At 33.3% G+C, this 72,089-nt stretch overlaps 1 protein-coding gene across 3 annotated transcripts; it reads right to left on the bottom strand.

The window, feature by feature from the left end:
• Window positions 1–26,465: 26,465 nt before the first annotated feature.
• LOC108470487 (protein ENHANCED DOWNY MILDEW 2-like) lies at window positions 26,466–47,652 on the bottom strand. 3 transcript variants are annotated; one of them, XM_017771812.2, is made up of 19 exons: window positions 47,379–47,652; window positions 46,397–46,841; window positions 46,164–46,260; window positions 45,105–45,155; window positions 44,834–44,985; window positions 43,444–43,543; window positions 43,249–43,347; window positions 42,763–43,010; window positions 42,022–42,114; window positions 41,411–41,917; window positions 41,163–41,313; window positions 40,970–41,071; window positions 40,183–40,275; window positions 39,569–39,610; window positions 38,708–38,818; window positions 27,895–27,966; window positions 27,679–27,797; window positions 27,521–27,581; window positions 26,466–27,422 (listed from the first exon to the last, which is right to left on the bottom strand). In XM_017771812.2, the coding sequence occupies exons 2-19, from the start codon at window positions 46,807–46,809 to the stop codon at window positions 26,685–26,687; spliced, it is 3,249 nt and encodes a 1,082-aa protein (XP_017627301.1). In that variant the 5' UTR covers window positions 46,810–46,841; window positions 47,379–47,652; the 3' UTR covers window positions 26,466–26,684. The 3 variants fall into 3 exon arrangements, with proteins under 3 accessions (XP_017627301.1, XP_017627302.1, XP_017627304.1); XM_017771813.2 differs by having other exon boundaries at window positions 46,397–46,817; XM_017771815.2 differs by lacking the exon at window positions 43,249–43,347.
• Window positions 47,653–72,089: the final 24,437 nt, after the last annotated feature.

The raw sequence follows: 72,089 nt of genomic DNA, 5'->3' as shown, positions 1-72,089 counted from the left end.
ATGATGGTATATAGAAACACCATTTATCAATATTAACTTTGTCTAAGCCATTAAAATTTCCCCTCTGTACTCCATTGTAAAAAACAAGCAATACATATATGCCTAACATATTTTCATGGGATATGCTAATTTTCAGGCATAAAATCATAACCATTTTATTCATGCCGACACACTGATGGATACTCATAAATCTACTCAACCTTATGCATGCTTAGCATTCACAATCAATAGAGTTCCTATATCCTTACAAAACATGACAGTCACACAACATTTTAGGGATGGAGTACAAAAACTCACTTGATACTTTTTTGCCTCACTAGCAGTTAAGCAATATAACCAAACTCATGAGTTAAAGTTTTTAGCTAAAAACTCAATTTTCCAGAAAAATGCAGAACCCTTAAAAATGTTTTGAAAATTCTTAACTTCATTTTCTTAACTCTATATATACCAAAGGGCTAAGAACCTTACCAGCTTACTGGATTATCTACTTTCTCGACTCAAACCACAGGATCACTGCTCCATACAAAGTTTCCATAACTATATCTTCTTTGGAACAATCAAGGAAGAAGATGTAAAAGAGAAAAAAATGAAATAGGATTGAGAAGAAATCTTTCTTAGAAGTCACTTCTCAACTATTTATACTTCTTTACGCATAGTCTTCAATTGCATAGAAACCATCCATTGACAATCAATTTTTCTCCCACTAAAAAACCTGTTAGTTCCAACCCAACCGAACCAGAATTGGATCTCAACTATATCTGATTCAGTCTCTAAATTTTCCTATTTTTTAGTAGTGGCCTCTAACTTACAATTTTTTTTTCAATTAACCCTAATTGTTCTTAATTTTTGGATTTAAAGGAAATCAGGTATGACAAGGGCATCATTGGTTATAAAATATGTCTTTTCTTGATCTTGTTTGACAATCATAATCTAGTTGTAATTCAAAAAAGAATTCATAAAGCTGATATACTTGTGCCCAACTGACGAATTAACTATATTTAAAACATGTCTTGTTGTGGTGTGTGAAACCCAAAATCATTCTCCATTTTCCATTAGGTTTCCTAACTATGACCACATTAGATACCCACTTCGAATATGACGCTTCATTGATGAAGTCCACTACTAATGATTTTTCTGTCTCTTGTCTCATTGCTTCAAATGTAACCTAAGTGAACCTCATTTTCTTTTGCTTAAATGGCTTGGCCACTAGATTTATGTTCAAGGAATGTTGAATGATTGAATGATGGATGCCTAAAATGTCATCCGCTGTATAGGAAAACACGTCTACATTATCTCTCAACAAATTAATCTACATTTGCTTTTAAGATTTCAACAATATAGAAGCCACCTTAGAAGCCCTCTCCGAGTCATTGTGAAAAAGCTTAATAAACTCAATTTATTCCGTAGGTTCAACTTTATTGAGTCTATCTTTGGACCTTACATTCAAATTCTATAAATTCATCATTGACTTCTTGATGAGGTTCACCTCAAGTTCCTCACTAGAAGAACCTAATCTCGCGAATGTGTGAGAGTGTTAAAAGGTCGCAACAAACAGCAGTATGTATGTTACCCGAATAAAATACAGTAGCAGAAAAATGTACCGTAGGTTATCCGGATGAAGTACGTTTTTGTAACAACCGACTTGTATTTGATTTAACAGCTACCTTTTGAAAGATAAAGTTAATCTACACTTAGCAGATTTAGACAAGTCCTAGGTTATCTTTCAACTGTTTTTAGCATATTCTTTTTTAATCAAATTTAATGCTCTTTCAATGTAATAGTCTAATATATGTACATTTTTTTAGCTAAAAAATGAATGAGAGAAGTCATCTTTGTTTTTCTCCTTCAACATCCTTTTTGCTTCTGTTTTCATCTTTCAAGCACAAACTTTATTTCTTTTATTCTTGTTTTGTGATTTATAAACTCAACAAATGGTATCAAGAGCTTGTTGTCTTTGAGGGCCTTATTTGTATTGTTTGTGAGTGAATCGTACCTTGAAAGAAAAGAAGCAGAAGCTATTTTTTGTTGGCTTATTTTGTTACTGCAAGATGAGTTTTACACCACCACCACCACCACCATTTGTGTTTGCTGGAGAGAACTACCACATTTGGGTAGTGAAGATGAAACTTATCTCCAAGCACATGATTTGTGGAATGTGGTGAAGAATAATGCTGAACCACCTCTATTGAAGGCCAATCCAACCATTTCACGGATGAGGCAACACAGTGAAGAGTGTGCCAAGAAGCATAAAGCAATGGCTTGCTTGCAGAATGGGGTATTTGATGTGGTTTTCACTAGGATAATGGCTTGTAACTCAATAAAGAAAGCATGGGAGAAGTTAAAGGAGAAGTTTATGGGGTCAGACAAGACGAGGCAGCAACAACTGATCAACCTTAGGAGAGATTTTGAGAACCTAAAGATGAAAGAGTCAGAGACCATCAAGTAGTACTTTGATAGGATAATGACCATAGTCAACAACATTAGGCTCCTTGGTGATTATTTCAGTGAGAGCAGGGTTGTTGAAAAGGTCATTACAACTCTCCTTAAAAAATTTGAGTAAAAGATCTCTTCATTGGAAGACTCGAGGGACTTATCAGCCATCTCATTATCTGAGTTGGAAAACTCCTTGTATGCACTTGAGTAAAGGAGGGCCAACAGGTAGGAAGAGCACCCTGGAGGAGCTTTTCAAGCAAAGGCCAAAGAAGGCTCAAGTTTTAGCCAGAAAGGGAAGAAGCCTTAGCTCAATAGAAGGGAGAAACCAATGAGAGATGCAGGGAAAAAGAGCTTTCCACCATGCATTCACTGCAAGAAGACCACACATTTGGAGAAGTACTGTTGGTACAGACTAGATGTTCAGTGCAGGAGCTGTAAACAGTTTGGACATGTTGAGAAGGTTTGAAAAAACAAAAGGAAGGCACAAACTCAATAGCAAATGCAAGCTCAAGTTGCTGAGGACCTTCAAGCTCAGGAGGAGCATGTTTTTACAGCCTCCTGTTTTGCAACCTCAAGCAAGGTCAGATATGACTGGCTAGTGGATAGTGGCTGCACACATCATATGACAGCCGATAAAAGACTGTTCAAGGAGCTCGATAGAAGCTTTGTCTCAAGGATCAGGATTGGTAATGGAAACCTGATTGAAGCCAAAGGAAGGGGCAATATGGTGATCAACACACAGTCAGGTAACAAAGTGATTTCTGATGTGCTTTTTGTACCTGACATAGACCAAAACCTGCTAGTGTTGCTCAGCTTGTAGAAAAAGGTTACTCCCTTACTTTTAAAAATGACTCATGTATTGTTGAAGGCTCACATGGTCAGGACCTAATCACAGTAGCAATGACTGAAAGGTATTTTATGCTTGATATGAATCAACTTGAGAAGAAGGCTTACACCAATCTTGCTGATAATGCTGGTCTATGGCACAGGAGATTAGGCCATGTTAATTACAAGTCACTTGATCAGTTGCACAAGTCGAACTTGGTTAAAGACATGTTGAAAATTGAATCCAAAGACACTGTCTGTGAAGTCTTCCAGCTTGGTAAGCAGGCTAGATTGCCTTTTTCAGTTAACAAAGTATGGAGGGCTCGAGACAGGTTTGAGTTGGTTCATTCTGATGTTTGTAGACCAATGAAGACTTCTTCATTGAATGAAAGCAAATATTTTGTGCTGTTTATTGATGATCTGACTAGGTTTTGTTGGGTTTATTTCTTGAAGTAGAAGTCTGAAGTGTTTGAAGCCTTTAGCAAATTCAAGGCATTGGCTGAGAATCAGTCTGGTTGCAAGATCAATGCTTTGAGAACTGATAATGGCACTGAGTACCTATCTGAAAAGTTTTAGAAACTGTGTGAGCAAGTTGGGATTTATCATTAGCTAACAACAATCTATACTCTTCAGCAAAATAGAGTATCTGAAAGAAAGAACAGAACAGTGCTGGATATGGCCAGATGTTTGCTATTTGAAAGCAAGTTGCCAAACAAATTTTAGGCTGAGACTATCAATACTTCAGTGTACCTGCTCAACAAGCTGCCTACTACTGCTGTTAAGGACAAAACTTCTTTTGAAGCCTGGCATGGACTCAAGCCTACTATTTCACACCTGAAAGTGTTTGGTTGTGTCTGCTATGCCCTCATTCCAGCTGAAAAGAGAACTAAGCTTGAAAGAAGGGTTGTTCCAAGAATATTTGTTAGCTACAACAGCACCAAGAAGGGCTACAGGGTGTATGATCCCTCAACAAAGAAGATTTTGGTAAGTAGGGATATCAAATTTGATGAAGAGAAGATTTGAAGCTGGAATGATACTGATGCAAGGTTGATTGAAGAAGATCAGCTTGACAACAGCTTGAAACCAGTTGAAAATGAGCCTAGCAATGAAGATTTTGATAATGCTCCTGTGAGAGGCACCAGAACCATTGCAGACATCTACCAAAAATGTGATGTTACAATAGTTGAACCTTCAGATTTTGAAGAGACTGCCAGGAACAAATACTGGAAAAAGGCCATGGAAACTGAATTGGAAATGATCCATAAAAATGACACTTGGGAATTGGTTAACAGATCAGACCAGAAGAAAGTCATTTGTGTCAAGTGGGTGTTTAGAGCCAAATACAATGCTGATGGCTCATTGAACAAGTACAAGGCAAAACTTTTTGTGAAAGGCTACAGTCAGCAATATGGCATTGATTTCATGGATACATTTGCTCCAGTAGCAGTAGTAAGGCTAGGCACAATTAAGCTTCTATTTGCCTTAGCTGTACAGAAGGAATGGAGAATTCATCAACTTGATGTCAAGTCAGCATTCTTAAATGGCTTCATCAAGGAGAAGATTTATATTGAGCAACTAGATAGATTTAAGGTCCTAGGTGAAGAGGACAAAGTCTATAGGTTGAAAAAGGCCTTGTATGGCCCTAAGCAGGCACCAAGGGCATAATATGACAAGGTTGATACACACCTATCTAAGCTCGGGTTCGAGAAAAGTGTTAGTCAACCTACACTTTATGTAAAGAAGTCAGAACATAAAACTCTTCTGATTGTCTCACTTTATGTAGATGACTTACTTGTGACTGGAAGTAAAGATGAGTTGATTAGTGAGTTCAAGGTGCAAATGCAAGAAGTTTTTGAGATGATAGATTTGGGAGTCATGACATACTTCCTTGGTATGGAAGTAAACCAATCTGATCAAGGCATTTTCATTAGCCAACATGCCTTTGCCTCGAAGATTTTCAACAGATTCTGCATAGAAAATTGCAAAACTGTCAGTACACTTGTGGCTCAAGATAAGAAATTAACAAGCAATAGTAGTTGTGACAAGGTTGATTAGAAGGAATACAGGAGCCTAGTAGGTTGTTTGCTTTATTTAATAGCTACCAGACTTGATATCATGTATGTAGTTAGCTTACTGTCCAGATTTATGCATTGCTGCGATATTGTTCATTTTAAGGTTGCTAAAAGAGTCTTAACGTATGTTAAAGGAACCTTAGGCTATGGTGTGAAGTTTGAGAGAGTTGAAGAACTGAAGTTGGTTGGCTATTCTGATAGTGATTAGGCAAGGTCCATTGATGACATAAAGAGCATTACTGGCTACTTTTTTTACTCTTGGATCAAGAGTTTTCTGTTGGAGCTCAAAGAAGTAACAAACTGTTGCTCAATAAATAGCTGAAGCAGAGTACATTGCAGTTGTTGCAGCTGTTAATCGAACAATTTGGCTTAGACAGCTGCTAAGTGACTTGAATGAAGAACAAGTTGAAGCCACTGAAATCAGGGTCGATAACCAATTAGTAGTTGCCATAGCTAAAAATCTAGTTTTTCATGGCAAAAAAAAAAACATTTCAAGATTAAATTTCACTTTGTTCGAGAGGCTGAGCAATTAAAAGAATTCAGTCTTGTTCATTGTTGTTCAAGGGATCAGCTTACTAATATTTTGACCAAACCATTGGCTGCTACAAGGTTTGAGTGTTTAAGGAAAGAAATTGGAGTTTGCTGTTTTGTAGCCAATGAGGAGTGTTAAAAGGTGGCAACAAATAGCAATATGTATGTTACGCGGATGAAATATAGCAGCAGACAAATGTACCGTAGGTTATCCAGATGAAGTACGTTTTTGTAACAACCGACCTGTATTTGATTTGATAGCTACTTTTTGAAGGATAAAGTTAATCTGTACTTAACAGATTTAGACAGGTCCTAGGTTATCATTCAGCCGTTTTTTAGCATGTTCTTTTTAATCAAATTTAATGCTCTTTCAATGTAATAGTTTAATATATGTACATTTTTTTAGCTGAAAAAATGAATGAAAGAAGTCATCTTTGTTTTCTCCTTAAACATCCTTTTTGCTTCTATTTTAATCTTTCAAGCACAAACTTTATTTCTTTTGTTCTTGTTTTGTGATTTATAAACTCAACAGAGAGTGACCCTTTTCCTTCGATGTTAACTTCAGGTAAAGTACATGACATTATCATGCCAACTGTTGGTCAGGTTTCATAAATCCTTCTCTTGTTGAAGTTGGGAATTTAACCTTCAAACAGAATGTTGCCACAACCATCTTTACCATTTTCATCAATGGCCAACCAAAGATGATGTTAGATGGAGTTGTATTATTTACCACTGAAAATTCCACCATCTTCATCATTGTATGTTCATCATCCCCTAACACTAAGGGCAATACCATAAATCCCCTGACTTATATTGGCTGATTGCTAAATCCATAGATAGAACTAGCTTGTCTCAGTATTGAATCTTTCAAACCAAACTGTTTGAAATCCTGCTAACTCAATACCTCAACTTCACTACATGTGTCGATCAAAATCCTTTTAACTTGAAAACTTAAGATCATGGATGAAACAACCAAGGGATCGTTTCCCTCAAAATCAAGCAACTATGCCTCATCAAGCTAAAAAAAACCCAATCTCCACACTGTTGAGGAGTGAGGTTTCTTTGATAGAGTAGACACCGCAAAGATATGCCTTTCTCTTAGTATTGGGCTTGGTCCATTCCTCAGTAGATCATATAATAACATTAATAACTCCCTTAACTACTTGTTCACCCTTTCCTCTGTTATCCCTACAAGTTCTTAAGGAACATGCATTCCCATCAAAACCTCTATATCTTGCGAACTGCTTGGGACGAGCTACAAATTGCTTCAGCTAGCCCTTGCATACTACAGACTCAATCGCATCCTTTAAATTAATGCAATCTTCAGTTCTATGATCAGGTGCATGGTGAAATTGACACTTTTCACTTGAGTCTTCTCTATAAACACAGAGTTTTAGAGGGAGCGGAGGTTCAAGTATCCCTTAATTTTCAATCTGACTAGAATATGGGTTGCAGAAGTTGTCAAATCATGATAAGAGTGAAACTTATTAAATGGAGCTCTGTGTTGTTGCTTCTATTGGTGTTGGCAGGGCTTATCATCCCTAACAATTCTCTGATATCTAGGTGAGTTATTAGGGCTATAAGTTTGTTACCCCCTAAGTATGGCTAGTTTAAGAGGTTTCTTTTGGGCCTAACTCTCTGCGGTAGCCTGGCTCAAGTGGGATTGCTAAAGTTTCTCGAGGCTTACCGAGGATTTCGTTACACACGAGTGTTTACTCTCTGAATTTTGTTGCTTTTGGCAAACCTATGAGCCATCTCATAAAGGGAAGACAACTTTGCAGGTGGTTTTTTTGACTAAATTATATTTCAATAACTAATGATTAGTACTTGAAATGAAGGCCTAAGTTGCAAAATCTTCCAGCACAATTGTGGTGATCATTGTTACAACATTGAATCTCTTTGCAAAATTTCTCAAGGATTCATCTTCTTGTTGTTTAATTGACATCAAGTATGCTGGTGATTGTAAAACAGTTTTGTTCAAAATTAGAAACATAAGGTTGCGAAAGTGCTAGATACCAAGCTTGTGATGAGTCTTTCAAGGTGATTGAAAATGCCTTGCACTTTACTAAAATATTCATATGATTGGTATAATAGGCTAAATGATCTTGAGGATCTCAACTCACATCATAAAGCATATTGGGGAACTCGAATGTTGGGGGAACATGGTGTCACCTATCAAGCAAACCTTGTTCTGTATGTGTGTTCTTGATAGATGGACGTCTCATCATATCAAGCAATCCTATGTGTTTTCAACAGAGGTGGCATTATCACGGGGTTGCTCGATATCTAAGATCCGCCTAATATGAAATCTACCTATCAAAAACACACATATGAAATGAGGTAGGTGACTTGTGGGGTGATAAACAAAGAGCAATAAACAACTTAAACTTCACTCACTACTATATATTATTAAATAATTATTTTTATACTTTGTTAAGATTTTAAAGTCTTATAAATCTTATCTATGTTTTTTGGAGGTGGGTTAGGGTTATATACACTATGCATGCTTAAATTAGTAGTAATTATGCAAGTAACTTTATTATTAAATGATGTTTTAATTTAGTGCATAAATTATTGTTTAAGAAAAGACAGAAGACGAGTGTCACATTAAAATATTAAATCCAATTAACAATGCATTTAACCTTGAAGCAATTCAATTATAAAATTATTAGATTAGAATTAAATTAGGTAGGGAAAATACTTATTCAATAACAATGATTCTTTACTATGCGTATATTTAGAAAATGCTTTTGTCAAAACCTTGGATGTCTTAACATTGTTCCCCCGAATAAAGGCCAGTATTGAAGTCTGTAGAGGAAAAAAACAAAAATTAAACCTAACCCTCAAAATTATTGACCCCATTTAACTTATATGATAATTTATTCAAAAATAACTTATATTTGTTATGTCTTATGTGGATAATATAAATATTATATATATAAAATAATGCATCTATTTTTTAATCAAGGTAGGGTAATTTAGATTATTTATAAAATATATAAAATAATTTATAGGAGAAAATAATGCATCAAATTTCAGACTTTAAATTTTATGGGTTATTTAACTTTACTTGTGAAATTATTTTTATTAGATTATTTATAGGAGAATATTTGATACCCTACCAGTGCATAGGCCTTATGTATAAGATAACACATCATCATTTGTGTAAGACAAAAGATAATTAAGGGTTTAAAATAAATATAAATAATTTTATTTTAAATTAAACATTAATTATAATTGTTAAACATAAATAAATACATAAACATAACATCTGAAACTCAAAATTCAAAATTCCAAATCCGTAATCCAAAACCCAATAACTAAAACCTGAAACTTGAAACCTAAAACCTAAAACCGAAAAGAAGAAAAATAAAATAATTATAATTAATATTTATTTATATTTAATAAAGTTAATAGTATTTATTTTCATGTCCTTCAATATTTTTTCATTTTATAGCAATAATGTCGTGTCATTTTCTTATTAACGATAGTGCATGAAATTTATACTGCATCAAATATTAATTTTTATTACATTTATTTTATTAATTTTTTAAATAGATAACTCGTTACCTATTTTTATTACAAACATATAAAACTTTGGTGCAAAATAAATTTAATATCCATAATATTATCATTATGTTAAAAAAATTAATCAAATATTATGGTTGTTAAATTGACTTTACACAATGACATTTAGTCATTGTGCAACATAAGACATAATCAAATATTACGCTTTTGTAATTTAATATTTCACATTTATATCAATAATATTATGTTAAAAATTTAACAATAATATTTGATAACCACACTTTATGGTTGTTAAAACAAATTTTTGGTAATGACATATTCAAGGCACATAATACACAATCTGTTGAAATATTGTTGTAAAATAATATTTGGTAACTAATACTATTATTGTTATGTAAACAATTTGACAACCAAATTTTATGGCTGTTAAAATATTTTTTTCAATGACAAATAGTCGTTGCATAATGTAATAACCAATTAAACTGTCACCACAAAATAATATTTGACAACCATTATAATAATGTTCCTAATGATTTAGCATCTAAATTTACATGGCTATAAATTTTATTTTGCAACCAATATATTGTTATTATGTGAAAATTTTGGAATCAAAATATTATGATTGTGTTTAAGATATCGTAACAAATTTTATGGTAACTATTTTGCATATAAATTAAGTCATTGCCAAAAAAAAATCATTACATTAAAAGCGATAAAATTCAATTTTAATTTTCAAAATATTTTGATATAAATAAATTAGATTTTTAATCCCTAATTAAATAAGTGAAAATTAAATTGATAATTTTTAAAATATTTTCATTTACAAAATACCTTGAATTATTATAAGCATATTTAGTAATTCCAAGGCCCTTCAAAATGTTTCTAAAGTATTTTCCAAGCAATTTTAAGGTTTAGTATTGATGCCTATGGCTTGGAAATCGAAACCTCCCTCAAACAAGATTTAAAAACATTTTTTAAATAGTAAAGTATCGATATCCAATTTTGAGGTATCAACACTTAACCCTAAATATCAATACTCGGCCTTAAGGTATCGATACATAAAGAAGTTAGAAGCCACAATATAAACTAGAAATGCAATGTATCGATACCCATACTTAAAGTATCGATACCAATACAAACACTTGAAGTACAATACCTAAACATTTCTAACGGCTATTTTTACTTGAGGTATTGATATCATTACTTACTGTATGTCTTAAATGCTCGAATTTAATGCTTCCAAATTCTAATGGCTAGAAACTCCTTTAGCAACATAAACAACTACAAATGAATGAGTGTATAAATAGGAAAGAAAAGAAACAAGCTCATAAATATCAAAGAGCAAATATTCAAGATTTTATCCTTTTACTCTTCTTATATTCATATTTTATTTATAAACACTTGTTAGGTTGAGTTGTTATTATTTGTTCAAGTGCTCATTTGTAATTAAGAGAAATTTTAAAAGTTATACTTTTGCCCTCAAAAGAAATTAAATTTGTAAAGATTTACATTCTCATTGAAATGTATCAATTAGTGAATTGGGGAAAATTTTTAATCGGGGATACTAAAAGTAATGAAAGTAGACAATTGAAGGCAAACTACTATAAATTGTTGTTTAACGTTTTATAACGACTTTTAACATTAGTAATTTATATTTTTCTTATAGTGACAATGTGACTACACCAATGACTAGTCATGTTTATAATCTATACTTATCATATATAATGTGTTTCATTGAGTTGGTATTGAAAATTGTTTTTAATAAAGTAATGAATTGATAAATCTAAAATGAAAATACATACACATGATAAGAATCATGGGATTTGAACCCAAGACATATTAATCTTTACTATTTCAACCAAAGTCACATTTAATTTTTATACTAAATTTTTTTTATAAATTTGTTACATAATTTTTTTACCAACATCTTCATGTGCCATAATCTAGTATCTATACTATTAATAAAATCTCTAATTGAGTTAATATCACAAGTCAACTGGACAATAACTTGGTTAGAGATCTTACAAAATGTCTTTTCATATTTAAACTAAATTATATTATTCAATGACACTTTAGTCTTTTTAATTAAAAAACAACAAAAATTATGCATATGGTGGGATTTGAATCCATGTTAATTATATTGAGAAAATCTTAATTTACCACTCAACCAAGAATTTATTTTAATTTATTTTAAGTTTTAATTTTATTATGCACACTTTATTACTTCTATCATATGTATATCTATACTATTAATAAAATCCCTAACGAATTGGTGTTATAAGTCAACAGGCACCAACTCGATTAAGAAAATTACAAAATGTTATTCTATATTTAAAATAAGTTATATTATTTGAGGATTTTTAATTTTTAATTTAAACACACATCTACATTCTAAATATGTGGTTTACACACGCATATGCGTATAGCAAAATTTTTAGTATAATAAAAATATGACTGATTTTGATATCCCATATAAAAAACCAATTTCAAATCAAAATTCTTATAATAAAAATTATTAAAGATATTCAAAATTTAAAATGTAATTTTTTAAAAATTATTATAAACGTAAAGCATATACGATTTTTTTTTACACCACATAGTATTATTTAAAGTTATTAAAAATGATGCATATTTGACAAAATGTAACCACCCCAACGTGTGAAACAAAAAGGCCCTCGAACCCCAAAAGACAAATAAAAACAAAAACCCTTCGATTTCACCTTTGAAAACAACATTAAAGGGAATTGCTCGTCATCTTCTTCGGAGCAACCCTCTTCCATGTTCTTAGCAAACTCTCTTTCTTTTTCACCTTTTTTGTTTCTCTCCTTTTGAACATTAATAGGATTTGTGAAGGAATAAAGGATATCAGCTGAAGAAGCCCCAGATAGCAATGAAGAAGAGGAAGAAATTATTGTATGATATTATCGGTTGCTCGCAAGGGATTGAAGTATATATCAAGTATATCCCGGCAGCCTTGAAAGTTCTCCGTCACGGCGTGTGGGGCACTTCCGAAGGCGTCGTCGACATATAAGGTTTGCTTGCTAGAAAAAAAATTTTCAGCGGCGTACATGGGAAAGCCAGGCATTTCTTTTCTATTGTTTTCTTCTCGTTTTCTTGTTCATGCTGTTTTATTTATATATAAAATTTTTACGTGATTATTTTTCTTTTTTTTCCCTTTTAATTGATGGAATGTGATGGTATTGAGAAAGAAGCCGTTTATCTAACTTCGCTCTTAACATTTAGTTGATTTATAGCAATGATGGGTTTCCCATGTCATTACTATTTTAAATATCTTGAAGTTAAAATGTTAAAATTATTTCTATCAATATTTATATATTTTATAATTAAATTTAACTCAAGAAAATTAAGTTATTTTTTTCTAATTATGTATATTTATTTTCATAATATATATTTTATACATTTCATAATATATTCTTAATGTTTGTTTTGTTTCCATTTGGTATATAATCAGTTTTCTTTATAAAATTATTTTTTATTTTTTATTTTATCTTTTATAATAGTTTTCATTATATCTAATTATTTTAAAATTAAAATTAATAGACTTATAAAAAATAATACAGACTAATACGATTAAAATAAATTACAATTTAAAAGGAAAAAATTAATGCCATTTGAACTTCAACAATTCTATGTTATATAATTGGTAGGTTGGTATAGTGTTAAAATCAATACATTATTTTATGTAAGCGGCGTCGCTTTCACAAATAATTTCTTCTTTGAACCTTTACCAACCATTTTTAATTAATTAACAAAACTCTACATAATGAGTAGGTTGGTAACTAGGTTTGGATCGACTTCGTTTAGTACCTAAAACCAATTATTGAAAGATGATTTTTTTAAATGAAGATTTTATTTACCAAAATCTTGAGATACTTGTTAAAATTAATTATATAGTAATTTATTTTTATATAATATATTAAGTTCAACAATTAATAATCATTTATATGGATTTTAATATGTTAAAAATACCCTTAAAACATCGGGATCAAGATTCCAAAGCATCCCAACACCCTTAACATCACTAATTGTATTAAATTATATCAAAAATGGTAAATCTACTTATAGGGGAGAAATATATTTGGTACGTCGGAGTAAGAAAAGTTAAAAAGTAAATAAAAGTTACTAGATATATTTGATACTCTCACATTCCTCGTCTTAATTAGTGCAAAGTCACTCGTCCAAAATATAATGGTGGACTTGATTTGCATCAAACTAAGGCTCTTAATCAAGCTCACCTCCTTAAACTCTGTTGGCGGCTTATTCACCATTCAAGATCAATTTTAACTTCCGTTCTTCATGCTAAATATCTTACTCGTGATACTTCTTCTCGCTCTTCTCCCACTTGGCATGTCTCAATGACATTCAAAGCCTTTTACCGAAATGTTTTCGTTGGTTGATTTCTTCCGGTTTAAATACCATTTGTTGGTCGAACAATTGGACGGGTCTCGGTCATTTAAGGTCACTCATTGAGGGACCTCTTAATTTTAATGAAGAAAAATTAGATGTCTGATCTTTTCTCCTGGACCTGATCGAGCTCCATTTCCTTCAAACTACTTGTTTCGATAGGTTGTATGTTAAAAGCCACCCCACTTTCTTTATTTCCTGACTTACTGGATACTCTTAGCTGGAATGGTACCCCCTCCAGTTCTTTCTCTCTAAGTTATGCTTACAATATAGCCTGTAACATTGTAAATGAGCCTTTACCAATATGTATCTTAAATTGGAACTGGGTTCGCAAATTGCAATTACTGCCCAAGTTGAAGTTCTTCATTTGGGAGCTTTTTCACTGCATTCTTTCGAGTACCACCTTTCTCAACAAAAGAGGGATGGACATTGTCCATACTTGTCATTTTTGTGCAGACTCGACCCTAGGGTTGTTGGACATGCGGCCGCCCAAGGCCCAAAGCTGAAAAAGGTGCTAAATATTGTTTTTCGATTTTTAGTGGTTCAAAATATTTTTTTTAACATTTAAAATTAAAAAAATTACCAACTTTTAAGGGCCCAAATTTTTCTTTTAAGAGACTTAAAAAAAAATTCTCTAATTTTTAAGGAACTTAAAACTCTATTTTATTATTTTACCTAGAGACCAGACTTATTTTTGTGATTCTGGTTCCAATGATCTTACTCACATTCTAAGATCTTGCAGCTCCATTAAACCACTTTGGATAGCCTTGGTTATTCCTCCTCATTTGCTCAAATCATTTTATTGATGGCGACCGGAAGTATATCAATGGCAATCGAAAGATGCACAAAGGAAATTGATATGAAAACAATCAAGAAATGAGAACTGAAATGATTCATTTCTCATGCCATACTGAATAAATTTACAAAGCTGTTTATATACAAAGTTTACTAAACTAAACTAACTTTCTAACCAACTAACCATATTTACAACAACTAAACGAATTCTACACTCCCCTCAAGTTGGTGGATGAAACAAGTCTCTCATCCCCAACTTGTCTACCAAATGCTAATATGTTGTTGAATAGTAAGTCCTTTTGTTAAAACATCTGCAAGTTGCTCTTTTGTTGATGCATACTCAGTTTGAAGCAATTCCTTTTGTATCTTTTCCCTCAAAAATGGCAATCAATATCTATATGCTTTGTTCTCTCATGAAATAAATTATTGTTTGCTATTTGAATTGCTGCCTTGTTATCACAAAACAATATGGCTGATTCCTTGCTTTTAAAACCAATTTCATCCAGTAATCCACTTAACCAAACAATTTCTGAAACCGTCAAGGTCATACTTCTATACTCTTGCCTCAGCTGACGATCTTGATATGGTATTCTGTTTTTTTTCTCATGAGATCAACGAATCTCCCATTTTCACACAAAATCCTGTTACCGATTTTCTTGACATTGGACAGGAGGCCCAATCTGAATCACAATATGCTACTAACCGTAAAGACCCTTTCGTTGGAAAAAACAAAACTCGACCTAGATCCTTCTTTACATGTCGTACAATTCGAAGTGCCGCCTCATAATGCGATCTTTTTGGTCGTTGCATGAACTGACTCAGATGTTGTACTGCAAAAGCTATATCTGGTCTCGTATGAGTCAAATACAATAACCTTTCAATGAGCCGTTGATACAACTATATATCTGTTAAAATTTCATCATCTTGATTGACTTGCATTGCTTGATCATAGTTTACCTATGTCAACTTTAGATTCTGTTCCGAAGGAGTAACAACCACTTTTCCTCCGGTAAGCCCCATATCTTAACTTAATTCAAGAGCATACTTTCGCTGAGTCAAAACAATCCCTGCCTTGGATTTGAAAACCTCAATGCCCAGAAAATATTTAAGATCCCCTAAATCCTTCATTTTGATACTTTGGTGCAACACTTGTTTCAGCTCACGAATAAGATCTTCATCATTCCCAATTATTAATAAATCATCCACATATATAAGCATCGTGACCACCCGATTTTCAACCTTCTTAGTAAACAGAGAATAATCATGTTTACTTTGTGAATAACCATCGAGTAGAAGGGCTTCAGTGAGCTTCATGTTCCATGGATTTTCGCAGTCGACAAACCTAAGTTCCCCCCTGAGTGTGAAAACCAGGAGGAAGCAACATGTAGACTTCTTCATGCAAATCCCTTGCAAAAATGCATTGTAAACGTCCATTTGAAACAATGGCCGGTCATGTTGCGCAACAAGTGCAATAACAGTACGCACCGTAACTTGTTTGGCAACCAGAGAAAAAGTTTCGTGAAAATCAACACCCTCTTGTTAGTAAATCTTTGATCAATAAGACGAGCTTTAAAGCGCTCCACTGTTTCATCAACATTATATTTTACCTTGAAAACACATTTTCAACCAATAGGCGTTTTACCAAAGGGTAAACGAACTACATCCCAAGTGACATTTGATTCCAATGCCTGAATCTCTTGCTTCATAGCCTCAACACATCTCTCATCTCAAAGGGCATCAATATAATTTTTAGGTTCAGTTATATGAGTAATAGAGGTAACAAAAAATTGAGTATGAGAAGGAAAATGATGATAAATAAGAGAAGATGAAAGAGGGTACTGACCGTTCTGACATGAAGACGATTGAGAGCAACAAACATAATCTTACATCCATGTGGGAGGCTTGGAAGGGCGTGTACTACGGCAGACTGGTTCAAAAGTCGTAACAGAAGTTAAAGGTATGGAACTGGTAGAAGATAAATGGGTTTTTTAATAAAATAACCTTAAAAATTTAATTAATTATTCAAATGACTCATTTTTAATTAAATATAAAAATAATTTAAAATTTACAATAAAAGTTTTTGACTCAACCAACATGTCACTCAACAATAAGAAAAAAATAATTTTTGGTATAGTCATATAGAATAGTATCATCTATATAAATATTAAAAAATACTGTAATTTTAAAAATATATAAAAATTTTTTAAAAAATCCATTTTGTATTGAGCTATTTCATTTTGCTCCACTACATTGCCTTACACCCTTTTACTTTTTTTTCTTTTTTAATTTTTGTCCCTTTTTAAATTTTTAACTTTTGACTTTATTCTTATTTATTTTATTTATTTTTCATTATTAATTTTAAAAATTTAAAATATATATTTAAAATATTTTATAATATATATTTTTAAAATTTTAAATATTATTTTTAAATATTAAATATATTTTTAAATAAAATATTATTTTTAACTTTTAAATAGAATTTAAAAAGAGGTTTGAATATCTTTAAAATAATTTAAAATCATAATTTAAAATATTATAAAACAAACTAAAAAATATTTAAAATATTATAAAATTAATAATAAATTTAAAGGTCATATCTTTAAAATATTTAAATATTTTATATTATTAAAAATATATTTAATATTAAAAAATAATTTCAAATATATATTTAAAATTTTAAAATATATATTATAAAATATTTCGAATATATAACTCAAATTTTTAAAATTAATAATAAATAAAATAAATAAGAATAAAGATAAAATTTAAAAAAGTAAAAGAAAAAGGACAAAAGGATAAAAGTTAAAAAAGTAAAAAAAAAAAGTAAAAGGGTGTCGTAATCTGATGGTGTCAAATAAAATGGCTCCACCACAAAATAAAAATATTTTTAAAAGTCTCTCATATTTTTAAAAATTACAGTATTTTCTTGATATTTATATAAATAGTATTATTTTATATGACTCCATTAAAAAATTAATTTTTTTCCCTGATCGCTGACATGGCATGTTGGTGGAGTCAAACTATTAGACTCCACCAACGGTAGACTTTAGTTTATTTTTATATTTAATTAAAAAATTAGATCATTTCAATAATTAATTAAATTTTTTAAATTATTTTTATAAAAAAGCCAGATAAATGTGTAAAATCATGCGGTGATACGGCGGGTCAAAAAGAAGTGTCAGGTAAAGGAGTAGATATAAGGTTGATCAAAAGGTCAAAAGTATATGAACCAGAGGTCGTTGTGGATGAGACAATGGGCTAATTAAAGCTGAAATTAGGCTGACCATTAGGTGATGTAGGTGATGGTGTTTGTGAAAAAAGTTGATTGCCAGGAGATTCCAAAGTAAGAAAACGTGAATAAAAATTGGATGATTTACATAAATATATATTTAATAAATATGTTATATTATCCAAAAATATAATTAATTAATCAGATAAGTACTCTTAAGATCTTTTAAAATGATTAATAAATATTTTAAAAATAGAATTTAGTGGTTATTTTGATAAAAAGATCAAAATAGTATATCTAATTATACTTTGTCAAAAATTAAATTATGTGATATAAGATATCCGAAGAATTTTCAAAAAATTCTTCATAAATATTAAAAGCTAAAAATGAAAATATAAAATTTTAGAAAATTAATATTTTCATAAATTACCCCACTATGGGATGAGATATGTATAAAAAATATGTATCTTATTTAGATAAACATAGTAAAGAAGGAGGAGTAGCAAAAGAAAATATAGATTCTCTAGGAAAAGGAAATAGGATAAATTTTACGAAAGAAAGAATAACTTTACATTGTTTACAAACTAAAGCTTCTAAACAAGTAAAAAAAATTAAGTTATAGTGACTGTACAAAAATTTTAGAAAATGAATGGGAGTTTGGATGTAAAATAACACGTCCTAATACTTATAAAAAATAGAAAATATAAATTAATTAGATGGAAACCAGGAAATAAAAGATATATAAAAAGAAAAAGAAAAATTTATTAGAAGAAAAACTTCTAAAAACCTAAAAACAAATATGTAAATGTTTTATATGTGATGAAAAATATATATTTATTGGAAGTAGTTCTAAAAATCAATTAGAAAAATTCCTAAAGCAACAAAATATAAAATTAGAAAATTTAATTTGAGAAGAAAAAGACTTTTTGATGAAATGATAGGAAAATAAATAAAATCATATTTCAAAAGAAGAAATATATAAAATATCTAAGTTTAAAATATGGAGTCAAAGACATATAGAAAATTAGTTGCAATACAGTCACTAAAGATACTAGAGGAGGATTAAAAATCCCATTATTTACTAAAGATAAAATTAAGAGGATTAAAAGAAATATCCTCAAGTTAGATATATACATTTAGATATAATTATGATAATAATTATAATTATGATAACAATTAAAGTTTTATTTAGAAAAGGTCATGATATACCTATAATAGCAGTTTTATTAGATAAAGATTTGAAAATCCAATAAAAGCACATATTGGAGGAATTGGTCTAATTTACATCTTGGTGTAATATGTTTTAAAATTAAACCAAACTATTTTATATTTTTACTATAAAAGGATAACCTTTTAATTATCTTTTAAAAAATCATATTTTGTTGAGTAATATATCTTCTTTTCATTTTTTGATTTTTTATTTCTATTAATAGTAGAAAATGACTCTTCGAAGAAATTTCTTCTTCATCGATAAAGTTAAAATTATATTACTGTTACCATAATACAAAGGATCTAAATCTATGTCGGGCTCTATATTACTATTAACAATAACCTGTTTTAATTTATTATTAACTTCAAATAATTTTTTTAGATTTATTGTTCAAATCTAATTCCTAAATATTTTTAAATGATTTACTTGTTCTTCTATATTACTAACTTTATTATATAATTTATTAAAATACACCCGTCTAACAAACAAGACTTTAGTGGCAATATTGTATAAAATATAACCCTTTTGGACAGTTGAACATCTCACTAAAATAGAAGGCAAAAAAACATGGAGAAAACTTATATGAAGAGGTGAGATTTTTAGCATAGGCAAGACAACAAAAAACCCTTAAATGAGACAAAGAAGGAGATTCATGATATATCATTTCTGTTTTCCAATTTAACACATACGTAGGCAACAAATTTACTAGATAGCATGTTGTTAAAATACATTCTCCCCAAAATCGAGCCGGAATATTTGATTCAAATTTAATGGCTCAAACTATTTCCAACAAATGTCTATGCTTGAGTTCAACAACACCATTTTGTTGTGGTGTTTGAACACAAGAGCTTTCATGAATGACTCCCAAGGAATTAAACAAAGAAATACCTTCGGAATTAAAAATTTTGGTTCCATTATCACTGCAAAAAATTTTAATAAACAAAGAAAATTGAGTACGAACAAAAGCAATGAATTGTTTTAAAAAAACAATAGTATCACTTCTTAATTTGATTAGAAAAACCCATGTCATTCTTGAAAAATCATCTACAACGGTGAAAAAAAAACGATGCCCTAAATGTGTTGGAATTTTATATAGACCCATAAATCAAGATATATTAAATCGAAGGGTGCATTAGCTCCTTCAATGACTAGCAGAAAACAGAAGTCTTGTTTGTTTAGCCAAAGGACATACATGACAATGAGAAATAGTAGTATTCAAATTTTTACATGGTAAACAATCTAATTTATTGAGTTTAGAAAGAGAAACATGCCCAAGACGAGCATGCCAAAGGAATGACGAATCTTGTGTAGCTAGAGAAGCAATAAATGGTGGAGTAAAACAAGTTGATTGATGAGGAGAGGATGGTGACACAAGGATCTAGAGACCATGTTGTTCTTACCAATCGCCTTCACCTATCCACTGCACAGGTCCTAGAGTAAACAAAATTGAGGGTAAAAAGAAACAAAGCAATGTAAATCACGTGTTAATTTGGAAATATAAAGCAAATTGAAATTAAAATTTGGTGCATGAAAAACATTGGTAAGTTTAGCAAGAGGAAACAGAGTGTATAAACCAGTATGAGAAATTGGAACCGATTTTCCAGTAGGTAATTGCACAAAAGATGAAGTTGAAGCACATAAAGCAATAAACTCCAGGCATTGGCCATCAGATATCGTATGATTTGTAGCCCTAGTATCTAAAATCCACTGGAAGGAAGATAGTTTAGTAACCATATCTGCCATATGTGCAGCTCCTTCACCCGAAACTATTACCTTATTTTTAACAAATTCAATATCTGTTGATATTGCTCTGAAGTTAATACTGGTGCCGAATGAAGAGAAGCAGATATAGATGTGGAAGAAGAACCAGAAGGCAACTTAGTTGACCCAACTTGATAAGCAATGGAACCAGTTGACTTACACTTGGTAAACTTAAAGTTTGGAGGAAAGCCAATTAGCTTGTAGCAAGACTCTCGTTTATGCCCTTTCACTTTGCAATAGTCACAAACCCCATTGAACCATTTCTTTCGAGTTTGCATATTAGACAAATACAAAGTTGTAGGATCATTAAGAGAAACAACGAAAGTATGCAGTCGCTGAGATTCTTCTTGAACTAACATAGAATATGCAAGATTTACCTAGGGAAGAGGTTGCATAATCAAGATTTTACTACGAATGGCAACGTAAGAATCATTGAGACCTATTAAAAACTGAAATAATTTTTGTTGTTGAACATACTCCAAATATTTTTGAGACATCTCACAACCACATGAAGAAACTGATACAAGCACATAATACTCATCCTAAAGTAATTTCAACCGTGTAAAGAATACTGAAATAGAACCAGTACCTTGAACATGAGAAGAGATTTGTTGATGAAGGAAAAAAACTCTAGTTCCATCGACTTTGTCATAACGTTCCTTCAAATCTTTCTATACCTGAGCTGCATTAGTGGCAAATACAATCCCAGCCGATAAATCTGGGCTAACACTATTCAAAATCCATGATAGAACTATTGCATTACAACGATCCCATTGTGACTGCAAGGTCGGTGATACATATTCTGTTATGCAAGATTCATCAATAAAGCCAAGCTTTTTCTTGGCTAACAACGCAATTCACATGGAACGACTCTAAACAGCATAATTCTCATGACCGGTCAAGGGATTAGAAACCAATGGAACACCTGGTGTGTCTGAAGGATGAAGATAAATTGGATTATTGAAATCAATCGTAAGATCTGCAACTGTCATTCCAAAATAGAACCCAGAAAAGTTTCTAAAGAAACAAGAGAAAAAGCCGAAAACAACAACAAAGATATCTAAAAGAACCAAAGAAAACTGGAATGAAAGAATAAGAGAAGAAAAACCCCAAAAAACTGAAGTAGAAAGCGAATGAAAAAATTTCGAAACTGAAAACAAAGAACAAAAACCCAATATTGAATCTGCTAACAGTTGATTGTTCAGCCCACCACCGTGTACAGTGGCTCTGATGCCATATTGATGGTGACCGGAAGTATATCGTGGCAACTGGAAGATGCACAAAGGAAACTAATATGAAACCAATCAAGAAATGAGAACTGAAATGATTCATTTCTCATGCCATACTGAATAAATTCACAGCTCTGTTTATATACAAAGTTTACTAAACTAAACTAACTTTCTAAACAACTAACCATATTTACAACAACTAAACTAATTCTACACATTTCATGATCCCTTTTCTACTTGGCTGCATGCAAACTTCACCTCAAAATGCCTTTATTCGAGGCTTTAGCTACCATGGTATTTGGTTTTCATTTTCTACCTTCGAAATCTTTGGCTTGCTAGGAATGCAAACAAATTTGGAAAATCCTATAATCTTAGCTTGTTGGCTCATTTCTCAACTGCAAGTGCAACCGAGTTCTTTGCACCTTCAAGTCGCATCAAATGCTATAAACTCCCAAACTTCATAAGTATCAAATGGTATCCGCCTAATAAAGGATGTGTTAAATTAAATTGTGACGGATCATCCATTGGCAATCCGAGTTTAGCCGGAGCGGAGTGATTATCCAGGATTCAAAAGGCTTTTGGGTAGCAAGCTGTCATCGTTTTCTTGGCTCCTCCTCTAACATTATTTTCGAACTTTGGGCCCTTCGTGATGGGTTACAATTAGCTCAACAACTTCATGTTGGTCATATTATTACGGAGCTTGATACTTGATCACAATTAAATCGGGCCTTTGGGCCCTCGAATAGGTTTATGAACAAATAGGGACCAAATTGATACAAATCAGAATATTAAGGACAAAATTGGAAAATTTTATCTACAGGGGTCACACGGCCGTATGGCTCTCCCACACGCCTGTGTGGCCATTCCACACGCCCATGTACCTAATCGTGTGCCAGATCGTGTAACTCACTGACTTGGGCTACATGCCCATGTCTCAGCCCGTGTGAGACACATGGCTGTGTGATAGCCCATGTCTAGATCATTTGCAACCTTAATTGACCTAAAATCTTGCCCTTTTTCATACCTAAATGTTTATATACCTAGACTTATCAAAACACATGCATAAAAACCTTCAAAATGCAATCAAATATGTTCAACACATGCCAAAGCAAATAGCCTCTGTGTCAGACCAATGTGCCATAATGACACCACAACTCAAACACCTAAACAATTCATTTCTTAATTTGAACATACAAGCCACAAAGCACATTCATAGTCTTGCTTTCCCAACAAAAGTACCCTACTCATTCATGAACAAACCACACCAATTTCCTTACTCATTCACACTCTTGCATATGCCACAACACAATACAACTTATGCCAGTCAAAATTTTCTTAACTTAGACCACATATCTATGGCAATCAAAACACACAACCATTACACATACACAATCACAAATACTCAATAGCCCTATTACATGCCATATAACCAAGTTATTCAGAATCTACCAAAGAGTCCTTGAGATAGTGTGTTTCTTTGAGCTTGATCCGATTCTCCCCAACCACAAAATGAAATCTACAAAACAAAGGACAAACAAAAGTAAGTTTACCTGAAACTTAGTAAGTTCGTAAATCAAACGATAATCTTACCAAATTAAACATAACAGAACAAACACTCATTTAGAACATCCCAGATCCTGTCGGACACAATTCACAACAAGTGAATAATGAACAGTACAGTGATTTCGATCCTTTTTCAAGTCGTCATTTGACGAATTCTCTATTATCAATATTCAGAATGAATCGTTCACCGGCATGAAGCTTGCTAGGCACAAGGCCCGAAACATTTCACCAACTTATAGCGCCTGCTAGGCACTAGGCTTGTTTAAATCACCGACATATAGCTTGCTAGGCACGAGGCCTGTATTAGTATATTCAATACGTTCAATTTCACTATCGAACATTGTTAAATCCATCGTTTAGAGATACAAAAATATTTAAAATTACTAGTAAGGCAAATGTAATGAAATAAATTATAACATACTTAAAAAAAAAAGAACTTACAGCACTGGTTTACAGTAATCGCAAAAAGTACAGGAACTACTTCGCGATCTTTTCTTTTCCACAATTGTCAACGAACTCGTGATCTAAAACAACAGTTTCATTCAATTAATGAAATCAACAACCAAAATCAATCATTCTATACAATTTAGTCATTTTTGACATTTTACAAAATTACCTTTAACTTTTCACCTTTATTCAATTTAATTCCTAAGCCCCAAACATGCAAATTACCCATTTTCTTTTACACCCAAACATAGCCGATTCTTCCATGGCCTCATACTAGCCCCAGCTTGTATTTATTTCCTTTCAAGTACAAGTAATTTCATTTTTTTAGCAATCTAGTCCTTGAACATTAAAATCATCAAAAACTACTTTACAAAACAGTCTAATCTAACCTCTAAGCTTAGAAATCTTTCAAAAGCTTCAAGAAAACAACTCAACTCATTAATGACACAATCCAAAACATTTGAAAATTTTACAAATTAACCCTCGAGTTAGCTAAATTAAGCTAATACGAGTTGAAAAACATACAAATTACTAAAAACGAACAAAATTTCACATACCTATCAAGAGGTTTAAGCTAGCTAAATATTCAAGCTCTCCCTTAGGGTTTTCTTGTTTGAGTTCAATGAAGAAGATGAAACATTTGTTTTATTCTCTTTTAATTTTCTTTAATTCCATTTTATTTTTCAATTTACTATTTTGCCCTTAATGAATTTCACTTAAATTTAACTAAGTCTCAGAATCGTCCATTAAACTCATAAATGGTATAATTACCATTTGGATACCTTACCTTACCGCTTTAATTGACATTTAACACCTTTAATTAATGGAATTCTACTTTTACAGCTTTTACAATTTAGTCCTTTTTACTAAATTAACCAACTAAACGATAAAATTTTATAACCAAATTTTAATACTACCTTAATGACCTCGTAAATATTAAATAAATAATATTTACAGATCGATACGTGGGAGTCATTGTCCCGAAACCACTATTTCTGACACTACTGAAAAACGGGCTATTACATCTCTATTGCACATAGATATTTGTAGTAACTTATCTCTTCGCTCCTTGATTCTGGATTGTAGGACTTTATTGGCAACCTTCCAACATAGCCATCTTGTTCACATTGTTCGGAAGGGTAATTGTTGTATTGATGTTCTCGTAAGGATGGGCAGCAACTAGAGGTGCTCATGTGTCGGGCCTAAGCATGATATTAACATACTTTATGTTTTTCTAAGCTCGATCCAACCTAAAATTTGAGCTTAAAATTTTATTCAAACCCGCCCAAATTTGCAAAAGACTAGCCCAATCTCATTTTAGGCCCGTCCATATTATTTTTAAAAATTTTTAAAAGTATATATTTATATTTTTTTATTTATTGAAAGTTTTTATATAGTCATCTTAACATTATTTTAATGTTTATATTAGAGTAGTATTATATATTTAGTACATGTTTATATTTTTAATGTACTTTAAATTACATAATATATAAAAATAATATAATATAAAGTATTATAAATTTAAAAACGTGCAGAGTCGAGCCGGATTCTAGCCTTGAATGTTCAGGCCCGACCCATATTTTAAATGGGCCTTTTTTTTTCCCAAACTCATTCTTTTTTTTTCCAAACTCATTTTTTGAGCCTAATATTTTTGTCCAAATCCTTTCAAATTTCAAGTAGACTTTTAGACCTAAACAGATAACCCGACCCATCAATCAACTCAAGTTTTTTACGGAATTATAATTTACATTCTAGCGTTAATCACTTTATTGTGTATTTCGAACTACCTTTTCTTATGTACAGTTTTTTCTTATGTACAGTTTTGTCAATGCCAATATTGCTGAAGACTGTTTATCATGCTACTTATTCGTTTTAAATCTTAGTAATGAAAGTTCCTCTATTTCAAATAATAATAAGTTCCATATAAACTTTTTTACCTATGACCTTTCCTTTCCTTTTAACAAAAATCATGAATAAAAATTTCAAATTATTACATTAAATATAAAATTATATTATAAATAACATTTTAAATGATTTATTTAAAATATTTAAACACTTCGCTTATTAAAAAAATTGGGTTCATTAATGTAAAATTTCTTCTCAAAAGTACGTCTAAAGAGAATGCATACACAAATAAAACCATAAAAACCATGAACATACGTCAAAAAGGTGCAGGTTACCTTGGGAACCAAATATACATAAAAATTTTCCTTAAATTGTTTTCTTTAAATTGTTTTCTTGTTTTAAAATTTATAATCTGAATTGTCATAAATAAAATCTAATTGCCTTAATTTCTTCCTTTCCCTAGTCTCAAACTCCAGATTGAGATGAACGTTGATTTATACGAAAGAACTTTGGGAAATTTATGGAGTCACGCACTGCAATGCATCACATCATAACGAGGGCAGTGAAATTAGTACTTGAAAGATACGAATGCAAGGAACAATGTCATATCATGGGGTCAGTGCACTATAACTCATCGTCATCATCTAATAAGAGCAGTGGAATTAGTTCTTCAAAGGCTAAGAAAGATATCCTATTCTTATTCCTACTACTATTGCTATGTAGTTTTAGTTCCAGTTTAAGAGGGAAGATCAGTTGAGTCCACTGAACAACTCAGGAACCATCAATCACATTCACTGATGTAATTTCCACTTCTGATACTCACTGGGTTTTTTGCTTTCTTGACGAGGAGCTGAGACAGGGTTTTGGATATCCCTAAACCTATACTCTGTTTTGAACCCCAAATTAAGAGGACCTTGTCCACGGTTCTGGAAGACCCCATCTCCTCCTTTAGTTCCAGGAACCTCATAATATCCGGCTCTGTTGTCTGGAGATGATATTTCCATATCAATGCACATGTCATCAGTTTCCAAAGCTATCCCATTATCTGATGCTGCCTTTGGAGATGCATCCATATGGCCATGTCCTTCAGGTTGCATCTCAATTACTTTGTCATGTATCTTCTTTGGGAAGTCATTGTTCTTCCAAATACTACTGCTTCCAGGAAACTGGCCTTCCATGTTCTTTCCATGGACAGTTCCTCTGCTGCCTTCGGATTCAAATCCATCATTCATTTCGGGAACACCATCCAATATGCTGGAAATACCTCCACAAGCATATACGTCTTTCGAGAAATCGCCATAACAATCATGTTTGTCCTGCATAAGGTAATTAAATTCAACTTCTTTCGCATTTTCTCCATTTCCAGGCAACTCTTCCAGCCAGTCGTATGCATGATGTTGCTCTCGTGCTATTGCCTTGTGCCTGGCTGTCCAATCATGGCGACTCCAAAGATAAAGTGGAGGTGCCTTTACATTCCATTGCTCCAACTGCTTGTCCTCTACATCAACTGAACCTGGGAGGTAAAATGACTGGGGAAATAAACAAGAATAAGGAACATGTGAGCAATGTAAAACGTTCATTTATATCTAAAATCGGTGAGAGAAAAGTAACTAAAATCTTTACATACCTTGCCAGATAGAACTCTGTCATCCTCCCAAACCAAATCATAAGCATCTTTCTCATCAAGTCTGTTAAAATGAGAAGGCAACATAGAGAAAGAGAGCAATATTACCTTCTGATTAAAATTTTTAACAATAAGAATAGGGTTACAAGGGAAGCCTTTACCTTCTGGTTTCCCTTGGAACAATAAGTATGATAAGCTTTGGTCTGAATGTAAGAGCCTTGTTGATGAACTTGTTAGCACGAGATGCCTTGACCCCAAAAGGGGGGTTCAGTCCCATAATCTAATTAAAATGTTAAAACAAGAATATCAAAGAGCAAAAGAGGAAGCACATGCGACATCTTTGTCAATTTATTTAATCCTTTTTTGAAGTGTCTTACCAGTCTAGAACCATCTGGTAATTCGTTTGGCTTCACACTCATCCAATCTCTCTTTTCAAAACTAAAATCATTCTGCAAAAAGAAAAAAAAAGATTGGGAAACCTTTAGAATGGCATACACTGGCAAAAGACTAGAGAAGCAATACAAAAAGAGCAAACCAAAAAAATTGAACTGCAACAGCCAGGTATGCTTTTTGAAAGTTTTCAAGAGAGCATTTAATAAAACTATTCTGTTATTATTAACTAAAAAATTGAATTTAAATAGAGAAAAGAGTCCTAATCCTAATTGAAAATAATTCTCTTATTCTAAACTACTAAAACATAATGGGAAAATAGTTCCATTATTTTAATAAACTACTAAAAGATAAAATAAAATATTCCTAAAATAGGAATAAAATTTATCTAACTAAATAAGATTTATCTACCTAAATAAATTTAAAATATATACATATTTCAACGTCCTCCCCCAAATTAGTGCATATATATCAATAATGCCAAACTTGCTTACAAGAAAATCAAAGTTTGTCTTAGAGAGCCCTTTAGTGAGTATGTCAGCAATCTGTTGTTTTGAAGGAACAAGCGGCATGCACACTTGGCCTTCTTCAATTTTCTCCTTGATAAAATGTCTATCAATCTCAATATGTTTAGTTCTGTCATGCTGGACTGGATTGTGAGCAATACTAATAGCAGCTTTGCTATCACAGTACAACTTCATTGGCGAAGTTATTGGTTTCCTCAACTCTTCCATAATTCTCTTTAACCACATCATTTCACAAATCCCTTGAGCCATTGATCTAAACTCAGCCTCTGTACTACTTCTTGCTATAACACTTTGTTTTTTGTTTCGCCAAGTCACAAGGTTTCCCCCAAACAAATGTATAGTATCCTGATGTAGATATTCTATCTATTATTGAGCTTGCCCAATTCCTTTTTGTTCGAATTTCTTGAAGAATAAGCCCTTTGCAAGTGAACTCTTCAAGTATCTTAAAATTTGAAACACTGCTTCTTCATGTTCCTCTATTAGAGAGTGTATAAATTGACTCAATAAGCTCACTGCAAAGTCTATGCCTAGTCTTGTATGTGATAAGTAAATTAACTTACCAACTAATCTTTGGTACTGCCCTTTATCAACTAATTGACCTTCTTTATTTTCGAATTTTACATTTGGATCAATTGGTGCTTTAGCTGGGCGGCAACCACTCATCCCAGCCTCTTTTAAAAGATCAATCACATATTTTTTTTAGAGACCACAAGACCCTTCTTTTATCGAGCAACTTTCATTCCAAGAAAGTATTTCAAAGGACCCAAGGCTTTGATCTCAAACTCCAATGCTAGATGCTCCTTAAGACGCCTTATTTCATCCACATCATCTGCTGTAAGAATGATATCATCGACATAAACTATAATAACTGCTATTCTACCTCTTTGTGAGTGTCGATAAAACATTATGTGATCAGCTTGCCCTTGTGAGTAACCTTATTTTTTAACAACTTGAGTAAACCGTTCAAGCCAAGCTTAAGGAGACTGCTTTAGACCATACAAAGATTTCCTGAGTTTACATATTCGAGTTCCAAATTTTTCTTCAAAACCTAAAGGAGGATAAATGTAAACTTCTTCTTCAAGTTTCCCATTTAGGAAAGCATTCTTCACATCTAGCTTCTGTAAGGACCAATCAAGATTAAAAGCAATTGATAAAAGCTCTAACAAAATTTAATTTGGCTACTGGAGCAAATGTTTCAAGATAATTTATCCCGTATGTTTGAATGTACCCTTTAGCCACCAATCGGGCTTTGTATCTATCTAAAGATCTATCCGGTTTGAATTTGGTTGTGAACACCCATTTACAGCCCACAATTTTTTTCCCTACAGGTAATTCCACTGTTTCCCATATACCTGTTTTTTCAAAAGCGCACATCTCCTTTAAAATAGCCTCATTCCACTCAAGAACTTGTAAAGCATATTTCACATTTTTGGGTATTTTCACAGTATCGAAACACGAAACAAAGGTTAAGAATGTCGAAGACAAAGCTTTATAGGACACAAAATTAGACATGAGATATTTTACAACATTTCTAACACCTTTTCTTTTAGTAATTGGAATATCTAAATCAGAAAATTCATTGGTTGGATTATGAGCTTTACCTGGACTCTTAACAAGATCTTGCAAGTCAGATTCTTGGTGATAAATCTGGTGGGTTCCACTTTCTTGATTTCGATTTCTTCTTGAGTAAATAATTAACTCCTTTGTTTGTTCTTTATTCTCATGATCAAACCCTACACCTTCATAGTCCTTTTCATTAACAACATTAACATCATTAATTGTTGTGTTAATCATAAATTCACTTTCCACATTATTAGAATCCTTATATTGTATATTCCTAGTGTTTTCTTGATCAATTATAAAATCTTCCTAAAGATTAGAATCAAAGTAAGATTGCGTTTTAACGAATGTGACATCCATGGTAACAATAATCTTCCTATCAATTGGATCGTAACATTTGTAACCCTTTTTATTAGAAGCATAACCAACAAAGACGCATTTTTTTGCTCCAGGATCTAGTTTACCTTGGTTGTGAAGATAACAAAAAACACTACACCCAAAAACTCAGAGGAATAAATCTGTGATCAATTTATAGTTAGGAAAGTTATCTTTAAAAAGACTGAAAGGAGTTCTATATTTTAGAGTTTTACTCGGCATTCTAATAATAAGATATGTGGCTGTTAACAAGGTTTCACCCCGAAGATAATGTGGTACCTGACTAATGAACAATAAGGCTCCAGTTACTTCCAAAAGATGTCGGTTTTTTCTTTCTGCAACCCCATTTTGTTGTGGTGTATTTGTACAAAAGCTTTAGTGGACTATACCATGTTTGGTTAAGAAAACACCTAATTGATTACTAAAAAATTTCCCACCATTGTCACTCCGAAGTACTTCTATTCTCACACCAAATTGTGTTTTCACCATAGCATAAAAAGGCTGAAACACATTTTTAACTTCAAACTTATCTTTTAATAAAAACACCCAACAAATGCAAGCATGATCATCAATAAATGTGACAAACTAACGTTTTCTTGAAAAAGTTGACTCTTGAAAATCCCCAAACATCAGTATGAATTAATGAAAAAGGTTTAAAAGCTTTATATTTTTGAGGTGGAAAAAACGGCCGATAATGTTTAGCCAATTCACAAAATTCATAGTGATATGAAAGACTTATTTTTAAATAGATCAGGTAATAAATATCTTAAATAGTAAAAATTAGGATGTCCAAGCCTATAATGTCAAATCATAACCTTATCAAAAATAGAAGTAGAATTTAAACATAAAGTAGTTGTTGGTATACTTAGATGGTCGTCGTCAATAAAGTAAATTCCACCAGATTCTTTAGCATTGCCAATTATCCTCCCCGAGACTATGTCCTAAAATTGACACATAGAGGAGTCAAATATAACATGACAATTCAAGGACTGGGATAATTTACTGACCGATATGAGATTACAAGCTAGATTTGGCACATGTAAAAACATCATGTAAAACCAAGGCGAAATTTTAACAGTGCCTTTCTCGGCTATTACAGAGAACGACCCATCTGCTACTTTGATTTTTTTGTTTCCTGCACAAGGTGTGTAAGTTGAAAAAAAAAAATGACTACTAGTCATATGATCACTAGCTCAATAATCAACGATCCACGTGTTTGTTTTACAAGACTTGCACTGAAAAAAACAGAAAAATCAGTACCTGATTGGGCAAAAGAGGAAGAAGGATCATTAGATCAGATAGGAAGATATGAATTCATTCGAAATTGTGGTGATTGAAAAAGCTTGTGTAAATGCTCTAGTTGTTCCTTAGTGAATGGAGACCCTTCTAGAGAACTTTGACCCTCATAATTTTCATTAGTTGTTTCAACAATAAAACTTAACTTTCTTTCTCTGTTTGATTGTTGGATCTCTTATCTCCAATAAAGATTGTTTTAACCATGATGTTACTAGAGATAACCTAGCTCAGATGCCATGAAAGTTTTCAAGAGAACATTTAATAAAATTGTTTTATTATTATTAACTAAAGATCTGGATTTAAATAGAGAAAAGAGTCCTAATCCTAATTAGGAAATAATTCCCTTATTCTAATAAACTACTAAAAGATAAAATAAAATATGAATAAAACTTATCTACCTAAATAAGATTTATCTACCTAAATAAATTTAAAATATAAACATATTTCAACACTTTTAACTATTTCAAGTGTTAGTGAAAGTAAAACAATACAAGTCAATGATGATTATATAACAATACAGTAAAAAAAAAGTTTTGGCATCTAAGAACGGTGCCTAAGCATCAAAACATATGTTTAACAACCAAAAGAGGATCCATTATAAGAGCTCCACGGGTGGCCACACGAAATGCTCAACTAAGCACAAGTTTTAGCCATCATTCTTGCAGAAGCTGGAAGCGAACTCAGAGCATGCAACATTTACACTATTGAAATGCAACCATGGTTAAAATTTAACCGTATTTATTGTTTGTTCTACATCATCTGAATCCTTTACACTCAGATCACATTAGGAATTCTGGATCATCTGAATCCTCATAACTAGGGATGTAAACTTGACATTTTTGCTCACAAGCTACATGGGTTAGGCTCAGTTATTATAAGCCGAGCTCAAGCGATCAAGCCGAATTTGAGCATCCTAATACTCTATGCAAGTAGCTCACAAGCCTGATCAAGTTTTTTATTTTAATCAATATTGAAAAAATTCAATTCAAGCTCAGCAAAATAATCAAGCTTAAACTTGAATTCAAGCTTATCTTTTTACTAGGTAAATGAGCCTAAACAAGCAAGTTTGAGGAGTTTGACATTTACCTCAAGTCGAGCTCAATCCAAACATTGAGCCTCTAATTTCAAGTCGACTCGAGCTTTTAACAGTGCTAGGAATAGTATTAGAATATATCCCCTACCTTGCCCATACCTTTCCCATACCTACCCATACCTTGGAAAGGTCAAAGTTATGGGCACCAAATATTTATTTAGTGTTGGGCATGGGATAATAGCAATTTTTGGTCCCTAAGTGAATAGGGAATTTGCAAGGTGGACCTTAAACCTCAACTATAAATAGGCCAACCATTGCTCATTCTCATCATCTCACATTTGCCATTCTCTACTTAAGGCATTGTTCTCTCTCCCTATTTGTAAAGTTTCACTTGTATTTTGGAGTGAAATATAGTTGATAGTGCTCGAGGGCGTAGGCAAGATTTGCGAACCTCGTTAAAATTCGTGTTCTTTACTATTTATTGTTCATATTTTGTGAATGTGATTGTAGTGATTTATTGTGCTATTAAATTACGATAGAGGATATTCTAGCTAGGAAAGACTTGGTACTTAAGTGATCCTCGTGATCCACCTCTCTTTCCGGGAATTAAACTTAGTGTGATTTTTAGTACAATAATTTTACTCTTTCACACGCCCGCACAACAATTGGTATCGAGCTAGATTCGTACTTGGGGAATACGACCGTTTACTACACTATTCACGATACTCATCTTTGTTCACATATCTGATGAGTGGGATTGAGGAGAAAAAATGGCAGCGAGATCGTCATCGCAAGGACTCTCAGTAACAAATGCAAAATTTGAAGTAGAAAATTTGACGGTACCAATAATTTTGGTATGTGGCAATGTGAGATCTGGATGTCTTATGTCGCAAGAGCTAGATATAGCCCTTGAAGAAAAACCCGACAAGATGGATGACAAGGAGTGGGCCAAGATCAATAGACAGTAGTATGGTACAATCCGCCTATGTTTGGCCAAAGAGCGAAGTACTACTGTCATGAGGGAGACATCGTGAAGAAGTTATGGGATACACTGGAAGAAAAGTTTCTAACGAAAAGTCTTGAAAATAGGCTTTATATGAAAAAGAAACTTTATCGATTCACGTATGCACCCGGTATGTCGATGAATGACCATGTGAACTCATTCAATAAAATTTTAGCAGACTTGCTAAATTTGGATGAGAAATTTGAAGATGAAGACAAGGCATTATTGTTGTTGAATTCCCTTCCTGATGAATATGATCATCTTACCACCACATTGCTTCATGGGAAGGACACGATCACATTTGATGCAGTCTGTAGTGCGTTGTATAGATCTGAGACTCGAAAGAAAGATAAAAGAGATCACAGAGATACAACTGCAGAAGTCTTAACAGTAAGAGGTCGTTCACACAGCAGCAAATCTGGTAGAAGGGGAAAGTCCAAAGGGAGACCCGCCAAAGATGAATGTGCCTTTTGCCGTGAAAAAGGGCATTGGAAAAAGAATTGTCCTAAGCTACAAAAGGGCAAGACTATTTCTAATGCATATGTAGCGGAGCATGATGAGGAGTCAGACTTTAGTTTGGTTGGCATGACAATGGCATGTCAAACGGATGAGTGGATTTTGGATTCAGGATGTACTTACCATATGTGTCCTAATAAGGACTGGTTTTCTAGTCTTAAAGAGCTAGAAGGTGGAATTGTTCTTATGGGCAATGATAGTGCTTGTAAGACAATGGGAGTGGGTACAGTCCAATTGAAGAATCACGACGGCTCAATCCAAGTCTTGACAGATGTTCGCTATGTACATAGCCTGAAGAAAAATCTCATCTCATTAGGGGCCCTAGAATCTAAAGGGCTCACAATCACTTTGAGAGATGGATTACTAAAGGTAGTAGCTGGGCAATTGACGGTGATGAAAGGCACAAGAAGAAATAACTTGTACTTTTTAAATGGAAGTGCAGTTATTGGATCAACATCAACAGCTTTCTACAAAGATGTAGATTCGAGGCTACCAGATTATGGCATATGCGATTGGGACATCTTTGGTGAAAAGCGTTGCAGACATTGGCGAAGCAAGGCTTGTTGAAAGGTGCAAATTCTTGCAAAATGGAATTCGTGAACATTGTGTTCGGGCAAGCGAAGAGGGTAAAATTTGGTCCAAGAATTCACAATACAAAAGGAATTCTAGACTACGTTCACAGTGATGTGTGGGGACCTACCAAAGTGGCTTCTTTGGGAGGTATGCACTATTTTGTTACTTTTGTTGATGATTATTCAAGAAAAGTATGGGTGTATCTAATGGAAAGAAAAAATGAAGTTTTGGATGCATTTCTGAAATGGAAGAAGATGGTGGAGACTCAGACTGGTCGAAAGGTCAAACGACTTCGATCAGATAATGGTACTGAGTACAAAAACGATCCATTTCTACAAGTATGCCAAGATGAGGGCATTGTGCAACACATCACTGTTCGGGATACACCACAGCAGAATGGGGTGGCAGAACGCATGAATCGAACTATACTGGAAAAAGTTCGATGTATGTTGTCCAATGCTGGATTGGGCAAGGAATTTTGGGCTGAGGCAGTTACATATGCGTGGCATCTAATTAACCGTTTGCCATCAGCTGCAATAAATGGAAAAACTCCTATGGAGATGTGGACTCGTAAATCACTCTCGATTATGATTCTTTACATGTATTTGGTTCCACTGCATATTATTATGTAAAAGAATCAAAGTTAGACCCAAGAGCAAAGAAAGCATTATTCTTGGGTATAACTGATGGAGTAAAAGGATACCGTCTCGGTGTCCCGATACAAGGAAGATTGTTTTCATGAGATGTGACTTTTGATGAATCAACCATGTTAAAGTACAAGGATTCACAAAGAAAGACAAAACCAGAGTACTTTGCAGCAGTGGAGCTTGAAAAGGTTAACGATGATCCGCCTAATATTGGAGGGACAAATGATGAAGAGGTTCCTACCCAAGAACCTCTACAAGAACAAGATTCAATTGCATATAGGAGGCCAAGAAGAGATTCGTAAGCCTGCTCGCTTTGATGATATAGTGGCCTATGCACTTCCAATTGCAGATGATGATGTTCCTTCTACTTACACGAAGCAATAAGTAACCCTAATGGTGTAAAATGGAAGCAAGAAATGAATGAAGAAATCCATCTCTTCATAAAAATAGGACTTGGGAGTTGGTGACACCGCCAAGGAAAGAAGGCAATTGGATGCAAATGGGTATATGCAAAGAAGGAAGGATTTCTTGGTAAAAATGAAATTCGATACAAGGCTAGATTGGTAGCAAAGGGTTACGCTCAGAAAGAAGGAATAGACTACAATGAAGTGTTTTCTCCTGTTGTGAAGCATTCGTCTATTCGGATTTTGCTAGCCTTGGTTGCGCAATATGATCTTGAACTAGTTCAGCTTGATGTGAAGACCGCATTTTTACACGGTGATTTGGAAGAAGAAATCTATATGACTCAAATGGATGGATTCAAGGTTCTTTGGAAAAGAAAATTGGGTTTGCAAACTGACAAAGTCGCTTTATGGATTGAAGCAATCTCCGAGGTAGTGGTACAAGCGATTTGATCAGTTCATGAAAGGGCAGAGGTACACAAGAAGCAAATTTGATCATTGTGTATATTTTCGAAGCTTACAAGATGGAACTTTCATATACTTGCTCTTATATGTTGATGATATGCTAATAGCATCTAAGAGCGAGTTGAGATTGAAAGATTGAAGACTCAACTCAATCTCGAGTTTGAGATGAAAGATCTAGGAGAAGCTAAAAGGATTCTCGGCATGGAAATATGGAGAGATAGAGCTCATGATAGAGTTAGCTTGACTCGAAAAATGATTTGAAAAAGGTACTACAGTTAGTTTGGCATGAACGAGCATACAAAACCCGTAAGTACCCGTTGGCTTCTCATTTCAAGCTTTACGCACAACTATCTCCTTCGACGAATACGGAACGAGAATACATGTTACAAGTTCCGTATTCTAATGCAATGGTAGCTTAATGTATGCAATGGTGTGTACAAGACCCGACATTTCACAGGCAGTTAGTATAGTGAGCAGGTATATGCATAATCCTGGAAAAAGACATTGACAAGCTGTGAAATGGATTCTACGGTATATTCGAAGACCGTAGATGTTGGATTACTGTTCAAGCGAGGATAATACACTTGGTAAAGGTGTTATTGGATACGTTGATTCGACTATGCGGTGATTTGGACAAGCGAAGATCAACCACCGGTTATGTGTTTACACTTGCTGGAGGACCAATAAGTTGGAAGTCTACATTACGATCTCTGATTCGTTGTCAACCACGTGTTTTAGTACATGGCTGTAACAGAGGTCGTAAAGGAGGCTATTTGGTTACAAGGTATGGCTAAAACCTTGGGGTTGGTTCGAGAGCATATTAACGTGTATTGTGATAGTCAAAGTGCTATTCATTTAGCAAAGAATCAAGTCTATCATGCACGCATAAAGCATATCGACGCACGATTCCATTTTGTGCGGAAATTATTGAAGAGGGAAAATTTGTCTTCGAAGATCAAGACTGCAGATAATCCCGCAGATATGATGACCAAGGTGGTAATAAAGAACCAAGTTCGAACATTGTTTGAACTTGATCAATATCCGCAAGTTTAACAGTTGAAGAAGGCACTATCAAGTATTGTTGTCAAAGGCGAAAGAATTGTGTGAAGAAAAGATTATCCTAATCAAATCTTCAAGGTGGAGATTATTAGAATATATCCCATACCTTGCCCATACCTTTCCCATACCTACCCATACCTTGGAAAGGTCAAAGTTATGGGCACTAAATATTTATTTAGTGTTGGGCATGGGATAATAGCAATTTTTGGTCCCTAAGTGAATAGGGAATTTGCAAGGTGGCCCTTAAACCTCAACTATAAATAGGCCAACCATTGCTCATTCTCATCATCCCACATTTGCCATTCTCTACTTAAGGCATTATTCTCTCTCCTATTTGTAAAGTTTCACTTGTATTTTGGAGTGAAATATAGTTGGTAGTGCAGAGGGCGTAGGCAAGATTTGCGAACCTCGTTAAAATTCTCGTGTTCTTTACTATTTATTGTTCATATTTTGTGAATGTGATTGTAGTGATTTATTGTGCTATTAAATTACGATAGAGGGATATTCTGGCTAGGAAAGACTTGGTACTTAAGTGATCCTCGTGATCCACCTCTCTTTCCTGGGAATTGAACTTAGTGTGATTTTTTAGTACAATAATTTTACTCTTTCACACGTTTCCGCACAACAAATAGTTTAATTACAAGACCACTACCCAGAACTCCTTTCAGTTTAGAGTTAAAAATGATGGTAGCAACTCAACCCCAAGATGGCTCATAATGATGGCATAGTGCCCAATTTACTCATATAGTAGTTGAAAATATATATGCTAGAAATAAGGCCATGTTCAACTCCTTCAAGCACATAAATTACAAGTAGTATTACTTACTACAGCAGTTTGGAAATGTTGCAGGGTGAGTTTCTTTTTCGCTCATATTCTTTGGTTTAGATGATAAGAGTAACACCTTATTCAGATTAAAGATCTCAGTTCAAATCCAGGAAATGTGAGGTCTGGCTCATGCCTTCTTATGTATCATCAACCCAACACAAATGAAACACCGGGTATTTATTAATTGTCAATACACTATTTTTAACAAGACAATCTGATGGGTACTTTTTTATAATATGATTGACAAAAATTGGAGTTAAAGAAAAAGGATTTTGGTTTGCCTTCTATCAAAATGATTTTCAAAACTTAGTTTGTGGATCAAATGACAAGACAATTTACGTTTCTTTCTGCCACATGAATAATTTTATAGGATGGGAACAACGATTTTAGATAGAAACAATTCATCAAGATCTTGAAGTTGCAACTGAGACTTTAGAACTCATAAAAAATGGAGAAAGGCACAAACCAAAAAGCATCACCAGTCAAAAGGAGCTTAGATGCAGGAAAGACTAACCATACCTTTGGCTGAAAAAGATCATAATTTTTAAATAAGCACGACTTCCCAACCTTCTCTAGCTTCTCTTTTAATAAACCACTGAAATCATTGGAACCACAGCAAAAGTCGACTATCTGCTCAAGAAGTGTTCATTGTGTAAATAAGATGACCATATTAATAGAACCATAATAAATATAAAAATCAAATCGGATAGTTAGCAAGAATCAAATTTCAGGTCATAATCTGGAACGACAAAAAAAACACTAAAATGGGATCAGGATTCTTATGCCATTTCCATGACCACCAAATATATACCAGAATAAGACTATTGAACATTTTAAAATTTCAAGTCAGTGGCATCTCTTACCTAATACTATGGTCTTTCATCTCTAGATGAGTAGCCAATTTCTAAGTAATAGCAAGTGCGAATCGGAAGATCAAATCAAAATCGTTGCATTCCCAGTTTCACATATTAAGATGCATGATGCTAACACATCACTTCTTTATGAATTAATGTCCTTGTGTGATCTCATACTACAGAATGCCCTCCCACTATATAATCCAAACCTTTTGTAAACTTTGAGAATGAAAACATGAAGCACAATAAAAAAAAATGTGATCATTCTATGAATTGCTTCAAGTGATACATGTTGAAGAATGTAAAAAAGAAAAAAGAAGCATTCACAGTTGCAAATACAAGACATAAGATCACGGTAGAATTTCGTTCAATCTTTTAGAAACAAAATAAATGTGCCCATTATGTTACGTTTATTCACTAGAAAATCATCCATTATATTATGCTCTTCACCAGAAGATCATACATTACGTGCAATAATGAATGGAAATTTAGTGAACTAAAGCAAAACGGAGAAGAATAGTCTTACAGTATCACCATGTTGTACATACCAATGGAGCCTGTTGACAATCTGCAGCATAAACAAGTGCTATTAGCTCCGCTATGTATCTCAACCAAGCATCGACATATTCATGAAGCAAGAACAGAACCAAACCACAACATATTTACATAGCAAATGCCAATGAAAACTTAGATAGAGCCTAATAGTAAACTAAATCTCCACACTGTTGATAGTAGCATAGAACTGCAACCATTTTTTGTGGAATGTTTTACTTTTCTCCTTCAGTTGCAAAGGACAAAGTTCTAGAATGACCAGCTGTAAGATAGCTGAAAAATAATGAAATAACAATAAAGAAAAAAGTAAAACACTTGCTCTCCTATTATGTTTTATTCGGGATTATTCCCCAAGAACATCAACTTAATAGTTAACACCACATCTATTCATCAATAAAATATAAATCTTCAGGAAAACTTAAGACTACTTATAAATTTACAGTTGTGCTGTTTTCTTCCAGACAGTGGTTTGAAAATGACTCAAACTATAATTAGTAGGCAAAAGATGTTCTAAGAAGTTCGGTTCTTAGAAAGAAGTCAACTCTAACTCTAATTTATTTGCTTAGATAGAAAAGCAAGCATTAATACCTCTATAAGCTTCTCCACTTTTGTGAAATGGCGACCAAAAGATGTATACCTCATTCCATGGAGAAAAGGTCCAAGATAGACAGCAAGATTCTCCTATAGAATTAGAATGCAACATATAAGCATTTAAATTGTCAAACAAACTTTTAGTAGTGAGTTTAATATATTGTTGTCCACAATATTTATACATTTTATGCTCAAACATTTTTACATCATACACATTACATAGATTGGCAAAAAGAGATAAGCAGCTAGCAACCATAATGCCACTTCCTACAATTGATTAGAACTTTTCAAATGCAAATAATTACTCAAAAAGAATATAATACCAATAATTAAAAGGCTCTCTGACACTGGGATTTAGAGAAGTCCTGCTGATCTATTATTTGAAGGATTTTAAGCTAACCAATTAGGGATGTGAGTAAACTCATTTATATCATGTGTGAAATTGGTTATCACACAGGTATAGTAAAAAGCCTATGCTTTCAACATCAGAGAGCTTCTCTTTTTACCATTTTGCTTGGAAAATGGTACTTTCTCTCCAAGTGACCAAAGATGCATCACATGATAAAGGAACAAAGTCTTAAGGCCAAGGTGGTGAAAAAATAATAATAATAAAACTCAACTTGACCAATTAAGTTGAGTTGAAGATTTTACGGTTTAAGAAACAAGCACCTAAAAAATCCTTAACATGAAAACATATACTCAGAACCTTCCAGCATCAAAGCTTAATACGCGAGCATAGCTCTGAGAACAAATAGTTACAATTAAAGGAAAAATGGCTTGAAACCTTCCACTTGAATATTTGCTTGATCACCTCTGGACCACAGACATTTTTTGCATCCTCAAGCGAAGCTCCCGCTTCTAACTTCTCTAATGCAGCTCTAACAGCCTAAAACAAGTAAGAAATTTCTATAATGTCAATAAAAAGAATCTAGCTATTTCAGACCATTTATCAATCATATTTGAGCAAGAAGATATACCTTAACTGAGGCTTCCACCCTACCCAATGTAATACTCTTGTCACCTGCACCCTGGAAGCTATATGCATTTGTACCAGAGATTTGCTGCTGATTCTTCAAAAATTCCTCAGCATTGAATGAAGAATCAACCTCTTTGATGAGAACTGAAATGCTGTTATTAAAAAAAATGCAAATCCAAAACCAAAAAGCACTTCAACATTGAAATTTTCCAATTAAGTATTACTAAAATTATAAAGGCAGTAAATTACCCTTTCTCTATTTCCGCATCAATTAAAGGCCTAATGCTTTCCCCTTTCTCCGCATGCATATTTTGATTGGTATTCTTGGACTTAAGGCCAGTTTGATTTAATTGTAAGTTCACTTTTATGTTACCTTTTGTCTGGGTTAGCTTGGTTTTCTCTTTGGAAAGTGACCTATCAAAGTTTGGTCTAGCATTTTGCTTCAAGAACTTTCTACTAGTGACGCATGTATTTGGATCCTTCAAAGGAGAAAATTCTTGTCTAGAACAAGGCTTCTTAGTTCTTTCACTAGATCCACCAGCATGAGTATCACCATAGGCCTTTTGAACCAGCGTTGGCTTCTTCAAAACATTCCTACTTGTCACAAAAACTTCAGAAACATCACTTTGCTTTGAGGCCAAATTCTTTCCTCTATAAGATAGCTCCAATTTGCATTTCTTTTCTTTGACTCCAAAATCAGGAAAAATCAAATGGTTTCTGCTTGGAGTTTCAAGCTCTTTGATAATCTTATGCTCCCTGGTAAGCACATTTAGCAACAATATCACCATTCATAAATAATGCATGAGTAAAAAGAAAAAGCTTATCCAAATAGGCAAACTAAAAGAATAAGTAAAACTTACATGCAGTATATTAGAATCCGATTATAGGGCAAGAGATCCTCCCATGCCCTTCCGAAACTATTTGTATACTTGTCATGTTGGAAGCAAATACTCCTGAAAACAAAGAAAAAGCATCAGACGAAATCAACCTTTCCTAGGCATTAAGTCATGGATAGGGGAGAGCATAAGTCGGTTAAAACCGACTGACTTAATTTACTTAACCGACTAATTCGATTCAGTCGGCTTTGGTTAATTCAGTTCCCTCGGTTAATCTGTTAAGGTCTTGATTAGGATGGTTTTTTTATCAATTATCATTTATCAAAATTCATAACCGAACCAACTTAACAGACTGAAAAGCACTTTTTGACAACAATGGTAAACATTATCAAACTTTTTTAAAGCACTTTTTCACGGCATTTTTCAAAAACACTACTCAACTTCAATGGTAAATTAGTTCTTAGTATATATTATTTTTTAATAATTTAAAATATATCATACATTATTTGTAATAATTTTTAATATATTTATAATATATATAATATAAGTCACTTAACTGGCATAACCAACCGATGTTAAGCCAGTCCAGTTAGGATGGTTAAGACCGAGAACGTCAATTGGTTCAGTTATAGTAGGAAGATGGTCCTGTTAAGTCAGTTAACTGTTAAAAACTGATAGAACCATCTGATTTAACCATTTGCTCACCCCTAGTCTCAGAGAAAAGGTTCTTGAAAACTGAAAATAGCAACTTAAGAGTGAATGTACTTGGGTAAACATTTCCTGTGGTAAGCCTTAGGGCAACGCCTACATAGAGCAAATTGCAAATCATAAACTTGTGCATCTTCACTTTGCTTACAAGCAAAGCATTTGTGGGCAGGACAGGTAAATGAATCCCCTGCAGTAATTTTATCTCTAAGTTTTTTTGCCTCAGCTTCATTGTCAGCATGGAGCAATTTTGCCACACACTTTGGATGATAGAAATGCCCACAAGTTGCAGAAACACAAGGAAAAACCTAGGGGGGAAAAAAGAAGTTCTGATTGATGATAGTATAAATTTAAATTATCAACACTGATGTCTAACAAAAAAAGACAATACACTTGCAATATTTAAATACAACGTAAATGTTGTGTATAAAAATACTAAGTAGTTAATGGTGGAAAACAACAAAAAGATCCTTGAATCCAAGGGAAGGACTTATAAATTAATGATGAGACAATCTTTAGGTTCCTTCAAAGCTCAAAAACAGTTACCTCTTGATCAGAAGTATTGTTAGAAGAGCCTAATTCACCACAGGCATAACATTGATGCTGCTTATATAGACAATTTTTACACAAAAAAGATGGAATAGCCTACAGGTAAAAAAATCATGACAATATGCAAGTCACTAGAAAGCGGAGCAAATGAACTGAAAAAACACATGTTTAAGGAAACAAAGATGCCCATACATCAATTTGAGCGTCATTGACAAAGCCAAGAGATTCACAGAAAGAATCAATCCCAGCAGCTTTTGTTGGGTGAAAAGACCTCAAGCACCTTCCTTCACAGCTATATCAATTCCAATAAACAAAGAGAACCAAGTAAATAATCAAATTAATGTGTAGGCAAGCAAAGATGTCGTAGAGAAGCCAGACCTCAAAACCACAGGAGCATGCCAAAAGTACCAATGCATACATGTTGATATATTTGAATCCTAAAACCTGAGTTAAGGGTTTTTTAAATCTTCCATTAATACATCTCTTTTACATCCTAAACCTAGACAACCAAACTCACATGTGAACATGGGAAAGTTAACCTTTGCTAAGATTATTAACAACATAAAAGTAATGACGTTTTCGGAAAGAAAAGAAATTGCTCAAAGTATAATTCATGCACTAAATAATGGCCACATCAAATATGGATGCCAAATAAACAGCCAATTTCAAATATTACAAGTACATATTTCAATAATCTCTATACGGTGGCATAGTTTATCCCAAAGACCTGAAAAATTTTCCCTTTTATTCCTATTGGCCAAATTCATGATTTCTTTACATCTCATGTTTGTTGTGGAATAGTCAAACATTGAAAAATAGAGAGTTCGGTTGTCCCTATTTTACTATTGAAGGCACCTCAATCAGGTAGACAATTTTTTGGTCTACAGTTTTTACAAAAAGCATGCTTAAATCTTAATCGCACCAGGCATACGCCTAATCAAATACACCTTGCCTGAATGTGTCCAAGTGACATTTTCCACTTTGGAGCCATTATCCCTTAGTTTGGAAGAAGCAACTTTTAATATTCAATTAAAAGTTCAAATGCAACTGAAAGGAATTTCCTCAATAAATAAATCCAGAACTACAATGGAAGGAATTTTTTTAGGAAAAAAAATTAAATCCTGAATAATTCACTAGAAGTACATTACTCTTTGAACCAAAAGAATACTCCATGATTTCATGAAATATGCATAACATTTCGACAAACCTTATATCTTCACGACTTAAAAGTCTTGACTTAAAATATCGTCAAAGTTGTTGATCAAATACAGTAAAGTCTTGTCTTTCTTTCTTATTTTCCAATTTTCTCCTTACTGTCAATGCTATTTTATGTCAAAAGGGTTGAACCAATGGTTCAAATCTCGCTACCATCCCAAAATCTTATAAAAGAAGTGTAGTAGTACATTTTAAAAAGCCTTCCAGAATTCCAAGTGAATTAAAAATTATTGGTTTCTAAAGGAACACCAAACCTATGCATGATATTGCCACACACCACCCAAAAGAAAAGGCCAAGTTAAGGTAAAAATAATTTTTTAAAAAAAGTACACAAAAAAAATTCCAGAACCAAAAAGTTAGGGCATACGGTAGAACGTTGCCACCATCATCGCAAATTGCACAAACAGGATCGAAAATGGACTTCCTCACACCATCAACTTCTTCACCTATGTCATCATCATTGTAATCTTCATCGTCTACATCTCCATCATTTATAAAGTTATTCTTCTTGGGTATATCCTGTTAAATCATGGCCAAATTCTACGGTACATTTGACGAAAATGAAAAATAAAAGACTTTAAAAGGTAAAAGCACGAAATGGGAATAAGCCACAAAATAGGAAAAACATATTTACAAACCTGATGAGGTGCTATATTTGTCCGAGGTACCTCCACAAAGTTAAGTACATTCTGTTCCAGATAAATAGTTAATCAGTTTTCATCTATCACATTGTCCATGTGCTTACTTATTAGAGCATGTGACTTGGACAAATTAAGTTGGCGTATGTATATACATGCATGCATATGTTCATACATATGCTTGTAAAGGCTGCAGATACTGCAGCTCTAATATGACTCACTGTGTACAATCATGTTAGAAGTAACTTGCTAAATTGATTATAGGGGAAAAAAAAAGATTTGAGAATAGCTAAGAAGCTCTACTTCAAAAGCTTGGTATGCAAGTTTCATTTAGGAAGGGAGCAAACATTAGGAGGTTATATGGGTAGTAATTCCAGCTAAACCTCACAAAAGGGAACTATCTAACAAGAAAGTGCAAGAAGTAAGCAAACAAGCTTTATCAGTCCTAGTTGCATTGAATCCTAAAGCTTGTTTCTCTTGGTTGAGTAATGGTATTGCACATTGAACAACACTTCTACAGAAGGCAAATTTACCAGTAAAGACAGATCCCTTCACTCAGCTAAAATAGGTTTCACAAAACTAAAACTAAATATGTTTCCAAGATCCATATGTTCTAACAAAGTGAAACTTCGAAACTTTTGACACAAAAAAGATAATTAGGTCATGATGAACAAGACAAACATTAACATGAGTGTTCCAACAGTTACAACTATCAGAGACAAATATCAAATAAAAGAAAAAGAAAAGGAAACATCAGACAGAAAAAAACTGCACCGTATCATTGACAAGATTTTTAACTCCAAATTAGTAACTTCTTTCTTTTTGGCCAACACCAAAGATTTGAGTCTCAGAACTAGCATATTTTAAGCTACATCCTCAGATTGATGACTCAAGAGGTGCTTATGAGATACCCCATCCACATGAATGTCACATGCATATATGGATTTTAACAGGTTAGCTACAGTATAATCACTTTGGTAATGTTATTATGTACCCAAACCCAATAAGAGATTATTGTCATGACACGAAACGCATAAAAAAGTCCATAGTAGCACAAACCTTAGACTTGGCTAAGTCTTTATCCCTTTTCATAGCTTCACCAATTAACAGCTTGTGATGCAAAAGTTCATGCTCAGAAGGCTCAAACTCATATAAGCTGCATGACAAAAATAAAAATAAAAACTTAAGTAATATGAAAAGAAAAATGCACGCCATTTAACAATTAACTAACAGAGAAAATATTAAAATTCTCGCAACAAAGAGTACAACAGAGTGACTTGGAGAGGAGCAACCTGAAGACGTTTTGCAAGTGGTTCCATACAGATTTTGCTGGTGTCTCTGTGTTCTTTTTCAGGAAATGCATCCAATGAATTGTGATTAGGATTGTCCTAATGGTACTTACGAAACTCTTCCTAGGCTTCTGGAGTGTCATCCGTTTCTTGTTCTTGGAGAACACCAAAATTTCAGGCAGCGCATAGGAAAGATCAAACATCCATGCGACAACTTGCTGGTAAATCTTCAGACGACCATCGTCAGCAACTCCCTCTAAGAAAACCTGGGCTTTACTGTTGCCAATGACCTCATTTTCGTTCCATAGGAGAGGCAAGACCGAAAATGAAATTGGCTCACCGTTTTGATCAACAAAAACATATTCCGAGACATGAATTTCTGGAGTAAACTCACCTTCTTCGTCAGAGGATGACATTTACTTATCTGAAAAATAAGAAGGGGCGAAAACTGCAGCGAAATACATGTAAATAAATAAACAAACAAGTCATATCTAAAACTTAGAAAAAACTCGAGTGTTAAAGCATACTGCTGGTTATTTTGGTTGATTGAAAATGAGAAAGTAGTGAAAATAAAAGAAGTTAATCTCATACAAAAAAAAAACCACCTATTTTTTATTTCAGAAAAGAAAAAAAGAAGATCAGGTTTTTTTTTTTAATAACTAAAAGAAATAGTTACTTTTGAATACAAATGCACTTTCTTTATAGGTCCATGAGCAAGAAGTAAATCACAAAACTATCAAGTGAAACTCAAGCAGATTCTCACAGTTCGCCTTAAAATAGTGATAACATATAGCAAATCAAATGTTAAATTAGAAAACCATAAAGTTTTCCATTTGCTTTCTAGAGTTCCAAGAACCTAAAATCCCGTACTCATTTACCTTTTGTTTCCTTAACGACAAACAAAACCACATAAACAACCCAAAAGAACGAAACTCGACAAAAAAGGAAAAAAAGACAGTTACAATAACATTAAATTAACACGTACGTGAGGAGGGTATGAACTTCGAAATGAGAGACGTAAAGGACAGATGGTGTAGGAGGGAGTTGAAATTTCAGTGGAAAAACAAATCCCTAAAATCTTGTTTGGAAAGGGAGAAAAGCTGGGAAAATGTTGAAGAAGAGAGAGTGAGTTGCTGGAAATGTAAGAAGCGTGTGCTTGAAATAAAATGTACAAAAATGGCAGAAACTGGGCTGGCTACATGAACAGTTTCTGGCAAGAACAGTTACTGGTACAGTTTACGTCTTATCATGAGCTTTTTTTCTCTAATTGGATATTCCTAAAACGCCCTTATTTAATCACCTTCAATTAAATTTCTTTTGCCCTTAAAGCAAAATTAGTTCAAATTTATCAAAATTAGCAAATTGATTTTTTAATAAAAATTACAAAAAATAATTTAAAATTTTAAAAAAATTAATTCTAAAGAATGTATAAAAAACCTTGAAATTTTAAAAATTTTCTAAAATAAAAATTTTATAACCTAAAAAGTTTGTTAATGATTTACCAAAGAATTAGTTATATTATAACAAAATTTTAATTTTACATGTTTATTTTTTAAATTTAACTCGAACAATTTCACTCGATGCGACTTGACTTAAATTTCATTTCACTTGACTTAATTCGAAAAAATTTAAAATCGAGTTAAGATAATAAAATAGGACTTGCCAACTCGATTAACTAAAAAAATTTCACTCGATTCGATCGAACGCCCACTCTACTCTATACAACAACTTGAATGGCCTGGGTCTCTGATTTCAACGGAACTTGAGTCGAAAACGAAGAAGGTTTTGAAATAATGATTCAGATAGTTTAAATCTTGAAGATGCTATAATAGAGGATAAAAATCCTTATAATGAGTAGTTCAAAGGTAAACTTCTTACAAATACAAAGCAGAAAATGGGGCTTGAGAGAATATTGTTGGATGATGATGATTTTGATATCTTTAAGGAAGATGTTAAGATCTTTTCCACTGGACCTTTTCTTGAGACTTCAAGGAATATGTCAAGATCTTTAAGCATGATGATGATTTTGAGATCTTTAAGGAAGATGTTAATAATCGTTAATGAAAATGTATAAAATCTGTCATATGATGAATGAAGTGTGTGGATACTTATAAATAAATCAATTGAATTGTCAATTGTTCATTTGAATAAATGCATGCATGATAGAAGTTGTGTTTTGTGAATATTTCAAAAAAGACCTTAGACATTGTTTACTTAGCCAACCCTTACCTTTTACTATATACTGATGATCGTTTTATGAACCACTAAACTAAACTACGATCACGATTAAGGCAAGCGCACCTATCGAATGATAGTATTAGTTATGGTGAGTCCAGAGTATCGTATCCACAAGGACTAAAAGTACTAGTATTAACTATATTTCTATTATTTAGCCTAAAATAAAAGGGATTTGTTTTAATCAAATTTAACTAAACTAATTAACTAATGAACATGACAGAGAGTGAAGAAAGTAATCGAATAACCAATAATAAAGACAATACCCAAGGAAGAATCCACTTAGACTTCACTTATTATTCCGATTCTGAATCTAACGATTTATTCACTTGTCTTGATCCGTAGAAATCCCTAAATTATGTTAATATCTCTTTCGAGACTAAAAACAACTGACTCTAGGTTGATTAATAGAAATTTCTTTCTAATTAAAACTCCTATTGTCGCATTAACTCGATCTATGGATTCTCTTATTAGATTTGACTTTAATCCGGCAGATTTATGTCGCCCTATTTCTAGGGTTGCATGAACTCCGCTTAATTATGTGAGATCTACTCTTAAACAGGGACTTTTGCTCCACTGAATAAGCATATCAACTTGAATTAATCTCCTGAGAATATTAAGACAAGAATTAAAAAAAAAACATAATTAAGAACAATAACAAATATTTATCATTAAACTCAGAATATTAAATAACAAGATCCGTCTTAGGTTTCATCCTCCCTAGGTATTTAGGGAGTTGAATTCATAATGTAGTAGGAAAACATCTCAAAAATAGGAAAATAACAAAACATAAAGAAACCCAAAAACTTCAAGAGAAATTGAAGGGAGATCTTCAATCTTGAAGGAGATCCTTCTTCCGAGCTGAATACGTTGGCGTTCTTCGAGTAATTCCTGTGTTCTACTCTGCGTCCCCCCTTTGATATTCTTCTCGCGTGTTTAAATAGACTTTGGAATGCCCAAAATAGCCCAAAATTAGCCTTTTCCGAGTAGAATTAAAATAGGTCTCGACAGGGACACGGCCGTGTGACACGCCCGTGTGAGAGTGCTCAGGTCATGTGAAATTCTGAGTTGGTTTAAGTCGATACGGCCATGACACACGGGGTGTGGCCTGCCCGTGTGTCTAAAATGGGCTTGTGGATTACCCGTGTGAAAGTGCCTAAGCCGTGTGGAATACTAAAATCCAGCCTATTTTGTCCGTTTTTGGCTCGTTTCTTGCTCTTTTCACTTTCCTATGCTCTCTTGAGTATAAACCATGAAATTAAAGGATTAGGAGCATCGAATTCAATAAAACTAATGATAAATCATCCATATATATGACAAGCATGGGATAAAAATATGTATATATTATGGTTTATTATATACCATTAGTTTCTGTACTTTGAGCCTTAAGTACCTTTTTCTTAATAAGCTTTAAATCTTGAAAGCTTGTGTAACACCCCCTACCCGTATCCATTGCCGGAATAGGGTACGAGGCATTACCTGAGTTTATTTAACATTTTCAGATAATTCTGAGTCATTTATTATTCATATTTTGAAAATAATCATAACGTCTCTCTATTGGGCCCTTGAAGCCCCAAACATACATTAAAAACCAACCGGAATTAAATCGGGATCATAAAAAATTTCACAAAATCTTAAATATTTTCATCTAAGTACTTATCATTTCAATGCTTATTATAATTAAACATGTTATCATTCAATCAATAGCTTGACACTTGCCTAAGCGTCAAACAACATCATTGTTAGTATACTTGCACATATTTCATATAAATTCAACATTGATATACTTATTTTCTCGACATGTCATGCTTGAGTTTAATAATTGTCTTTACTTACATAATTTCCTTGTATCAACATATCAAAGATAATCATATATGTACATGTCATGAAACATATCATTCTCTTACCGCTTTCTTCATAAGTATATATCAATCATTTCATTATATCAATATTTCATACTCCATCATTTCCATTTATTTTATGTATATTTGTTCCGTAAAGTTTATATCAAACTTAACATAAATTATATTCCATGTACTTATTCTTATTTCGCTTATCTATCTTCATAATTATTTCATACAACTATTTTGTACATACATTTCCATATGACCAGTTCTTGTAAACATTTCACACAACCATTTCATATAACCATTCGTCATCTGATACATATTACCTGAATATCAATTGTTCAATAGATGTCATTGCGTCTCTCATCCACGGTCTTATTTATCTTTTACATGATGCCATAGTGTCTTTCAACTATGGTCTTACTCATTTTCTGTCAGGTTGCCATGGTATCTTTCAACCATGGTCTTGTTCATTTCATGTTACATTGCCATGGTATCTTTCAACCATGGTCTTATTCATTCCCCTCATGTTGCCATGGTATCTTTCAACCATGGTCTTACACATTTTATATCCTGTTGCTATGGTATCTTTCAACCATGGTCTTACACATTTCATATCATGTTGCCATGGTATCTTTCAACCATGGTCTTACACATTTTATATCAGGTTGCCATGGTATCTTTCAACCATGGTCTTACACATTCCATATCAGAAAGCACACTCCCGCAAGAACCTCATCCTTACAAAGGGATTACCAGTCTAGGCTAAATCCTCAGAATATAAACTCATAGAGTATTGTCGGGATTACCACCGAGCTAAATCCTCAAACGACAATTACTCTAATGAGCTTGGATCCAATTACCAGCCAAAGCTAAATTGAGACCTAATTGGGATTACCCGTCCGGGCTAAATCCATTTTCCACATATTCTTCGGGAGGGCTATATCAGGATAGGATCACTCGTCCGGGCTAGATCCTTTTTACCGTCAATTCCTTTTTAGAGATACATCAAATTTTCCTTCCATTCAACCGGGATTTTTTTTCCCTTTTTTTTCAAATATATCAATGTTTCATAAATTTCCATATAATGAACATTCAAATCATATTCATATAAAAAAAACATGCATTTCAAGCATTTAAGAATATAATTCAAGTTACACGAACTTACTTGGCGAAATTATAGAAACATCAAGATTAAGGGGCATTTTGGTAATTTACCATTTTCCCAATTTTCACCCGATCTTAAATTGAAAATTTCATTCAATTTATTAATTTAGATAATAAAAAAATTCATTCCTTCAAATTGGTCATTTTGACATTTTACAAAATTATCCTCAAGTTTTACTTTTATTCAATTCAGTCCTTAAGCCTAAAACATGCAAATTAGCCATGCTAGCTGGATATTCATATATATTTTCCTCCTCCTCCTCTCCATTCCACATCCTTAATGTATATAACACACTTGTAAGTAACAGTATCTATAATCTTTATTATTTACTTTTATGAATATTCAAGCTGTCCATCTGTGTCATAGTCACTAAATTATTTATATCTGGAGCTATATAACTCCAAATTAAGATCCAATAATTTTCCCTGAAACTAGACTCATATATATTCTTACCATAAAATTTTCAGAATTTTTGGTTCAGCCAATAAGTACAGTTTATTCTTTAAATTTACTCCTGTTCTGCTGTCTAACAGTTCCGACTCTTCTTCACTAAAAATTAATTATATCCTCGTACAAGATTCAAATGATGTTTTCGTTTGTTTCTATGGAAAATAGGCTCATTAATGATTCTAAACATATAAATTTAAGCCCCTAATTAGTTTTATCCAATTTTTTATGATTTTCCAAAGTTAAAATAGGGGAACCGGAAATCATTCTGACCTTGTCTCATAAAATTTATTATATCTCATGATTCACAATTCCATTGCTTATATCGTTTCTTTTATAAGAAACTATATTCAATAAGCTTTAATTTCATATTTTATTCATTCTCTAATTCGATTTATACAATTTTTGGTGATTTTTCAAAGTTACACTACTGCTGCTGTCCAAAACAGTTTTAGTGAAAAATATTGATTTCCATTTTGCCCCAAATTTCATAGTTTATACAATTCAGTCCTTGCTTAATTAACCCCTAAATTGAGATAATTTTTCTCAATTAATACTTTAGTCTATCATTTTAAACTTCTTCATAACCCCTAAAAATCAGAACTTTAGCATTAGACATTAATTCCAAACTCTTTCTTAATTAGGTCCTAAAATGAATTTCCATTAATTTTACTTGATAAAATCATCATATACCAAAAGTAAAGCTTCAAATCTACGATTATTCATCATATTATTTCAGCACTCATCCATAAAAACTTTAAAAATTAGCCATGGAATCAAAAACTAATGAAATAATAAGTTGGACCCAATTGTAAAATTCCAAAAACATAGAAATTTCAAGGAGAAAGCAAGAATTAAACTTACATGAAGCTAGAGCATGAAAACTAGCTTGAACCCCCTTCCATGGCTGTTTTTCAGCTGATGAATATGAAGAGAAATGAAGAGAATTCTAGATATTCCAATTTAGTCCCATTTTTATTTAGCTAATTTTGGCAATTTTCCAATTTTGCCCTTATTTCACCCATTTCCTTATTTTTCTTAGCTATTGCCGCCCAAAATATCTCCTTTGGGCTTATTTTCACTTTAGGTCCTTCCTCATTTGACAATTGAGCTATTTAATCCTTTTAGCAACTTTTACACATTTTCCAATTTAATCCTTTTTATTTAATTGACCACCCAAACGTCAAAATTTTCTAACGAAATTTTTATACTACCTTATTGACATTCCGTAAATATTTATAAAAATATTTATGGCTCGGTTTATAACATTGAGATCTCGATACCTCTTTTTCTCAATTTCTTGACCAAATAAATCTTTATAAAACACAATTTACTATTCCAAAAATCTTTTAAAAACTACATTTGGCTCGTAAATATTAAATAATATAATCCACGAGTTCATTTGTCGGATTTGATGGTCTCGAACCACTATTTTCGACATCGTTGAAATTCAGGCTATTACAGCTTGAGCCTAAATGAGTTGAGAACTCAATCCTTCATTGTTTCTAATGCTAAAATGCACTATATAATGTACATCGGACTATGGACATTGAGGGTTAGGTAGAGATGTTACAGTGGCTTCATATAGAATAAAAAGGAAAAAGAAGAGACTACGCGATATAGTACATATAGAACCTTGCTAAGTAGAGTTATAAGAGAGAGAGAGAGAGAGAGAGAGAGAGAGAGAGAGAGAGAGAGAGAGAGAAATGTTGAGTGCACAAAAGCAATGTGAGAGTTAAAAGCATTGTAAATGAAGGAGTGCAAAAAGTAGAAAAGAGCTTTAAATCAAAGTTGAGCTCGGAAAGAAAATCTTCCAAGTCTTAGTGCATTAACATTTGCTAGTTCTGTATATGCCTATAACACCCCCTACCCTATTCGTTGCCGGAATAGGGTACGAGGCATTACCGGAGTTTACGAATTAAAATTTTTTTTTAACTCAATATAACCCCTTTATAGATATCTAACCTTCCCTGTCATTTTAAACTGAGACCAATCCACATCAACCAATCCAATCCAACATATTTTCAAGATAGATTCATACATATTTATAAGATAACCTCATCATATACCAAAATTAAGATTTGATAGCCATACCAATAGCTGACCTTACAATCATTTCACATTAACATTTACTATATTAGCTTATACATGCCATTGATTTCCAAAATAAAGTTTCTTTATATACCGAAATCTTGAGGTTGATAGTGTGATGTGTCTCCAACCGAATCCGACCTCCGAGCTCTTAACACTACAAAATAGGGGAAAAGAAAACAGGTTAAGCACTTTGTGCTTAGTAAGCTCATGTAACAAGAATTATACTTACTTGATATTTTCAATACAATGCAATAAACATTCATATATCCATTCAATGCATTATTACCCTAACATGCACAAACTCAACATTCAGGTTAGTCCAATAATTTCCATGTATCAATAATATATATACCATGATTGATGAGCTCATCAATACCATGATTTCCATTCTCTTGTTATTTTTCCATATTTATCCCGTTGAATTTCTTGGAATTTCGATGGATTTTCAAAGGTACACTTTTAGTGTACAATTCCGGGTCCGACAATCCATTTCAGAGAGCACACTCTCGCGAACCTCATCCTTACAGCGGGATTACTAGTTCAGGCTAAATCCCCTATAATATAAACTCATAGAGTATTGTCGGGATTACTAGTCCAAGCTAAATCCCTTGCAACGACAATTACTCTAATGAGCTTGGATCTAAATTACCAATCTAGGCTAAATTCAGACCCTAATTTGGACTACTCGTCCAGGCTAAATCCATTTTACACATATTATTCAGGAGGGCTATATCAGGATAGGATCACCCGTCCGGGTTATATCCTTTTTACTGTCAATTCCTTTTCAGAGATCCATCAAATTTTCCTTCCATTCAACTGAGATTTCTTCCCCTTTTATCAAATATATCAATGTTTCATTAATTTTTCATACAATGAACATTCAAATCATATTCACATCAAAAACATACATTTCAAGCATTTAAGAATATAATTCAAGTTACACGAACTTACCTCGATACTTGTTCATATACACAAATCTACTAATCCTGAACTTTTTCTTTTCCTCGGTCTAGCTTCGTATTTGAATTTTCTAGATCTAAATATATAAATTTAATCATCAATTTAATACATTTCATGTTCATATGCAACATTCTCTATAATTCCACTATTATTTATAGTTCATTCAAAGTTGTCTACTTGATTCATAGTCACTAAATTATTTTTATCTTGAGCTACAGAATTCCAAATTAGGATCCGCTAATTTTTCCTGAAACTAGACTTACATATCTTCTTACAATAAAATTTTCAGAATTTTTGGTTTAGCCAATAAATATAGTTTATTCTTTAAAGTCACTCCTATTCTGTTGTCTGACAGTTCTGACCCTTCTTCACTAAAAATTAATTATCTCTTCATTTAGGATTCATATGATGTTCCCATTTATTTATCTTTAAAATAGACTCATTCAAAATTCTAAAAATATAAATTTAAGCCCCTAATTATTTTTTATGATTTTTCAAATTCAGAACAAGGGAACCTGAATTCATTCTGACTTTGTCTCACAAAATTTATTATATCTCATGATTTACAATTCCATTGCTTACACCGTTTCTTCTATGAGAAACTAGACTCAATAATATTTAATTCCATATCTTGTTCATCTTCTAATTTTATTTCCATAATTTATGGTGATTTTTTAAAGTTAGCCTACTGTTGCTGTCCAAAACTATTTTAGTGCAAGATGCTTATTACGATTTTTCCTCTAAGCTTTTAAGAAATGATAATTTCATTGCTACTCAATTAACCTCTCAATTGAGCTTATTTTTATCAATTAACACTTTATTCTATCACTTTAAACTAATTTATAACCTTTAGGAATCTGAATTTCAGCACTAGATTTTAATTCTAAATATTTTCACAATTAGGTCCTAAAAATCAATTTCTATTGAAATTACCTGATAAAATCATCTCATAAACAGATTAAAGCTTCAATTTCATGCTATTTCATCATAAACTTACAGCACTCAACTCTGACAACTTTCAATTTTATCCATGAAATCAAAAACTAATGAATTTAATAGTAAGACCTACTTGTAAAAGTCTTAAAAACACAAAAATTATAAGAAAAAGGCAAGGATTAACTCACTTGATGCAAAAATTATGAAATACCAAGTTAAAGAACCCCTCCTATGGTGTTTTGGCTAATGAGAATGAAAAAAAATGAAAAGAAATCTAGATATTTCCTATTTAGTCCTATCTTTATTTAGTTAATTATGCAATATTCTAATTTTGCCCTTAAATCATTAATTTTCTTACTGATTTCATGCCCTTGCCATCCAGCCCAAATAAATTTTGAGTCTAATTTCTTTTAAATCCTTTCTCATTAGACACTTAAGCTATTTAATCATTCTAACAACTTTTACACCTTTTCCAATTTAGTCATTCCAATTTTAGCGTTTATATGGTTAATTAATTAAAAAAGACTAAACTATAAAAGTTACAAAAGTCAATTGCTATTAGTTTAATTGTACTAAATGACTAAGGATCTATGAATTAAGAGTTTAAAAGGTAAATATACCTTGTTTATTAATAGTGGAGAGTTTAAAGGTGTAAATTTGAGAAATTAGTTAAATTAGAAGGTTATAATGGTAAATTAAATAATTAAATAAATAAAAACATAAAAAGAAAGAGATCATCTTGTTCATTTGGTTTCTCGCCATCGAAAAATCCATGGTTCTTAACCACCAAGGTTCGACCAAGCTAATTTTCATACATGTAAGTTCATTTGCACTCGGTTTTAATATTTTTTATGTTTTTGTGATCGTTTTAGCTTAATTTAGTTAACTGAGGGTTAATTTGTAAAATTGTTAAAAGTCTAGAGACTTGTCATGAATGAATTTGAAGTATTTTTATTTTAATTGATAGATTGTTAAAGTTGGTAGTTAAATATATGTATTTTGTTAAGTGATTTTTAATAATTTTAATGTTTAGGATTAAATTGTTAAAATAGTAAAATTCAATGTAAATTGTGTGAAATGAGAAAAAATATGGGTTGTTATAAGACTAAAGGAAAACCAACTAGCATAAATTTTAGTTAAAAGTGGTTAAATTGCGAGTTTCGGGTTTAGGGACTAAATTGCATAAAAGGTAAAACTTTGGGGGTAATTGTATTAATTTTTATTGATAAGGGTTATAAGTTGAATTAATTATATTAAGTTATTTTAATGGTTTAATTGAATGAAAATTATAAATTAGATCAAGAAACAAACTAAACGGATTTAAATCGAGGAAAAGCTAAAGTGTCGAATTAGTCGTCGACTTCATTTTTATAGCTATTTTTGTTGAAGTAAGTTAATATAAGGATTTAAATTCATTAATTGATGTTTTGAATGTAGTTTTGATAAATATTATACTATGTATAGATCAGATTGATAGTTATTCGATATTTTGGTATTTTGGATTAAATCGTAATGTTAGTTAAATTGAATGTTACAATTGAAAAATATACATTTCATGTAAGTATGTTTGAATTGGTATAATGTAATGAAATTAAAGATTTGAATATGTACATTGTTCCCGTTTGAACCTTGTGAATACATAGGATACAAATGACATGTCATTAGGGATTATACGATTTTAGGTGATGGTCCTAAATGTCCTATCGGTGGCTGAGGTCCTGCAGTTGTTGCATATTCTCCGCAGCTCATGTGAGCAACTTCGTGTAACTAACATCTCGACCCACAACTCGTGTGAGCAGGCCCATTTCACAACTCGTGTGAGCATTATAGATACGATTATAGTTAAATGTAAATGCACATTTTGTGTGAGCATTTCCCGAGTATTTGATGTAATTCAATTTGGTTCAACGGGTAATTAAGGTTTAAACGAAAATGTACGTATATGAAATGAGTTATGTTATTGAGAATATGGAATGAAAAATGTAATATGTTTAATTGGATTGAAAAGGTAACAAATGGAATATGTGATAGATGGTTTCTATATTGAAATCATTTTCATGATATGTGTCATGTTTCATAAGTTGATATATTCTTAAATATATCTACTAACTATGTGAAGTGTTGTAGACAGGAAAGAAAAATATCTATATGAACTGATGAGCAATTTTGAATGGTTTAATCGTTTTATATTCGGAAAGTTTAAGTTTCCTTTATACGAGCTTACTAAGCACAAGTTGTTTTTTCTGTCTTATAAATCATCAGAAAGCTTGATCGATTGAAGTCGCGTTGGAGTATGATCACACTATCCAATCATCAATTTGGTAGTTTTTGGTTACTTTGGTTTAAGGTCATAAATGGCATGTAATAGGGCTTGATTGTTAACTTAGCAAATTGGTATGTTTGAGTGGTTCCAAGCAAATTGATGGTTCGTAAATAATGATGTAAATAGGTGTGTTGTGGAACATTTATGCATGCCCATGTGATGGTAGGTAAATCATGGTTGAATGATATGTATGTTTGAAATGGTTTTAGCATGTTTGATTTGTGCTTAATGAATGGACTTGAGATGTTGGTTGGATTGATTTTGATATATGAATTCTGGTGCCTTTTGATGGCATATTGGTTAGGTTTATAGGATGGTTGATTTGGTATGTTTTGGAGTGTGTTTGAATGTATTTTGGTCATATGAATGCATGTGAGAACGGTGTGGAAGAATTGGTGCTTAATTTTGCTTATTTTAGGGGTAACTTACGAAGCACGCGGCCTATGACACAGGCTATCACACAATCGTGTACTACACACGGTCACTCCAAACAGCCGTGTGTCAATATTATTTTAGGTACAGGTTTCACATGGCCTGTGACACAACCGTGTGACCATATTTCGAATATACAAACGGTTTGACACACAGCCTGTGGCACGATTGTGTAGCCCTATTTTAAATACCCACACGGGCTGGGACATGACCGTGTGACCCTTGTTTAAATTTTTTTTCAATTTTTCCAAGCTTTTCTAATTTATTTCAAAATGATCTCTGATCGTTTTCAAACTATTTTTAAGGTCATTTAAGCTCAATTTAAGACCCGTATTTGTACTTATGCTATGAATGATGCGATCGTTGAGAGCACCAAAAATATCATATCCTTATAAAATAATGAAAATAATAAAAATAACAGTATAAGGGAAGTAAGGTCAAATCCTCAGGGACTGAATTTGCACAATTGCTTGTTCCTCAAAATCCTGGACAAAATCGTGCCCAAGAAAACCTGCGTACCTGGAAAAAAATAAAAATAAACAGAATTAAAAGTCTTGATCAAGAAAAAAATAAAATAAAAACATAATTAAAAGTTTTGATTGAAATTCTGAAAATTAAAATTAAAATAATAGATGTAACACCTCAAACCCAACCTAGACGTTATGGCTGAATCCAACGATGTCACATTGAAGTGTTTTTCGCAAAAGGTGATATCGTCGAATAAAAACCCTTTTCCATATTTACCTTTGTCATGAGTTCTTAATGATAATTTCAAAATATGTCATTTAACCTAAAAAATGCGAGTCGTTTGTCGAACGATTAAACGTATTAAATTGTTAATAATTTAAAACATTATTCCTTGCAGAAATTTTTTAAAACATGTTGCGTAAACGTGGTGTTTTGAAAAGCATTTATCTTTTTAAAAGCCCATGTCCTAATGCTAGAATATATAAATCAAAATAACAAAACCCCAAATTAAAGATTAAAAATTTAAAGAGGTCTTATTACATAAAAATTCCCAAATTAAGTTACTTATAAATTAAAAGTCAATTATGGAAGCATGCGCGATTATGTGGCCATCTTCGAGTCCCTCGCAACACCGACCTTCCTAAGCCTGAGGATTACCTGTACAGGTAAACAGATGGGTGAGTTTACAGAAACTCAGTGTGTAATCCCTTAATAAACAATCAGTCAATCATGCAGTAAACAAATATAGTCTGGGCCTAAGCCCACATTGGTAACAGTCCAGTTTCAATTAGGGCCTTAGCCCATTACAGTACCAGTATCAATGTGGGCCTGAGCCCATTTCAGTGGCAGTAGCAGTACAGATATGCAAGCAGAAATCCTACCCAACTAACCTCTACACTCCAACTCTGTCCAACCCTACACTCCATGTGAAGATAAAATTAACCCACCCATCCCTACACTTCAAAATAGCACCGGTTACGGCATTAACAGTATTTGCAGCAGGGCTGCCAGTACAGTACACTTCTTCCAATCATAATAAACCCGTCCCCATGCAACATATCATGCGTCATGTCATAATATCATACATGTATGCAATATATATAATATGACATGTTCAATCACAGTCATAAATCTCATAAGTGCATAATAGTCATTTTAGCACATAGGCATAACAATCATTTTATTAATTTGGGGGTCTAGGTATACTTACCAACCCAATAGTAGGTCCACAGTCGTCTCGGGCGACTTGTGCAACCTTAATAGTCATATAGTGAACATGGGCCCAAAGCCCAAAATACGGGCCCATGTGGTCCCACACGTCGTGTGGCCCACATAGCCCAGGAATGGCCCTGGCCGTGTAAATTACACAACTTGGCCCGATTATTGCCACACGTTTATGTGGTTTACTCGTGTGGGGCATACATACCCATGGGGCCCACACGATCTATTTTGGCCCAAAATGGCCCATAACGTCATCTGCTCATGATATCACTCATGGCCGGCCTTAACGATTATACACCCATGTTTGAGAGTACGGACTACCACACGAGCGAACGCGCGCCTGTGTAGCGTCAGTGGTCACATTTTTTGGTTTTTGTCGATTCACGATTTGGGCAGTAATTCCTTATTGCGAAAGAGCGCAAAAATCCACGAGCACTAAACCTTGATTGAAGAAGTGTGGTTTAGCCCACTTATCTCGCTGACAAAGATCGATTACAAGCTCCTTGATGAATATCTTAATCGAGCGTAGAAAGAGATATTCGGCAACAAGAGAAGAGGGTATTCGGCTCTAGCAATGTAGGAGGGAAACTTGAAGAAAGCCAAAAAAGTAGAGAAGAAGAAGAGACAAGGGTATTCTGCCAATGGACAAAAGAATATGGTGACAGCCCAGAACCAATTGAGAGAGAGCTAGTAAGAATTCGGCAAAGGGTTATAGAGGTATTCGGCTACACAAAACCAAGTGAGGGTGAGGGAAAAACAATGAGAATAATTGAAAAAAGAAAAGTAAGGGAGAAAGGGAAAGAGTAGAGGAAAAGGGGATCGACTAACAGGAGAAAAAAGGTCGAAATAGGAGAGCAAAATTGAGAAAAGTAGAAAAAAATACCCGAATGGTCAAAGCAATAATCGGTCTCAACAAAAATGAAAGGAATCAAAAAGGTAACAGCTACCGAAATAGAGAGCAAAACTAGAATACAATTTCGGCACCAAAGAGTAAAAGGTCCTATGACCGATTTTGCCAAAATAGGACTCTCACAATCTGCATACCCCTAAACACTTTTCTCATTTGGCTCTTCTAATCTCTCCAACTGATGATCACCATCCATATCCCAACATTCCTCCTAAAGTCCTTCCATCACAATCTCATCAACTACCCATTCAAACTCCCCTTACTCAGCAGTGTTTCGGTCAACTTCTACTACCCACACACTAAGAGCAGCAAAATAAACACTCCCTTGCACCAAGCAGGACTTGAACTCAAGACCTCAGGCATCAACAACATGCCACTATCCCTTAGACCAGCAGGCCCTTCCTATAATGAAACACCCATATTTATTTAAAAGCCTACTGACTAGAGACAGTGTTTATTCAAGTAAGAAACAAATTTTTTGCACAAGTCAGGGCTTGAACCCAAGACATTTCAGACACTCCCAAAACACATAACCACTGAAACAGACACACAGTTGTGTCACAACCATACAAAAATAATTATTTAAGATTTGGGGCGTTACAATAGAAATAAATAGAGTTGAGGAAAAATAGTTTTTATGGGAAAATTCTAGCATCCGGTTGCCTCGATCCACCTTGGGTTCAATCCTCGGCTTTTAGGTGATCCTTCTCAAACAGAATAACCTAGTTATAGTGGAAGAGGATGCCTACAACCACTAGCTCCAAGATTTTAGACTTACGATTTAGTTGAACCTGACTCTAGCCAACAATCGCTTTTGTGGGATCATCTTATGCTAGATCATCACTTCTCAATGGCGAATACCACACCACTTTGTCTCTTGGGCTGACCAAACTCTGACGCAGTAAGCTAACGAACTGACTGTGCAACCTTCCCAAAATATATAAAGCGGTCGTTCCTTGCAGACGTTGAAAATATCACTTTTTAAGGGACATGGATGGAAACGTCAGCCCCGTAATGCGAAGAAACGATAAATACTCGTTTGAGAAGGCTAAGCGTAGATTCTAAGCCTCATGAACTCTTTTGGAGATTTTTAATAACCTTTGGCTAGATAAGTTTAGTTGCTTATGATTTTTGGTGAAAAGGAAATAAGTGTAATGAAAAAAGAATTTTTATTGAAAAATATGAAAAGAACAAAGGCTAAACTTTATAGGGGAGTGAGTGTTTCCAGAAAAGATGAGTGAAATTTGTGTCACTCCATCCCCTATTTATAGTACTAGAAAACCTAGTCTATTCCTAATTAAATTCTAAAAGATAAATACAATTAAATAAAAATAATTAAAGTTAAATAAGGATAAATAAAGATAAAAGCTAAAATTAAATCTAAATAATAATCCTTAATAATTAACCTAATATAATTAAAAATTAAATAGAGTCTTATGCTATAAAATCTCTTCTTTTGCATTTTTGCTCCCAAAATTTTCCATATTTTTCATTTTCAGCACCACTTCTCTCCTACTTCGCATGCTGGCCCAATTTAACATTAAATTCACGCTTTTTGCCCTCAAATTTTCTTTTACCTTCAATTTAGTCCCTGTAAGATAAAAAACCATAAATAACTCAAATTAGCAGGATCATACTCAAAATAAACATATAATTAATATATAAAAATATATCATTCTAGAGTATTATCAAATTCCCCCTACTTAGCCCATGCTTGCCCTCAAGTGTGATTCTTATCCACTGTGAAATTCAGATCTTGCCATGAAAGAAGTACTACTCCAAAGTTTTATAACAAGTAGGCATAATGCATATGAAAAATAAAGAGAACCTTTAGCTTCTTTTAAGTAAAATTGAAAAAGTATTCCAATTAATACACACAAAAATTAAAATCGACTTGGATTATTTCATGAAAATAGGTAATTTACTAAACTTATCAAGACATCTTATTTGTTTCCATCTTTAGTCCCCAAATTCAACTTTATTATTAATACATCACTTTTTTCTTTTTCTATTATTATTTTTTTCTTTTATCATTATTATTATTATCTGTAACAACCCATTTTCGGGTCAAATCAGAATAGTGATTTTGGAGCCACAAATCTGAAGTAAAAATATTTATTTTACTATTTTATTAAACTTTACAGCATGATGAAATTATTGTGTGAAAGTTTCGTAAAAAAATTTTACTGTTTGAATGCTTAATTCGGTAAAAAGGACTAAATCGCGTAAAACGTAAAACTTATGTTCTATTAGATAAAAGTGTCAAATATCTATAGAAAATTAAGGTAAAGGTCCTTAAGTGGTAAATAGGCCATTTATGAGTTAGTGGATGATAGTGGAGTGGCAGTTGGTGTAATTACTAATGTTTTTAAAGGATATTTTGGTAATTAGTTAATAAAGTTAATGTTTAATAAAAAAAATTAAAATCATCATCTTTTCACCATTTCTCCACCGAAAATTAGAAAGAATGGTAGCCATGGGAGAAGCTTTTGGTTCGGCCAAACTTCAAATGCTAGATTAGGTACGATTTTAGCTCCGTTTTTAATGATTTCTACGTTTTTGAGATCGTTGCAACTAGTACTAGCTAGTCCTTGTCTTCAATTTCAAAATTTTTAAAGGTTTTGATAGTTTCCATTAACGAGATTATGTGTTCTTTGATGTTTAATGGTGAAATATGAATATTTGATGTTAGATTTTCATGTTTTATAAAGTGATTTTTTATGAAAATGCAAATTAGGGATTAAATAATGAAATATTGAAATTATATGGTTAAAAGTGTGATTATTTGGAAAATGTGGGCTACTAAGGCAATAAGAAGAATTCGGCTAAGCATGGGTAGGATGAAATTGCATGAAATTGTGATTTTATGTGATAAGGACTAAATTGCAAAAATGTGAAATAATAGGGGAAAAAGTTAATTTTACCCAAATGTGTAAATTGTGTTAAATTGAATGAATTAATGACTAAAAAATTAATTTTTTTATTACATAGATTGAGAAAAATGAGATTCGGATCTAGAACGGGGGAAAACAAAGTATCAGATTAGTCAACCTAATTCGTCGTTACAGCGAACAAGGTAAGTTTGTATGCTAATAAACATACTTAAATTGTGTTATAAATTCTTATTTATTATTGAATTGAATTGAATGCTGAATGGTCATGATTACGAGCAGAAATCGACAGAGTTACGATATCTGAAAGTCCCGTACGAACTTTAAGAATAGTATAGGATACAAATGTCATGACATTAAGGTTACCAAGATGAGAATACGTATAAGACCATATTTGGGACATGGAATCGGTATGATATTACGTGTAAGACCATGTTTGGGACATGGCACTGATACGAAATTTCGTGTAAGACCATAGCTGGGCTATTCGCATCGATATGAGATTACATGTAAGACCATATCGGGGATATGGCATTGTACGACTTATGTGTGATTCTTGAGTATCATTAGTGATTCTGAATAGTTCAACAGGCATAGTCAAGACGAGAATGAAAGTACAATCAAATTAAGTGTAACAGGTACGTACAAAACCTATATGAGAATCAAATGAAGGCAATTTGGTAAGTTCTTAGTGTATTATGTGTATAAAATGAGAAAGAATTATGTATAAGTATGTTTCATGCCAAAAAGGTGTTTATTTGGCTATAATGACTTATGAATTGAATGATGTGTGAGATATGAGTTATAGATGTTTTAACTAAATATACATATGGCACATAGTGTGCGAAATACCGTTATTTGATGATATTTCACATGATTTATCTTTACTAAATAAAATGTGATTGATATTGGATTGAATAAAGTTACATATATATTCGCTTATGTGTATGTAAATGTGAATGATTGGATAAGAATGTAATTGATCCACACGAGCAAAGAAATAAATAGACTTGTGAAGCTTTTTTAATTATATGTGATTAGAATTATGATATAAAGGTGAAATCAAATGAATTTATATTATAATATATGTAAATGCTTAATATGTGCTTATTCAATAAGATAAGTTTGATATCATACGAGCTTACTAAGCTTCATAGCTTACTTTGTGTTAACTTTTTATGTTTTATAGTGATTCAGACGTTCGCTCGGGTTGGAAGTTGGCGGAGATCGCATCACACTATCCGATTTTTTATTTCGATTTTTATACACTTGTGACTTGGTTATATGGCATGTATAGGCTTGAGTTATGTGGAAATGTGAGTTTTGCTTGTATATGATATAAATGTTGGTGTGTATTTAGCCATTTAGGTTGGCTTCATTTATAAGTTTTATAAGTGATATATGATGTGTATATATATATATATATATATAGCCTTGCGTTTTGGCATGTTTGGTATCATATAGGGATAATGAATTGGTACATTTTGATGATGATGAATTGGTATATTTTGTGGCACGAATTAGATGATAATATGGTGAGAACTTACATATGGAAGATAAGTGAAAAATGTAGGTTATGACATATTGATGTGGTATGTTTATGGTTATGATTTGAGTAGTGAAATGGTTGAAGATAAAATGACATGATTTGTATATGAATTGGCATGTTTTGGTTGCCTAAAAGTGCATTGAAATGGTATGAAATGATGTGGTTTAGGTATGCTTAAGGAGGGTGAGAAATGTGGCTTAAACCAAACCTAATTTCACCCTACACGGTTGAGCATACGGACATATGACTCGACCGTATGTCTGCTGTAACTTAATTAAACAAGTCAATGAGTTACACAGCTTAGGCACATGACCGTGTCTACTGGCTGTGTGTGGCACACGGGCTAGCATATGGGCGTGTGGTCGGCTGTGTGACCAAGTCAGTATACCCTACAGATTTCACAAGGCCATGGCACACAGGCGTGTATCCGGTCGTGTGGCACAAGTCAGTATGTATGCCCTGTTTCCACACGACTTATGACACGAGTGTGTCTGGTGTTCATACATGCATGTGATCCCTGTATGCATGAAAATTTTATAATTTTTCCAAAGTTTTCAAATGTTATCGATTTAGTCCCAAACCTCTTTCAAGCATGTTTTAAGGTCTCGTAGAGCCTTATAAAAGACAATGTGATTATGTTTGATTGATGTTTATATGGTAATGGCTTTACGTTTGAAAAATGTATGTTGTATGTTGTGATTTGATCAATAATGCCTCGTAACCCTATTTCGGTGACGGATACGGATTAGGGGTGTTACAATTGCTTAAGAATACATTGAACCTTTTGACGCGAAGAGAGACGACAGCCAAGCACCCCACCCCGGTTACTCAGCCCAACATACTCCTAATTTATTATATTTTTCCTAAGAACATATCGAACCTTTTGACGCGAAGAGAGTTGACAGCCAAGCACCCCACCCTAGTTACTCAGCCCAACATATTCCTAAAAAATTTATTTAATTCTGGTCAACGGATTTACCTAACACGTCACGCAACCTTTTGACGCGAAATAGGATGACAACCCAAGCACCCTACCCTGGTTACTTAGTCAGTCATGTTTTAAGATGTACTCATAACCACGGAAACATCATAATTTATTATAATAAATAGAATTTTAATTTGAAAGACGAGGGAAAACAATTATGTGTCAAAAATAAGTTTTAGCAACTATCTAACAATTATGAACAGAAATTCAGCATGCAATTTTCGTTAAGTGTTCTCTTTAAATTTAGACTTAATCAGTTATACTATAAGCAAGATAGTGTTAACTTTATTGATCACAATTATTCAACCTCAAAGGAATAAAACAGTGGAGATGAAATCAAACATGCAAAATCATAACTAACATAGTAAACAAGAAGCATGCATGTGGGTCAAACAGTGGGCAAGTCGTGGTCAAATTCTTCGGCATGAAAAGAGGTAGAATATTCTTAAAAAAAATTATACAGGTAGCAACAATCAAAGAAGCAGCAACAACAAAAACAACATTTAAAATGACAGAAGTAATGAAGACTGCTTCCCCCTACTTAAAACACATTATCTTCAATGTGGAATATAATAAAGAAATAAATAGGCAAAAGGAGAAAAATTCAGAAAAAAACTCCCCATGTAGTTACTTTTATTGGCGCAAAGTGGCGATGAGATCAACCATCTACTGGCTGAGGGTGCCGAGTTGTGCCTCAATGTGCTCCAAACATTGTTCGATGGTCATGGGAGGTCGTTCTTGATTGGGTACATCGTACTGATTTTGCTGCGAAAAGATTCATTTAGCCAGCGAAGAGCAAACACCTGGGGGGACAAAACGAAACGAAGATGGGGTGTCAAGAAGCAATCCTATTGAGTAAAGGTAAGGAGCATCTAATGGACCGGCCTGGCAAGTAACATATAAGTCCGAAATAGGGGCATTAGATCCATGCAAAGATAATAACAGTTGTATAATAAAATATTCTAAAATTAGAGGACGTTTTGCATTTATAACATGTTCAAATTGAAGCGCATACCAATAGCTCAAATTTACCGGACGACCAGTGTACATACACTATAATAAGAATAATTTCGTCTTTGAGACGGTAGCTAGAGCATTACGTCGACCTGAAAAATTATAAGCTAAATAACGATGTATGTAACACAAGGCAGGGTTACGAAACCATAAATCTTTTGATGTTTTAGGGCTATACATGGTCTCGACATTATTTGTTAATAAAGCAAAGGCCTCAACAGCCTTAAAATCTGCAGGAAAAGTACACAAACTGTTCTCACAAGCGGTGAACATAGCATACTCTTTTAATATTAAAGCTAATGCAATATTAAAATCAGTAATGGATAAACTATGCATGGTGCCAAGAAACCAAAATTTTATAATACCCGGTGTGTCTAATGAAACGTGTCTGTGCCGCTGAAAATGAAAGGTAGAATAAAACTCCAAGACTAGTTCGTAATAAGCACAGTGAGTAATATCAAAGATTTCAACCCAACCAATATTGCGAAAATAATCTGTAACAACAGTTTCAATATTCAATGCAGCCAAAAAAGATATGGATAAACATTTGCAAGGAACTATCTGTTTGTGTCTGAGACGATCATACCTTTCCCGATCGGTGGCGAAAGTAAAGGTTAGATTACCGTATAAATAGCACTCCGATGGTAGGATATTGACACGAGATTAGTAGGTTCAGCCACGTGTAGGTATTGGGATATGCTTGTCGGGAGTATTGGAGGAGTTGGCAGATGTGGGCTATTCAAGAGTGTCAACAGTAATGTTAGAAGAAGAACCAGCACTTGATGGTTTTGGTTGGGCTGAGGGGTGTAGTCGACTACGAGACCAGCGGTGCAATGGCTCGAGCAGTGAACATGGTGGCGGTGGCATTGGTGCAACATAAAGGATAATGCTGCGTGAAGGGGGAGAGAGAGCAGCAAATGAGTGGCGTTGAGGAGAGGAGAGTGTGGGTGAGTGGTCAATAAGTGGAGAAGAGGGAGAAGGATCGGCCTCGGCGCATGGTAGAGAGGAAAAGTGCGCTGGTGTCAAGCGAAGCAGAGGAGAAGAAGGGGATGACGAGGCGCGCCAGTTATGCGAAGAAGAGGAGGAGGAAGATGCCGAGAAGGGCGAATCACGCTAGGGTGATGGAAAGGCACGCAGTGGAGAAAATGAGAGGAATGACAAGTCGGCTAAGTCAATGTTTTGGGGTGCCGAAAAATGATGCTGGCGTGGTTGACGGTGAAGAATGGCTCGTCGACGGTACGGTTATGGGTTCATACCATGGTGGTTGAAAAGTCACCGGTGGAAGAAGGGGGAAGGGGAAAGAGGGTTCGGCAGCTAAGGGGAAATTTTGTAAAAAAAAAAAAAAACAAGTTAAATTTTTTTTAGGGTTTTGGGTTGTATTTGGCTGAGAGGTGGGCCTTTGGCTACAGGATTAAGGTAGTCATGGAGTAGGGATAGGTTATTCCTAGTTGAAATAGGGATAGGATAAGGGTTGTTTGCATGCAATTTTTTTTTTTATTTTTTTTATTTTTTCTCCCTATTTTCGCTTTGGTTTACCTAGACAGAAGAAGAGAATTTTATAAATATCAAAAATAAAGTAATAAATAATAATAAATAAAATAAAATAAATAAAAATAAAGGTTGGGTTGCCTCTCAATAAGCGCTTGTTTAATGTCATTAGCTCGACGCTGTGAATGGTTCTATGGTGGTTTCAGATGGATTTTTTCAACCGTATGAGCTTGAAAATTCTCATAAAACGGCTTCAGTCGTTGGCCATTGACTATGAACTGCTTTCTTGATTCTTCATTCTCTATTTCAATCGCACCATCTGTGAATAATTTGGTCAAAATAAAAGGTCCTTGCCATCGAGGCCGAAGCTTACCTAGGAATAATTTTAATACGAAGTTATAAAACAAAACTTTTTATCCTATCGAAAGATGCTTCTGAGCTATTTTCTTATCATGAAACAACTTTGTATTGTCTTTATAAATGCGAGCATTCTCATAGGCATAATTATGAATTTCCTCTAATTCTTATATGTCTAATTTTCTTGCCTTTCCTACGGGTTCTAACTCCATGCTACATTGTCGAATAGCCCAATAAGCTTTATGTTCCAACTCTACCAGAAGATGGTTAGTTTTTCCAAACATGCTAATTTGTCCCTTATACGCTATTCAATAAGCCCAAAGTGCGTCATTAAGCCGAAGACTCCAATCCTTTCGGTTGGGCCGAACTATTTTCTCCAAAATAGTCTTGATTTCCCATTTTGAGTGTTCTACTTGGCCGTTCATTTAGGGATGGTAAGCTGTAGCTATACGGTGGTGAACTCCGTATTTTATCAACAGTGCCTCCATGAATTTATTAGAAAATTGGGTGCCACGATCACTGATCAAATCTCGAGGTGTGCCGAACCTAGAAAAAATAGTTTGTTTTAGAAACTCTACAATAGTTTTAGCATTATCATTGCGAGTAGGCTTTGCTTCTATCTACTTAAAAACATAGTCTACTGCAAGAATTATATATATGTTTCTAAATGAGGAAATAAATAGGCCCATGAAATCGATGCCCTATACATAAAAAATCTCACATACATGAATCGAGGATAGGGGCATTTGATTTTGTTTAGTGATGTTACCTATATGTTCACATTTATCGCAAGACTTACAGAAATTATATGCGTCCCGAAAAATTTTGGGCCAATATAGCCTACACTCCAATACATTGTGAGCAGTCTGTTTAGGGCCAAAGTGACCTCCATAAGCTTCCGTATGACAAAAAGTAAGGATAGAGGTTACCTCAAATTCTGGAACACATCATCTTATTATCTGATATAAACAATGTTTCCATAAGTATGGGTCATCCCAGATGTAATATCGAGCCTCTCGTCTAAGCTTGTCCTTCACGGACCGTGTTAACCCTAATAGCAACAAACCTGTGGCTAGGAAATTTACCATATCTGCATACCATGGGAAATGCGCCTCGGTCTAAAATAGGCTTTCATCAGGTATTTTTAAAATACTCAAGTGGTCGGCTACCAAGTTTTCGCACCCCTTTTTGTCTTGAATCTCGATGTCAAACTCTTAGAGCAGCAAAATCCATCTAATGAGTCTTGGTTTTGCTTCATTCCTCGTGATCAAGTACCTGAGAACTGCATGGTCGGAAAAAATAATTACTTTAGATCCTAATAAATATGACCGAAATTTATCTAAAGCAAATACAGCAGCTAAGAGTTCTTTTTCTGTGGTGGTGTAGTTGCTTTGTGCAGCATCTAGGGTTTTTAAAGCATAATAAATAACATGAGGCTCTTTTTCTACCTTTTTCCCCAACACGGCTCTCACACTGTGTTCACTTGCATCGCACATAATTTCAAAGAGGTAATTTTAATCTGGTGGTTGAACTATAGGAGCGGAAACCAACTTCTGCTTAAGCATATCACAAGCCTCCTTACATTTTAGGCCAAACTCAAATTTCTTATCTTTCTGCTATAACTCGCACAGTGGTTCAGCTACTTTTGAGAAGTACTTTATAAAAAGCCTGTAAAATCCTGCATAGCCAAAGAAAGAATGTATCTCCCTTACAGTAAAAGGGATATGACAAAGAGTTTATAATGTCAGTTTCGGCCTTATCGACCTCAATTCCCTTAGCTGAAACTATATGACCTAGAATCAAACCTTTGTCTACCATAAAATGACACTTTTCATAATTCAAGACAAGATTAAATTCTATGCACCTATTTAAAATTATCGTGAGATTTTTAAGGTATTCATTAAAATAATTTCCATACACAATAAAATAATCTATAAAAACTTCGATAATTTTTTCCACATATTCAGAAAATATACGCATCATGCATATCTGGAAGGTGGTCGGTGCGTTGCAAAGTCCAAATGGTATCCTTCTGTACGCAAATGTATCGAATGGGCACGTAAAAGTGGTTTTTTCCTGGTCCTCTAGTGCGACTGGGATTTGGAAGAATCCTGAGTATCCATTAAGGTAACAAAAGTGAGTTTTACCAGCTAAACGTTCAAGCATTTGATCTATAAAAGGAAGAGGGAAATGATCTTTTCTAGTGTAAGAATTCAACTTCCTGTAATCGATGCAGACATGCCACCCATTTTGCACTCGGGTTGGTACTAAGTCACCTTCAGCATTTTTCTTTACTGTCACGCTCGTTTTCTTAGGCACGACTTGTATCGAACTTACCCATCTGCTGTCAGAAATGGGGTAGATTATGTCAACA

The sequence above is a fragment of the Gossypium arboreum genome, chromosome 11 (assembly GCF_025698485.1).
Source record: "Gossypium arboreum isolate Shixiya-1 chromosome 11, ASM2569848v2, whole genome shotgun sequence".
NCBI lineage: Eukaryota > Viridiplantae > Streptophyta > Magnoliopsida > Malvales > Malvaceae > Gossypium > Gossypium arboreum.
Note: the sequence above shows the minus strand (reverse complement) of the source record. Positions and strands in the feature narration are given on the sequence as shown.

Coding starts and splice junctions, on each gene's coding strand:
- LOC108470487 (XM_017771812.2), bottom strand. CDS start 46,809: ATGTCATCCTCTGACGAAGAAGGTGAGTTTACTCCAGAAATTCATGTC. Junction 45,156..46,163: donor AAGACTTAGCCAAGTCTAAG/GTTTGTGCTACT, acceptor TATCTGGAACAG/AATGTACTTAACTTTGTGGA. Junction 27,582..27,678: donor GTTCCAAGGGAAACCAGAAG/GTAAAGGCTTCC, acceptor TCATTTTAACAG/ACTTGATGAGAAAGATGCTT.